At 64.1% G+C, this 65,720-nt stretch overlaps 5 protein-coding genes across 9 annotated transcripts; 2 read left to right on the forward strand and 3 right to left on the reverse strand.

Annotated features, from left to right (window-relative positions):
• The first annotated feature begins 402 nt into the window (after window positions 1-402).
• On the forward strand, window positions 403-5,609 carry PERM1 (PPARGC1 and ESRR induced regulator, muscle 1). Of its 3 annotated transcripts, none has more exons than XM_082654220.1 (4): window positions 403-515; window positions 1,477-3,624; window positions 4,183-4,308; window positions 4,570-5,609. In XM_082654220.1, exons 2-4 carry the CDS (start codon window positions 1,617-1,619, stop codon window positions 4,653-4,655), a joined length of 2,220 nt encoding a protein of 739 aa, XP_082510346.1. In that variant the 5' UTR covers window positions 403-515; window positions 1,477-1,616; the 3' UTR covers window positions 4,656-5,609. The 3 variants fall into 3 exon arrangements, with proteins under 3 accessions (XP_082510346.1, XP_082510344.1, XP_082510345.1); XM_082654219.1 differs by adding an exon at window positions 921-1,122 and having other exon boundaries at window positions 441-515; window positions 4,183-5,609; XM_082654218.1 differs by having other exon boundaries at window positions 4,183-5,609.
• Window positions 5,610-5,760: 151 nt separating this feature from the next.
• Window positions 5,761-13,117, reverse strand: PLEKHN1 (pleckstrin homology domain containing N1). Its single transcript, XM_082654296.1, has 16 exons — window positions 13,020-13,117; window positions 12,821-12,920; window positions 10,175-10,321; window positions 10,008-10,088; window positions 9,813-9,885; window positions 9,387-9,514; window positions 9,186-9,281; window positions 8,986-9,066; window positions 8,142-8,217; window positions 7,875-8,023; window positions 7,613-7,750; window positions 7,276-7,416; window positions 6,981-7,112; window positions 6,588-6,797; window positions 6,278-6,326; window positions 5,761-6,195 (listed from the first exon to the last, which is right to left on the reverse strand). The coding sequence occupies exons 1-16, from the start codon at window positions 13,100-13,102 to the stop codon at window positions 6,080-6,082; spliced, it is 1,800 nt and encodes a 599-aa protein (XP_082510422.1). The 5' UTR covers window positions 13,103-13,117; the 3' UTR covers window positions 5,761-6,079.
• Window positions 13,118-13,949: 832 nt separating this feature from the next.
• KLHL17 (kelch like family member 17) lies at window positions 13,950-19,668 on the reverse strand. The gene is made up of 12 exons (XM_082654282.1): window positions 19,553-19,668; window positions 18,445-18,704; window positions 18,236-18,357; window positions 17,854-18,075; window positions 17,260-17,376; window positions 16,866-17,079; window positions 16,448-16,592; window positions 16,196-16,363; window positions 15,688-15,776; window positions 15,532-15,605; window positions 15,151-15,332; window positions 13,950-14,814 (listed from the first exon to the last, which is right to left on the reverse strand). The coding sequence occupies exons 1-12, from the start codon at window positions 19,663-19,665 to the stop codon at window positions 14,586-14,588; spliced, it is 1,935 nt and encodes a 644-aa protein (XP_082510408.1). The 5' UTR covers window positions 19,666-19,668; the 3' UTR covers window positions 13,950-14,585.
• A 1,578-nt stretch (window positions 19,669-21,246) lies between these two features.
• Window positions 21,247-34,637, forward strand: NOC2L (NOC2 like nucleolar associated transcriptional repressor). Of its 3 annotated transcripts, none has more exons than XM_082654254.1 (19): window positions 21,247-21,294; window positions 21,438-21,590; window positions 22,777-22,951; window positions 23,040-23,156; window positions 23,598-23,715; window positions 23,802-23,892; window positions 25,608-25,686; window positions 25,797-25,907; window positions 26,275-26,388; window positions 27,084-27,272; window positions 28,625-28,764; window positions 29,588-29,699; window positions 30,486-30,599; window positions 30,851-30,952; window positions 32,117-32,260; window positions 32,366-32,479; window positions 33,273-33,432; window positions 33,631-33,687; window positions 33,983-34,637. In XM_082654254.1, exons 1-19 carry the CDS (start codon window positions 21,269-21,271, stop codon window positions 34,093-34,095), a joined length of 2,229 nt encoding a protein of 742 aa, XP_082510380.1. In that variant the 5' UTR covers window positions 21,247-21,268; the 3' UTR covers window positions 34,096-34,637. The 3 variants fall into 3 exon arrangements, with proteins under 3 accessions (XP_082510380.1, XP_082510381.1, XP_082510382.1); XM_082654256.1 differs by having other exon boundaries at window positions 21,254-21,294; window positions 23,595-23,715; XM_082654255.1 differs by lacking the exon at window positions 33,631-33,687 and having other exon boundaries at window positions 23,595-23,715.
• Window positions 34,638-34,657: 20 nt separating this feature from the next.
• Window positions 34,658-54,242, reverse strand: SAMD11 (sterile alpha motif domain containing 11; the record flags this gene model as incomplete). Its single annotated transcript, XM_082654310.1, has 14 exons — window positions 34,658-34,972; window positions 35,088-35,198; window positions 35,505-35,629; window positions 35,854-36,350; window positions 36,439-36,517; window positions 36,743-36,858; window positions 37,810-37,972; window positions 39,695-39,829; window positions 40,008-40,097; window positions 43,069-43,193; window positions 47,213-47,263; window positions 48,841-49,019; window positions 52,537-52,628; window positions 53,726-54,242. 14 exons carry the CDS (start codon window positions 54,240-54,242, stop codon window positions 34,727-34,729), a joined length of 2,526 nt encoding a protein of 841 aa, XP_082510436.1. The 3' UTR covers window positions 34,658-34,726.
• Between the last annotated feature and the right edge of the window lie 11,478 nt (window positions 54,243-65,720).

Consider the following 65,720-nt stretch of genomic DNA (forward strand, 5'->3'; position numbering starts at 1 on the left):
TGACCTGCAGGTGGCAGCACCAGACCCCTGTTCCTGGAGAGAGAGACTGCACTGCCACCCCCCCGCCTTGGGCCCTGCTTGCAGGAGCCTAGGTCGGGAGAGGTGCTGGTCTTGGGGGGCTGCCGGCAGGTGAGGTGACAGGAGGAGTGGGGAGGGCTGAGTTTTCACAGTGGGCGGGGCCACTTGAAGAGGAAAGGGCAGCCTTCGGCCAGGACGGGCAGCAGGGTAGCCTTCAGCTTAGGAAAGGGAGGGCCTGTGGGCCTGACTGCTGGTCAGCGTTCTCTAACTGGCATCTGCCCTGACCAGGAAGGCGTCCCTCACGTAGCTGGCAGCCCCTCAAATGCCATCTATTTGTGGCCTGTACCCTGCCGCCTGGCAGGAGACATGTGACTGCGGAGCTGTGGTATTTTGGGCAATGGGGGTGGGGCCTGCGTGGCGAGCCCTGCACCATGCTGCTCTGGGACAGGCAGCTTGGATGCCCAGCTCCGCTGCCCCGGCTGGCTGTGGGGTCCCAGGTACAGTACTGTCAGCCCCTCATTCCCACCCTAAGGGGTCCCAAGGCAGACAGCCCCCACTGGGACCTCCCCTAGGACCAGAGGGGAGGACGAGGTGCAGCGGGGTCAGGAAGCCGCAGTGCCCTGGTCTCAAGGCACCTCCATCTCAGGACTTGCCTGGCCAGAGTGACCTCCCACCGCCCTGGGTCCAGTGGCAGCTGACCAAGGCCCAAAGGGCAGCCCCCTGCAGGGGGCTGAGAGGTTAGGGGGTGTCAGCCAGGTAGGGTTGCCTTAGTTCACTGAGACGCGGGGAGGGGACCTCTGCCGGCTGGGCAGATCTGGTCAGGCGCACAGACACTGAGGATGGCCCCGGGGGGGCTGGTGGGAATCAGGAGGCTCATTTCTGTTGTGGGACCTCCTGCCCAGGCAGGGGCAGAGCCAGGCTCGCCCTGATGACCCCTGAGAGGGCTCTGGCCAGCACTAGCTTGACCTTGGTAAGCTCAGAGGAAGCCCAGCAGTCTGTCCCAGCCAAGGCCGGTGGAAGGTCATCACCAAAGACTGGTCACCTGCTGGACACTGCGGCTCCTCTGAGGCATGTTGGGATAGTCCGGCGCTGACTGTCGCCCAGGTAAACTGAGCCCTGGTGGGTGGTCCTTGAAATGGGCTTTGGTATATAGAGTTGGCCTCGGTACCAACACCTCTGCAGGAAAGCTGGAGGCTGACCCAGCTGGACAGAAAATGCATAACGTTGTGGAGGAAAGCTCCTCCTGGGGATGAAAACTCAAACATGAGGAACCCTATTCTTTAGTGAACTTCACTAACCTGAATGCAGGACTGCAGCAATACGTCACTGTAACGTTATCATTTGCAGTCAGTTTGGGAGCACGGAAGGTGGGTTTCGGATGTTCTAGCTCCAGGAAGCCATCAGGTTTGAGATCAGCACAGCTTCCCTCTGGATTCTGTTTGTTCTGCTTTCTTTCAGGACGGAGATGGAGTGCTGGCCCCTGAGCCAGGGAGCAGCCAGGGGGCAGGTGGGGTGTGGGCAGTGTGTGCCGGCCAGGGCCCCGGGCCTGGGCCCATGAAGAGCCTGGTCTGTGGTTCACGTGCCTCTGCTGACCCAGAATGGAGAGCTTCCAGTGCAGCGTCCAGCTGAGCGGCCAGGACCGGGCTGAGTTTTCAGCCGCTGCCGCAGAGTGTGGCCTCCCGCGGGCCGGCCTGGCCTCTGGGCATGAGCTCTTGTCCAGTGACACTGACCAAAGGGACAGCAGTGGCAGCAGCCCCCCAGGGCCCCTGCCCCTTCCTGAGGGGCAGCTGGCTCCCAGGGGGAGTGACCGGCCTGGCTCTGAGGGGGAGAAGGTACCCGCCCGGCAGCTGGTCAGCAGGTCTTGGTGTGAGCCCGTGCTGGCCCCGGAGGCCGGTCAGCAGACGCCCAGCGTGTCCGTGCGGCCAGAAGTTCAGCCGTCCCTCAGCCCTGGTGCTGCCCCTCTGGTCCAGGGCTCATCCCTCCCGGGGCCAGTGTCTTCCAGAGGCGAGAGGGAGAGGCTTCTGCAGGGGGCAGCCCCCCGGGGTCTTGCCCCTACTCTCACGGGTGAGCCCGCTCGGAGCCCCGATTCCACCGGCTGCAGCGCTGCCCCCCAGAGGCCCCCTGGCAGCCCTGGAGCCCCGCTGCGCAGCCCCAGCCAAAAGAAGAGGCGGGCTGCAGGCACCAAGGCGGGTGGGCGCTTGGGTGACCCAGGCCCTGCTCCCACCCAGCTGGGCTCCCTACTGCTCACTGAGGCCGGGGCCGAGGACGGCCTTGGCCTGGCTGGGTCCAGGGGGAAGGGCCTCCGGGTGGGGACCACAGGGCAGACAGCAGGAGCTGGGCAGATCGAGCTGGGGCCAGAGTCTCCAGAAGCCCCTGAGCAGGGGGCCAGGCGAGGGCCAGGTGTGGATCTGTCTACATCTGTCCCTACCACTGAGCAGGGTACAGACCTAATCGGAATGACCCTCAGAACTGAGCCACGCACTACATCCACGCTTGACCTGGAGGCTTCTGCAGGTGTCACAATGGCTAAGCCAGACGTGGCTTTGTCCACACCCACCTCCGAGCCTCAGCCCGATGAGCCTCTGTCTACACCTGCCTCCGAGCCTAGACTGGATGTGGACCTGCTTGTGCCAGGTCCAGGGGTCCAGCTGGAGGTGGGTTCATCTATGCCTGTCTCGAAGGCTATTCCCCGTACAGCTCTGCCTCACCTGGTTTCTGAGGCTGGGTCTGATGTGGGTGTGTCTACACCTGCTCCCATCCCCGAGGCTGGGCCTGACGTGGCGGAGCTGGAGGTTGCCCCAGTGGCCAAGCTGGGTTTGAGCCCTATTCGGTCTCCAGAGGGGGGCCGACAGAAGCTCAGAGGGGAGCCCTCAGCAGGTGCCCCTGGACACCGCACTGGGGAGCCCCCGCTAGGCCCTATCCAAGCCCCCAAGAAGAAGAAAGTGCGGTTCTCCATGGCTGTGCCCAGCCCCGAGGAGCCAGGGTCAGGAGAGGCCTCAGGCCCAGCCTTCCCAGCCACAGCCCCCAGGGCAGCAGCTGGGGGCCGCAGGGCATCTGGAGCCTGGGACACTGTGGCAGTTGGGCCCCGGACCCCCCAGCCTCGGATCCCGAAGCACCTGCCTCCCCCTGCCCCCTCTGCCTCAGCGGGGCCTGGGCGCAGCTGCTCCTTTGCGGTGACCCTCCCAGAAGCCTATGAGTTCTTCCTTTGTGACACCATCGAGGAAGAGGATGAAGACACTGAGGAGGAAGCAGAGGCTAGCCAGGCTCTGGCCGAAGTCCAGTGGCCGGACATGTGCGAGTTCTTCTTCCAAGATGGCCAAACCCAGAGGTCGAGGCACCAGGAAGGCCACTCCCAGGCCCCACCCCTCCAGGCTGAGCCTGTGCCGGCCCCTCCACCAGGAGATCCCACACCCATCTCCATCCCCGAGGCCTACGAACACTTCCTCGGGGAGGACGTGTCAGGGGGCATGCTGGGGCCGGCTGTGCTTCTCCAGATGCAGGCCACGGAGCCCCCCAGGTCAGTCCCCTGGGACGTGGGGACCGGCACCCCACCAGGGCCCAGCCCAGCCTCAGCGAAGCAGCTTGCCCCGGCCATCAGGCAAGCAGGTGTGTGTTGCGGGGACCCCATGGCCTGTCCAGGACCTGGGTACACACTGTCCAGGGAGTTGGGCCAAGAGGGCCACTGGGGAGGGGCAAGCCAGGACCCTGGGTTGCGAGCTGGTGGGGGCCCTCAGGGATGATCTGGGCAGGAAGGACCAGCTCCTGGCCACCCCAGGACCCGGTCCAGGTGGGGCAGCCCCAGTCGAGCAGGGCTTTGGCTCCACACTGACTGTCGCCCTGTGTTCAGGCCCAGGTAACAGCAGTGCCTGCCCCCAGCCTGTAGCAGGCAGGCGTTGGGGCAGCTCCAGCTCAGGCCATGCCGCCTGCCAGAGCAGGCTCGCATTCCCCCTGGACGGTATTTTACAAACCAGGAAACTGTGCTCCAGACGTACTCACCCAAGTCAGCCTGACTCAACTATGCCACACGCTATCCTGTATCACGGGGAGGATGTGACTCAAGACAGACATGTCTCAGGACAGACATGGCCAGGAGAGACATGTCCCAGGGCAGGTGCGTCTGAGTGGGACAACGGCAGGAGCTCAGGACATGCTTCTCTTTCCTAGGGGTACTCCGGGGTCCCCTCACCTCGTTTACCTTCAGCCAGAATGACATGTGCCTGGTGTTTGTAGCCTTCGCTACCTGGGCTGTGAGAACATCAGACCTGCATGCCCCAGATGCCTGGAAAACAGGTTTGTGGGCCCGGGGGGCGGGGGTCTGGTGTCTAGAAGCCAAAGGGAGGGGCAGTGGTAGTGTCCCAGCTGCTGGGCCAGCAGGGGTGAGGGGCACGTGGGGAGGCGCAGGTGTCTCTCCTGACGGGTCTCCTGCGTTGCTGACCCACTCTCGCCCCGCTGGCCTCCTCCCATCCTTTGAGAACCCCGCCGTGTGGATGGAGGGTGGGGACCGGGCCGGAATGGAGCCGGCACTCAGGAGGTCTCGTACTTCTCCTGCAGTTCTGCTGGCCAACATCGGCACCATCTCCGCCATCCGGTACTTCCGCTGGCAGGTGGGGCGGGGCCGCCGCAGCCCCAGCTCCTAAGACCCAGGCTCCGCCCAGGAAGACGCAGGATGAGGAAATGTCCACAGGTGCTCAGGATGAGGTGCTGCCCTCAGGCCTCGCCCTTTGACCCTTGCGTTCTGCGGCGTCTAGGAAGGAGCCTGCGTCCTTGGTCCTGGCTCTCTTGGACTCCACCCGAGGGTCCAGCCAGTGGCCGAGGCCGAGGCTGTGTTCCACACTTGGGAGTGGGGAGATTCTGGAAGGCTGGGAGGGTAGGCCAAGCAGGGAGCTGGGCGTTAGTAAGGTGCCAGATTAGCAACAAAAAACACAAGGTGTCCATCGAAACTGGAGTAGTTTGAGACCTACTTATGCTAAGGAATTATTTGTGGTTTATCTGAAGCCAGAGTTAACTGGAGTCCTAATCCTATGTGGTTATCCTGTTGGAGGGAGGGGCATGATGGGGCTTCAGAGCAGCAGCGAGGCCCCAGCTGGAGATCTGGGCAGAGGGCCTTGAGGCTGGGGGCTGGCGTCCCAGGGACCCTCTGCCCTGTTTATAAGTGGGCTGGGCCGCTGGAGGCCTCTGAGGCCTCTCTAACCCCTGAACCCCAGGGGTCTGTGGTCAAGGCCTCCTCGGCTCCCGCCCGAGATGCTGAGCAGGTACCCAGAGGGGCCCTGCAGGCTGGGGGTCTGTAGGGCAGAGCCTGGAGCCCCTCCTCTGGGGAGCCCTGGAGGAGGTGCAGAGGCAGAAGGCAAGGGTATCAGGTGGAGGGACGGGACACCTGGGTTCGCCCAGAGCTGACAGGAGCCGGAGGTGACACAGGAAGGTGGACAGGGTGCGGGCAGTAGTGGAGCAAGGGGGCTGCCAGACTAGGCGCTGGGGGGGCGTCCAGCTACGAGGCAGCACATACAGGGTCCCCAGGACGCAGGAGACTCCTGCTGCTCAGGACAGAACGCGTGGACACACGGCACCAATAAAATCTCTTTCTTTCTTGTTTAGTCTCTTGCCGGTTTCTCCCGACCTTCACGCTCACACGCGCCCAGGCCACCTTCCTGCCTCCTGCTTGTGATGTCTCAGACCCTGTGCCCTCTGGCCTCACATACTCTGACTCTCGCTAACTGACCTTCTCAGCCCTCTGACCTTTACACCTGTGCCATCCCCCCCTCTCCCAGCTGAAGCCCCTACCCCGAGTCCCCTCCCTCATTCCTTCCCTGAGAGGCAGGCCGGGGTTTGGCCCCTCTGGGCGTCCAGTCACCTTGGCCAAGGTGTCCTGAGGATGAGGCCCTCCTGACCCCTCAAGAGCCCAGGGTAACTCAGGGTTCTGGAGGCCCCCTCCACCTGCTGGGGTCAGACCCTGACTCGATACTGGGTGCCTGTGGCCCCACTAAAAAGCCCCAGGTCCTGCTTCAGCCCCTCCTGCAGGGTCGATGCAGGCAGGTGGTCCCGAGAAGCAGCCTCCTGGTGGCCATCAGATCCACTGCACGAGCCCGCCTTCAGCCTCAGCTGCTCCTCGAGGCCACCGCTGGTGGGAAGGTGACAGAGCTTTGTCCCGGGCACTGTTGGAGCTCCTTGGGGGGCGGCCGTCTGGTGGGGAGGGCAGAGGTGCATGTGCTTTCAGGAAGCAACACCCAGAGCTTTCCCAGGAAAAGGCAGGGCCCTCACTCACCTGGGGGAGGTGGCGGGGGCTCGGGCGCAACTTCCCTCGCAGGAGAGACCTGGGGACCCCAACGACAAGTCTGAGGGATGGGCCCTCGGACCGGCTTGGCGGCCAGCTCAGGGACCTGCCGGACCCCACCCCCACCTTTCCTCTTGCCCCCACCCCCTTACTGCCGCTGCTCCCGTCCTTGGTCTCCGCCCATCCTCCCTTCCCCCGTTTCCGTCTCTCCTGCTCCCTCAGGGTCCCAGGAGGCCCCAGGCGGTCTCCTCTCCACCCCCCGCTGCAGAACCCCTTGCCCGGGGTGGGGGCTGCTACTCACAAGCTGAGGGGAGCCTGGGGGCCGGGACCCCCGGCCCTTGATGGACCCGCGATGCCGCTGAGAGGCTCGGGCCTGCGGGACTCCCTTCTCGGAGAGCAAGTGGGGGCCGGAGAATCCAGAGCTGGGGTCAGAGACAGGCACGGACACGGGGCCAAAGGGGAATGGGCTCGAGGGCTCAGGTCCGAGTGAGCTCTGCATCGCACTGAGGAACTGTCAGGAGAGCGTTGGTGACTGAGGCCCTGGGCTGGGACCTCCGTGCAGCTGAGGGGCCCCTGCCCCAGAAACCCCCTTAGCTTCCCGTGGCAGCCTGAGCAGATCTCAGGCTTCAGGCACCCTCTCAACCTCAGGCTGTGGCCACGTCCAGCTCTTTCTGTCACCCAGCAGGGGACTGACCTTGTCCAGGTCCTGGATGTCTGTGACCCTGCGGCGGGAAGTGGCAGGTGGTGTGTAGGGGTCAGCGTAGAGCGGGGAGTGCGGTGTCTCCAGAGAATGGTCTGGGGCCTCAGGGCCATCCTCCAGCCTCAACTACAGGCAAGAAACAGGACAGAACCGCTGGAGCTGGAAGTGTCCAAGCCCTCCCTTCTCTGTGCAAGAAGCCTCTGGGTGGCTCCAGGACCGAGGAGGCCGGGGAGATGGAGGGCGGGAGGGAGAGCCATGCCTGGAGCCGGGGTCAGCGTGCTGGGCCCACCTTGGTCAGGTCCAGGTGCAGTGGGGTGGCTGGGCCGGGCCCCTCGCCCTGGGCCTTGCTCCTGGGTGATCGGTTGCTGCCGGCCCGTCTCAGCTTTGCCTTGTGCCCACCGACGCTGGTGCAGCCAGGGCTGGCTTGCTCCTGTGGGGACCAAGGGCCTTCCAGAATGTTCCCCGGGGCCCTCTCCCACATACCCCTCTGAGACTACACAGAGCCCCTCTGGTCTGAGTCCCCTCCCCTGAAGAACTAGGGCCCTACTTGCAGTGGTGTCCCCAACACAAACTCGCCGCAGTGTCCCCCGCCCCCTTCCTCTGCCCGTTTCCCCCCAGATACTCACTGGTGCGGGCCGGGCAGGGCAGCCTCCAGTGGACTCAGGCGTGGAGTGGCTGGTATGGTTGGAGGCGTGTGCTGGGCACCCCGAGTCCCAGCTGGTCCGTCCGTCAGAGGAGAGTGAGCCTCGGCCACTGCCCACAGCCTGGGCAGCCGGCGGTGGGTAAGGGTGAGCCGGATGGCAGGGCCCCTCCCCCCACCGCCCCGGGCCCAGGCCCACCCTCCTGTTTCACCGCTGCCCAGCGGCACCTCCCCTGCTGACTCCTCACCTGTGGGGGCACCCGCAGCCCCGGGAAGCTCTCGGGGCCGGGCAGTGGGGAGGTCCTGTCCCCGCGGCAGGCCGACTGCAGGCAGAGCAGCCAGTGGCCATAATCCTCGTAGCTGGCGCACACCACACGGATGGTGTTGATGAGACGGCCTGGCACACAGATGCCATGAGGGGGCCTGGCGGGCAGGGTGCCCCCTGCAAAGCCCCGGTGCAGAGCTGGGTGCGCGCTAGGCTCACACCCTCTCTCCCAGGCCTGGCCTCTGCCCACCTTCGATCAGGAAAGAGCGGATCTGTTTCTCCGTCTCGTTCAGGTTGATGTGGATGGCGCTGAGCGGGAGCTCCCCCTGCGGGGCATCCATGGGGGACGAGGCCTTAGTTAGGGGGAGCAACCCTTGTGCCCACTGCCCCGTCTTGTCCTCCCGAGCTGGGTGGGCACTCGGACGCCGGGCAGAGGGCAAGGCAGGTCCAAGGCCGACACCCCGTGGGAGGCCAGGCACTCCCCATCTGTCCTTGGGGGGTGCCTTCACCCCCGGTCTCCAGGTGGGGCCTTCGCCAGCCAGTGGCCGACACAGGACTGGTCGGGGACTGGTCCCCTGGGCCACCCGCTAAGATGGGGGTGGGTGGGAAGGGATTACGAGAAAGCCCTCTGTGTGTTTCTCAGTGACTGAAAGCCATGATCACCCCCAGAGTAGAATGTAGTACCCTGATGCACATGACACTCGCTCTGGCCCCGAAGGCCCTTCACACCCACGCCCGGGCCCACACGTGCACACGCACACGCATAGGCCTCAGGCACCAGGAAGATGCCTGCTCAGAGGTATAGGCCCCTTTTAGGGGCACTAGGGGCCCCCACACCACCCACCCCAGGTGATGGGTCTGCTGGTGCCTGAGGACCCTCTAGGATGACACGGGATGCTGAGGCAGGGCACCCACCTTCCTTGCCCACGTCAGGCTAAGACCAGACTGACCAGGGCAGCGGGCTGGGTGGGTGGGGCCAGTGCTATCTGTCCCAACAGGCCCCGAAATACAGGTTCCTCCTGAGCTGCTGCCCCCTCCCACCCCCACGCAGAGGGTGCGTCCCTGGGGCGGGTCCACAGTGGGGAGGGACCCACCTTAAAGCAAAGCCCATCTGCTTCCTCGGAGAATATGGCCAGGGAGGTCGGGTACAGGACCAGGAGCCGGTCCCACTGCTCCTGTGAGGGGCCACAGAGCAGAGTAGGGGCTCCACCGGCACACACCCAGGGCCCCCACCTGCCGCCTGCACCCCTCCCCCACCTCCTCCACCTCCTCCACCTCTGCGCCCCCCACCCACCTGTGAGGGCAGATGCTGCAGCTTGACCCTCGAGGCGCAGATGGCGGTGCCCACCACCTGGAGCCCTGATGCCGTCCGCAGCGGGGTCAGCCTGCGCTGCAGAGTCCAGGGGAGCTCGTTCTCAGGGGGGCCCTGGGAGAGGGGGTTCAAGGGCAGGAGGAGAGTGGGGATGGAAAGGGGCGTGGGGTTCCCAGCACTGACCTGCGGCGGTGCTGGGTGGCGGCGCGGCACCCCTCCCACGAGGGCTATCTGCTTCTCCAGGTGGTAGAGCCAGCGGTCCAGCTCGGCCTGGCTGGGGCAGAGCACGAGAAGGGGGGCGGGCAGCGGGCCTGCGGGAGAGGGGCAGAGTAGGCTAGGCCAGCGGCCACAAGAAAGGCTCCTCAAGGGTTGGGGGGAGCCACTGATGACCACACGCACAGCTCTGGAGGCCCCCGACCCACTGCCCTCCGCCCCAGCCCGGCAGACGCATGTGTGCCCATCGGAGGAAAGGCCAGGACCCCTCAACGTGCTCCGAGCCCCGCCCGGGTCCTGGGGCCGGTCGACGGCCAGGTTCACTGAGCAGCCTTAGTGCTCTCGCCCTCCTGGGGGCCAGGTCAGCACAGGCAGCACCCCCGTGCCCCTGCGCACCTGTGATCTGGAAGGCATGCTCTCTGGATCCCTCGAGCGGGCAGACACTCAGCTCCATCAGTGGTAACAGCCCCTGCCAGAGCACAGCGGGAGGGAAGGGCTGGGGGACTGGGCCCAGCAGGACTGGGCCGCGTGCCCCCCAAGGGGCTGCTCTCTCCCTCTCCCCCAGCTCCTCCGCTGCCCATGTCCCCTCACCTGGAAAATGAGTCCTTCGGAACCATGGGCCTGGAAGTAGAGGTGGGAGGGGAAGAGCTCCAGGTAGCAATCGCTGATGTCCTGGGGGAGAGTGGGGCCAGGGTCTGAGGGCTGGGGGCAGGCCCCGGGGTGGCCCTCAAGCATGCCCCTCCCGGCCCGGCCCCCACCTGGCTGTGCTGGAAACGCAGCTGGACCTTGGTGTAGTGCACAACCGTGCCCAGGCTCCTCACGGGCGCCCTCCGCTGCCCTGCCTTGAACACACTCAGGAAAGGCTGCTCCAGGTTTTCTTGCTGGCTCTCCAGGCTCGGGATGCTCTGGGGTGGGGGCAGAGCTCAGGCGAGGGGGCCTGATCAGCGGCCAGCAGCCCTGGCCCCCAGTCTCACAATACACAGGTTAAGAAGGCGCACGCAGCATCACACGTGTGTACAGAACCCTGTCCACACTCACAGCCTCTTCACATGCAAACAACGCAGCACACACACACAGACACACACACACACACACACACACACACGCACACGCACACACACACACAGCCTCCATGCTGGTCACAGAACTCTGTGCGCTAGTCTTGGAGTCGTCGAGGTTTCAGTTCAACGCAGATACAACCTTAGCTTCGTTATTTCCTAACCGTGTTCCCTCATTTTGGTTATTCAACCTCCCAAGACTTGTTGGTCAGAAGGGTTTTCAGGTGTCCAGGTGAGACGATACTCGAATCCCTCCCACACCTCAGGGTTGGCTACTAACATTTTAAAACTTGGTTCTACCAAGAAAGACGGGGGCTGATTTGTAGTATTTGCCAATTTCCCTGGTGTAAGTACTCCCGTCACAGCCCATTTCAAGCCACCAGCACACTGCCACCCGCGCCCAATCTCCCTCTCAGCGGAGGCCAAGGTCCTGACAATGACCAAGCGGTCCTCTCCCCTCACATCAGGCACGTGCCTGTCTCAGGAGCTCGGCCTTGCTGCCCCCTCTGCCTGGACCACTCAGCTCGGACCACTCAGCCCAGCCCCTTCTCACCCCATCCAGAGCCTGGCTCAGACCCCCTTCTCTGTGAGCCCCTGTCCGGGTGCCCTTCCAACATTTTAGCCTCACTGACCCCCGCGCATTGGTCCTCCTGTACGTTTCTGCTCAGCGCTGGCCATGTGTGGCTTACTCTGTCTTTTACTTCTTTGTTTTATCACCTGGCTCGGTCATGGGGTGAGAACGGTACGAGAATGGGGCCCGTTGCTGGGCCAGGGCCTAGGACGGGCCTGGAGTGTGCTGGGGGCTCCATGTCTGTCTGCTGAAGACAGGGAGGGTGAGCGCCCACCAACAGCTGACCCTGGCACACAGAGACTCCTCTATAAACAGGGGCTTGACTGTCAGAATGGAGTCAGATTGGGACGGGCGCCGACCTGGGGCTGGAGGGGCTGAGGTCTGGGATCAGGGCGTGCTGGGGAGCTGGCAGGGGCTGCTGCGCCCTGACCAAGCTGAGGCACCCCTTGGGCAAGCCCAGGAATGTGAACAGACAGACTCACAGCGTGCTGGCGTCCCTGCCTTTGGGTGGGGCCTCCTGCACCCACACCCAGTGCGGGGAATGATGCCGGACGGGACCCATGCAAAACAGGCCACAGCGCAGGAAGGGCCACGCAGCTGGCCCTGTGGCCTGGGCTCAGCCCTGGGGCCGTGGCTGGGCAGGCTCTCGTGTGGGTGTAGAACCCACACCCGGGCAGGGCTCGCGGAGCGCTGGCTCCTCCCCCGGCCCCACTCCCAGAGGTTCAGCAAGCCGGGTCCCCTCTCCAGCTGCCATGTCCCGGCCCAGGCGGGGCCTGGACAGAGGGAGCTGTGGTGTGAGATGCGGCCACACAGAGGGATGCCGCCTGGGACTTGTCGGAAGTGCTCTGTCCACTTCTCTGAGGCAGCCTGGTCTCTGAAGCCAGCACTTGGCCACAGGGAGCCCAGGACACCCCAGGGAGGAGGAGAGGGGACAGCCCGACGGGGACACTTGGGAAGCTGGCTTGGGAGCCCACACCAGCTGTTGTGAGGACCGAGGGGCGCAGGGCAGCTGTGTCTGGGGCAAGGACCTGGGGGGTCACTTCCCTCACACCCCAGGCCCTCTGCACACAGCAGAGCCTTGCCCCGCCCCTTGCCATGCTGGGTTAAAGGGCGGGTGTCTCTCCCCCTCGGCCAGCTGGGCAGGGGCTTGGGGGTGGCGTTCAGCTCGGGGTGGCCTGCCGTGCGCTTGGGAGCCATGTCCCTGTGGCAGGGCCTGGGGGCGGGGCGCAGGGGCTGCTGTGGGATGAGGCAGCGGTGGACACTGAAGGGACACCCCTTGGAGAAACCGGGGCCGAGGGTAGGGGGGAGGCCGGCTCACTGTGCACCCGAAGCCCCTAACTCTCGGAGTGACAGGGGGGCGTGGCGGTTCATGGCCCTGTCACCAGCCTGACACCCGTGCCCACACGGCAGCAGCCAAGACACGCGTGCTCGTCCAGCTCCAACGTGCCCAGACACGCCGTCCTGGGCCCGGGCCCGGGGCGGGGGGCGGACACCAGGGCCCCCAGGCAGGGCTGGCACGTGGCGAGGCGTGGAGTCCCCGCCCCACCGCCCCACTGACTCAGGGCCGGGCCTCAGTTTCACTCTGCTCAGACTTTCGGCCGATGAGCTTCCCAGGGCAGGGCTGCACCTACTTCCTCCCTGTGCCGTGGACTTGACTCCCCTGGTCCGACGGGGAAGACCCCGGGCCCAGCACAGGCAGGACACACACGCGCGGTCACACGCAGACCACCACTGCCACGCCCCCTCGAGCCAGGGCTCACTGGCCGGCTGCTCACCGTTCCAGGGATGAAGCGGAAGATCTTGTCGGCAGTGGTGTCCCCATCCGGACTGGCCTCGGTGCCAAACAGGCCGACCAGCTTCCGGGCGCCGTCCTCTCTGGGAACAAGGGAAGGGGTGCTCACAGCCTGGCCCCCGAGGCAGATTGAGGGAGATCCTGTGACCGAGTGGCCGCGGCTGTACCCGGCCCCGCCTCACCTATTTCCCTTCAGCGAGGGCTTTCTGGAAAAGGAGGCTCGGAGCCTCCTAGGGGCCTGAGGGACACAGTGGCTGTTCCCCATGGGCAGCGGTGGCAGCCGGCCCGAGTAGAGCAGGTCGACAGGTCTGGGTCCCTCTGTCCCGAGCCTCCTGCCCCACCTCCTGGGGCGGGGCTCTGGGGCAGCCTGCCCTGTACCCAAGGGCCGGGGAGGCGGAGCCTTTCTGGGAGGGACCTGGCCCCCACCTGAGGCTGAGCTGAGCCTTTCAGTTCCCTGCCCGGGGTCCTCCACACACGCCAGCCAGCGGGGGGCAGGGAAGGCTCCCCTCCTCTCACCGCCCAGTGAAGAGTCCCCAGTCTGTACAGGAGGGGGCCCACAGGCCAGACTGTGATTGCATCAGACTGGGGGTGCCTAGAGCTGGAGCTCCGTGAGCCCAGGCATCCCCTTCCAGACCTCCCCACCGTGTGAGCACACATCCTGTTTCCACCGAAATGCCTGTTGCTGAGTCACCAGTGACTGCAGGGGGCTGTGTGCTGACTCTCAGCTGTTGAAGCAGGAATTTGCAACTGGGTCAGGGGAAGCCAGGACCCTCCCGCAGCCTCCTCTCTTGCCTCAGTCCAATCCTCACCCCAGATCAAGGTCAGGGTCCCCAAGGCTTAACCAGAATCCAGGAGGGAGGTCATGACCCTCCCAGGTGCGCCTGGGACAGCCATGGTGAGGGGGAATGCCACGCATAGCCAGGAGTTAACACACCGGCCACCACAGCCCTGCCCCTGGATGTGATGGTGCGGCCTCCAAGCCCCCAGGTGCCAACACAGCATCTCGGCCCAGCCGCATAGCCACCCCAGGCCCTCCTGGTCACCCCAGGCGGGACCCTGGAAGACAGAGATGGACACTCAGCCACAGGCCCGCAGAGCCCAGGAAATGTGTTTATTGTTCAAGGGGCTCATATTGCTGTATGCGGCCTGCGGTGCACGTGTGCCCAGCTCAGTGCAGGATCCAGAAATGACACCACAGCCACGGGAAGGAAGCCCGATTCGTGCCCGCCCCCGCCGGGAGTGTGCCTGGCTGGGCGAAGCAAGGAGGTGTGCACAGCTCAGGCTGGGGGTCTGCACCTGCTCAGAAAGTCCCCCCCCATAAGTGCTCTGCATCACCCCTCGGTCCCTCCAGGTCTAGAGAGTCCAAGTTGGCCCCTTACCCACGGGCAACGCCAGTGTCCACCCTGTCGCTCCCCAGTGCCCCTAGCACGGTGGGAGGACACCCAGGAGGGCAGCCTGGTCCCAGAGACAGGACACTTTAAAAGTAAACGGAGAGACTGGCAGCTGCAGCCTGCTCACCACCAGTCAATAAATAAACGAGTGAATAGATAAACGGCACACACAAACAAACACCGAGGAAGGAACACAGAAAGCCGCGGCCTAGACGCGCGGAGACTGGACAGACGGCCCCGGACGTTCCTGGTGGGGGCCGAGCCCCGCCCCACGCGCAGGGGAGGCAGGCGCTGGGCCCAGGGGGCTTAAGGCACGTGGGAGGCCGCGGGCGGGTCTCTGCGCAGCCGCACCACGGGTCAGAGGCTGGTGGACGACACGGACAGCGTGGGCGAAGAGGGCGGCGGGAAGTTGAGCAGCTCGAGCACTGCCACGCCCACGCTGCTGCGCCGCGTGAACATGCAGGACGCGGCCACCCACTTGTTGGTCCTCGGGTTGTACTTCTCAATGGAGTTGAGGCTGGAACTGCCATCGTTGCCCCCTACGGCGTACAGCCAGCCATCCATGGACACCAGGTCGTGTGTGCTCCTGCCGGCAGGGCGGACAGGGAGAGGTAAGGGGCGAGGCTGGGGGTGAGGAGGGCGCAGGGCCGGGTCTGGGGCGGTAGACAGGAGGAGCCTCAGGGGGCGGGGCCTTGGGAGGTATCATGGGGGCGGGACGGATGGGAGGGGGAAATGAGCCGGTGAGGCGGGGCCTTGGCATGATGGGGGCGGAGCCTTGGAGCAGTGGGGGCGGGGCCCTGGAGGGAGAGACCTGGGAAGGAGGTGGGGGCACACGCCGCGCAGGGGTGAGAGCCTGGGACACATCTGTCGGGGTCGGGGGTGCAGACCGCTGTGGTGGTGACAGGTGTGGGGGCCAGCACACCTTCGGATGTTCATGGGCGCCACACTCTCCCAGGCACCCGCCTTGGGGCTGTATCTCTCCACAGAGTTGAGGCAGCTGGTGCCGTCATTGCCACCAGCCACGTAGAGGGCCCCCTCCAGCACCGCCACACCCGCGGAGCTGCGCCGGCTCAGCATGGAGGCCACGGGCGTCCAGGAGCTCACCTGCGGTGGAGGGACGGGCTGGGGGCAGACCCACTACCAGCCTCCCTCCGTCTCCACGTGCAGGACTCTAGTCCAGGGTGGGATGTCTGTGGGACAGGGTGGACGTAAAGGGATGACCCTCCGGGGGATGGGGGTGGCCAGAGAGTGATGGCCCGAAGTAGCTCTGGGGAGGGGAATGTGTGATTGGGGTGTTTCGCACCTGGGGCTCATACTTCTCCACGGTGGCCAGGTGTGACGAGCTGTCATAACCGCCCACGGCATACAGGTTCCCATCTGCAGAGAGTCAACACACCCATGGTGCACCTGCTGTGTGCGGGGGTCCCTGGGGTGGGAGCTATGCAAAGCAGTCACCCACCGAGCATGGCCACGCGCACATATCGCCTCCGGGTGCTCATGGCGGCGATCGACGTCCATGTTCCCGTCAGGGGGTCGTAGCGCTCGGCACTGTAGACACCAGGACGGCTGCTGACCTTGAGCAGTGGCAGAAAGGCAGTCCCGGCCCCACGACCTGCCCTCCCCCGAGGAATGACTAAAATTCTGTGCTAGGCAGTCACGGAGGCTGACCCCAGAGTCCCACTGGAGCAGGAAGCAGGGCCTGCTGGGTGGACACAGGCCACAGGCTACCTGGATAATGCTGGGCGAGTGTCCACCTGGGCCCAGCCCCTGGCCTGGTGGGAAGGATGCCAGAGAGGAAAGAAGGGGCCACTGGGCTAGCCCAGATGAAGAGGCACAGGGGACCCTGGTGACCTGACTCAGGCAGGGTCCCCCTTGGTTCCCCTCAGGCAGGACCTCTGCGGTCCTGGTGCAGCCACACCTGCTAAGCCAACCCTGAAAGGCCACCCGGCCCTGACCCCAGCCACTACCTGTTGAGGCAAGAGGCCCCATCGTAGCCACCGGCTGCATACAGGAGCCCGTGCAGGGCAGCCACACCCAGGCAGCTGCGCCTTGTGCCCATGGACACCTCAGGCTGCCAGGTGTTGGTCACAGGGTCGTAGGACTCTACGGTGGCCAGGTCTGAAGTCCCATCGTAACTAGGGGAGGGGTTCGCTGCCGGTCAGCGTTGGCCCAGTGGGCACATGCCAAGCCCCTGACCCGAGCCCAGCCCCCACTCTTACCCGCCCACAGCATACAGCCGGTTCCCGACTGCCGCCACGCCCACCCGGGCCCGGCGCGCGGACATCGAGGCCACCACATGCCAGCGGTCAGCGCGTGTGTCGTACGCTTCACAGTCGCCGTGGATGGCGAACAGGCTGCCACCACCTAGGCAGGGGGAGGTGATGGGGCAGGACAAGGGGCCAGGGACACAGTGGGCTAGGAGGCTCTAGCACAGCCCGAGGCTGAGGGCCTGGAGGCTCCAAGGGCAAGTGGGGCCAGTGACTGGTGAGCAGGTCACACCGCGGTGGATGGAAGAGCAGGTGTGGGGTGAGCGCAGGGTGGCCTCGGCACGGGGTGGGGGGGCTTGTGCTGGGCTTGTGGGTAGGGACACAGGGCGTAGGGCAGGGATGGGGGACCGGACGGGACGGGTGGGCGTACCCACAGCGAAGAGCACAGGGCCAGCGCCCTCACAGCGCCGGGGCCGGGTGCGGCTGCTGCCCAGGACGCCCCTCTGCTCGGGCAGCAGGTGGAACTTGAGGGCCTCAATGAGTAGGTCCTTGCAGTCTGGGTGGTGCCGCACCAGGCTCTCGGCGTCCACGTGGCCCAGCAGGAAGTCCCGGCTCAGCAGGGGCAGGCGTACACACTTCATCAGCTGGGGTGTGGTAGCACGCCTGCTATGGTCGGGCCTGCTCATGTGTCCTGGACCCTCCTCAAGACACATGCCTGCATCACCCCTGTGGGATCTCTGGACACAGAAGGGCCCAGGCACGCCTGATCCTCAGTCACTGCATCCCCTCCCACGCACCGCAGGCCCCCCAGCGCCTGGCCTCACCCGAGGAACGTGCTGCCTCCGGGTATCCACGTCGTGCTTGACCCAACTCAGGACGGCACGGTAGACGTCCTCCTCTGAAGGCACGTTCAGGCTGTCGCTAGAAACCAGTTCCAGCACCTGGGGGTGGGGACCCTCAGACCTGAGATCTGGGGAGGGGCTTGGGGACCCATGGAGCCCTGAAGGTGCCTGGGAGGGAGAGTCCAAGGGGGCCCAGTGTTCCTATGAGGAAGACCCAAGCAGGGTCAGGAGTCACAGACCCAGTTCCCAGGGGCCTAGCTCCAGAGCAGTCCTGGGAGTACGGAACCAGGCAGGGGAGACTGTGGGCAGGTGTGTAATCAGCAGAGGAGAGTGTCAGGTATCAATGGTGATAGCTTGTGTGGGGTTAGAAAATGGGGGTGGGGGGTTCCCAGGGGATGGCTGGCGGGGTTGGAACGTCAGTCAGAGACTGGAGATAAAGACTAAGGGGCAAAAGACCAGGTCTTATGGGCCCAGATGATGGGGGCCGGGGGGCCAAGGCTGGTACTGGGGTCTGGCAATTGGGTCAGGGTTGGGGTCCGAGTCAAGGTCCAGGCTGTGCTCCAGCTGCCACGTTACCTGCTTCAGCGGCAACAGCATGAACTCCTCAGTCTTGGCCACGTCCACGAAGTGCTGCAGCACGTACCTGTGTGCCGCCTTGAGCAGGTCACTGCACGAGTGTGTGTCGGCGAAGCCCCGGATGCCCAGACAGTTGGAGGGGTCGAGCTGACTCAGCAGGAACTTGCAGCAGGCATCACGGACCCCATTCAGCTGCAGAAGGCTGGCGGCCGGGAGCAGAGTCTATGGGGCAAGGTGGGAGAGAGGGCCAGGGGAGCAGGGACAGAGAAATGGACGTGAGGACTGAAGGGGTGGCAGCAGTACAGGGGATGCTGGGGGCGTGGGGAGAGCAGAGGCACAAGCACGGTAGCGGTACAGGACATGAGAGGTGAGGCAACCTCACCTGCACGTTGCCTTCCCCCACCACGATCTCGGCCGTGTACGCAAACTGCACCAGCTGGTCCAAGGCCTGAGGGTCGATATCGTGCAGCGTCACATGCGTCTGACGGCTCTCACTCATCTCATCTGTGGGGACAGCAGGTCAGGCTGGTCCCCACCTTGGAAGAGCTGCAGAGTTCCCCAAGTGCCCGGACCCGATGGGGCAGTACTTGCTTGTGAACATGGCGTGGAAGTAGGGGCTGCAGGAGGCCAGCACCACCTTGTGTGCCCGGATCTCCTTAGCAGCCACGTGCAAGACGATGTCACACAGGAGCCCGCGCTGCCGCATGCGGCTCATGGCCACGAAGGCATCGTGGTAGTGCCGCTTGGAGTTGTGGGATACGGTGTGGCCCTCGCGGCTCAGCAGCTGCACTGCACCCTCCATGGGGCCCGTGGGCCGGGCCTGCCGGGGCCGGGCACGCTCTGCCTCGGGGCTGTAGGTGGGCAGTGCCTGGTCACGGTGTGCTCTGCAGGGAGCTGCTCACCCACCCCTGAGACCCTGGGCAGGGCCTGGGCACCCAGGAGGCCACCCGCCCCCAGCAGCCCGAACCAGGTTTCCATCAAGGACCCACTCCCCTCGGGACCTCCCCTGCTCTCCAGGCGCTACCGCACTCTGCTCCCTCGCATCCAGGGAGCCCAACTAGACTCTGCTCCAACTTGCTACCAGAGTGAGGTCGGATCCCACGGCAGACCCCGGTCCGTCATTGAACCTGTACATCTTCCTCTGCCGCGACCCCTGCTCAAATCAAGCACCACACTTCCCTCCGCCCGGGGGCCTCCGTGAAGAACCCGGCTCTCTAGACCCTCCTCGCGACTAGGCTCTCTGTCCATCGCTGGCAACCCTTCCCGTGCCCCCATCAGAGTCCGGTGTTCTCGGCACGGGCAGGGCATGAGGGAAGTGCACGAGGTGAAACCGGTCCGTACTGACCGGTGGCTCTGAAGCAGACCCCTACACCGACCAGCAAGTGTGACCTCTCTTGACCGCCAACCCCCCATCATTCAGACAGGCCGCCCGAGTCTTTGAACGGCGCAGCCGGAATTCAAGGGCGGTGGGAGGGGACAGAGCCTCCGGGAGCAGACTCCTCGGGACGCCCTGCCCCGCGCCGAATGTGTGCGCGGGTAACGCAGGGGACCTGGACCCTCCGCGGTAGGGCCGAGCCTGCGGGGCACGAGGTCGCCCCCTCCCGGCAGCCTGCCAGGGTCGGCGCGCCCCTCCCTCCCTCCTTCCCCCCTCCTCCTCGGCCCTGGCCAGTCACGGTCCCCAGGCCCCCGGCCCACTCACGCTGCCGGCTGCGGCGGCGGCGGCGGCGGCGGCGGCGCCTCGGGCGCGGGCCCCGGGCTGCCGTGCTCTGGACTTTGCGTCCTGCCGGCCGGGCGCTCGCTGCGCGGCTGCATGGGTTCGGCCGCCGGCCCGCCGCCGATCCGCGGAGGACGCTCGGACAAGCGGACGCCGAACGGCTGGAGGGCTGCTCGGCGGTGGCGGCAGGCTCTGCGTTCCTCGCTCCCGCCGCTTGCCCGCAGCCGCTGTTTCTCGGCGCCGCCCGCTCCGCCTTCCGCGCTCCCCCGAGGTTTCGGGGGCGCCGCGTAGCGCGCGAATCCTCCCAATGTTTCGGCGCTCCGCCCGCCTCCTCCTCCAGGAAGCCCCCCGGGCCCCGCCCGCCGCCTATCCCCAAGAAACCTCCTGGACCTTCCGCCCGCCTCAACTCGTTCAAGAAGCACCCCTCTCCCCTTTCGGGGCCCCGCATCTCCTGGGGGGCCGAATGGCCCCACGTGATGTCCCTGGGACCTGAGCCAGCCGGGGGCCGCGTCTGCCCTCCTCTCTCCAACCCCACGCAGGCCACTTTGCCGTCTGGCCTTGATCTGGACGCTGGCTGCAGAGCGGGAGGGGGGTGGGGTGCACGCCCTGGGCGCTGTGGGGTCCCCTGTCTTGGGATCTGGCTGTCCAGGCCGGCGGACCTCCACCATTAGGACGAGTGGGGGGAGGGGAGGGCATAGGTTGGCTTCCCCACCTCCTTCCTTCCCCAAGGCAACCTTCCAGCCTCCGGGCCTTTGCACCTGCAGGCTGTTCCACAGATAGGGCAGAGCAAAAGTGGCTGTCCCCGCCGGGGCCGGCCTGGGTACTTAGGCAGATGTGTTCGTAGCTGAATTCCCAGTAGAGGACTCGCTGGACTGAAATATCAGCCATCCTCTTTCAGGGAGATTTGGCCAACCTGGTTTCAGTAACAGTGCTCGGGTCTGTCCGCTGTCTCACCCCTCTGGCTCCCCCAGCGCAGGTGCTATGGGGCTGTCCAGTGAAGTGGAAACGGCTCTCATCGTTCTGATCCTCATCAGAGTGTCATTTATCAATTCCCAAACAGCTCATCTATAGCATCACCATTTCTATTTTCGTCTGTTTTTTCTACTAAAGATTGTTGGCTTTTTATTATTGATTTCTAAGAGCTCTTTGTATAGAAGTTCTCTCTGACACGTTTCCCCCCATGCATTTTTTCCGTGGTCAATGCATTGACATCCTCACAGGCACGTGTTCACGGAACCCATGGAGGGGGCGGGGGTGTGTGTGCTGTGGGCTGGGCTGGGCGACGGTGACCCGGCCCGGCCCGGCCCTCCCCCAGGTCGGTGTCGTTACTAGTGCCTGTTTTGGTAAACGTCACAGATTTGTGAGCGGAATGGCGGGATTCCGCCCTACGCAGTCCTGCCGGGTGCTGGAGCTCCGCAGTCTGTCCCTCAGCGGAAACGAGCGGGAGCCGTGACTGAACCAGGCCTGCGCAGGGAGCTTTCATCCCGCGTGCCACCCTGGGAGGCCGAGCGCCTCCCGCCCAAAAAGAGATCCGAACGCGCCCTCCCGCCTGGATGCCGCCGCAGCCAAGGTAGGAGAACCTTAAAGCCACCTGGCGGGGCGCGGCGGGGCGGGGCCAGGGGCGGGGTTGCCTGCAGGAAGTGCGCCTGGCGCAAGGCCTGCTGGGGCCGGAAGTGGGGCGCACGCTACGGGCCTGCAGTTATGGCGGCGGCGTGGACCCGCAAGCGGTGAGTTGAGGCTCCGATCAGGCCTCCCGGCGGGCGCTTGCATCCAGAGAGGCTTCCCTTGCACCTCTCTGTGTTCCTGGGGCGGCCGGGCTGGGGCACATCGGGCTGGCGGGGAGTCATGACTCCAACGGCATGGCCCGCAGGCGCCTGGCGGAGCTGACGGTGGACGAGTTCCTGGCCTCGGGCTTTGATTCCGAGTCCGACTCGGAGCCCGAAGGAGCCCCAGAGGCGGAGACGCGGGCGGCGCGCGGAGCGACCCGGAGCCCGGATGGGCCAGGTGGGAGTCCCTTGGCCAGGTGAGTGGAGCGTCTTCTACGGGCCGTGTGTAAGCAGAACCCACTTAACCGTCCTGGCCCGCCCCACCGGAAGGGTGCTGACCACTCCTGGGGCCTCAAGACTGAGGCCTAGGGACCTCTGATCTCTCCCCCAGACCTTTCGACTTGTTTATTCTTCCGTCCGGTATTTACGGAGTGACTGCTCTGTGCCAAGTCATCCCGGTGTTGGGAAACGCTGGAGAATAGTATTCATTTTTGGTCCAGGAGAGCTTACTCGGCCTTGGATAAACTACAGCGTGTAGGGCGGTGGAAGAAATAAGTGCTGCAGACAGGAAGGAAAAGCAGAAGGAGCTGGAGGAATAGGGAGCATAGGTGGGAGCTTCTGCGGCAGCGTTAGGTGGAGTGGATAAGGCCGTTTTATGAAACCTGAGGGAGTAAATTGCAGCAGTAGGGGAAGAATGTCTGGGTGTTTTAGGCATTAGGAACAGCAAAGGTCCTGAGTTGGGAGTGAGCCTTACGCAGAGTTCAGCATGGCTGTGGCAGGAATGCGAGGAGAGTAGTAGGAGGTGAAGCTGGAGAGACGGTGATGGGGCTGGATCTCGTAGACCGTTTATATGGCGTCTCAGTACAGTTAGAAATTATCCTAGGGTTTTGAGTAGTGAAGTAACGTCGCGTGACATGTAACAGGATGGGTCCATCCGGTTGCTGTGCTGAGAGCAGGTTGTAAGGGGCTGGAGTGGACAAGTGAATTGAGAGATGATGCTGGTTTGAGAGGAGTCGTGAGACTTTTGGAAGTATTGATGATGAGATCTCGTGGCAGAGTGCGCGCTGGGTGTGAGAGACAGAGAGGGTTTACCTTTCACGTGAGTACCTGGAAAGGGGGAGTTAGCGACAGCTGAGGTAGAGCAGCGTGTGGGCAGAGTAAGTTCGGGGGAAGCTGCAAGTTCAGCGTTGTTTTGAAACACGCCTTGGGTTTGAAACACGTGTGCAGAGGCTGCCGGACGTGTGAGTCCGGAGTTTGGGGGAGAGAGAGATCTGCTGAAAACTTGCTCTCTGGAAAGCTCCCTGCCTTGGTTGTTAGCAGCTGCTGTGGAGGGAGCAGAGGAAGCCTCATAGGTTCTCTGAGGAGGACAGGAAGGCTGATCCCCCCTCCCCCCTTGGCCTTGGCTGTGCCAGCCGGTCAGACTTGATGACCCCACCTTCTCAGCCGGCGTAAGGGCCGTGCGTCTGAGCACAAGGACCAGCTCTCTCGACTGAAGGACAAAGACCCTGAGTTCTACGAGTTCCTGCAGGAGAATGACCAGAGCCTGCTGAACTTTAGTGATTCGGACAGCTCTGAGGGCGAGGAGGAGCAGCTCCACTCCCTGCCCGACGCGCTGGAGGTGAGAGCCTGTGCACAGCTGGGTGGGGGCGGGGGCGTGTTTGTGGCCTCTGCATCTGGTCCAGTGGGGCCCTCTGTGTCTGGTGCAGGAGGCGAGCGAGGAGGAAGATGAGGAGGACGGGGCCCCCAGAGGGCCTATGGGGAGGAGGAGGGGCTCTGCCTCTGTGACGCTCGCCACGGTTGAGAGATGGACGCAGGCGGCGAAGGTGAGAAGTGGCCTGGGCTGGGCCGCTGACCCCGCCCCAGCTCCCGTCCCCCTGCTTTCTTTCACTTACCTGGGGCAGTGCAGGTGGGAGGAGCCCCCTCTGATCCCGTTCAGCACGAGAGAGAATCTCGCAGTTTTCCCTGCATGCTAGGGCCTTGCAGTGGTTTCTGCGGGGAAAAGAAAGGCCGGAAAGGGAGGACTCCAGATACCACTTGGAGCTAGCCATTGTTTAGATTCAGGCTCCTCCGCCCCTCCCTCGTGGCCCTTCCAGGAGGATGCTGGACTCTCTGTTCCTTGCACATGGCTCCGTAACGCTGCTCCCACCTCTGCTCTTGGTCTGAGGATGTGGCCGAGGATGCCTTCCTCTCATAGAGCAGATTCCTGGAGCCCCAGCTAGCTGACTGCTCCTCCAACATTCTGGGTCCTTCTGCCCTTTTAGCAGCACCTCACTCCAAAGCTATTCCACGAAGTTGTGCAGGCGTTTCGAGCAGCCGTGGCCACCGCCCAAGGAGAACAGGAAGGCACTGAGACCAGCAAGTTCCAGGTCACGGACAGTGCTGGTGAGCTGGGGTGAGGGGACCAGGGATACAGTCTCTGTGTTCCAATTTGTGTCCTGAGAGTGGCATCTCTGGTTCCCTCGTTGCAGTGTTCAACGCTCTGGTCACTTTCTGCATCAGAGATCTCTTTGGCTGTCTCCAGGAGCTGCTCTTTAGAAAAGCCCCGAAGGACAGTAGCAGGTAAGAGGGAGGAGGATGGCATGGGGCGGCATGGTCGGGCCCTGCACTGGGGAAGGCAGGGGCTCTGGGACCTAGGGGCCCATTCTAGGCCTAGCTGGCACAGAGGGATGTGGAGGACAGAGCCAGGCTCTTTGTGGGGCTCTTGGGAGAGGCTGGACACTCAGGGCCCTATGGGGGTAGCCCTGTCCTTCCTCCTTCCTGCCCAGAATTCCTCAAGGGCCACAGAGTGTGTGCTGGGCTTTGCTCCCCTGGCTTTCCTGGTCAGGATTCTCTCTTTTCTCTTTGGACAAGTCAAGTCTTGTCCGCTCTCCTTGCTCTTTGGCTGGTGCGAGTGTGTGTGTCTAGGCAGGGGCCCCATCCATGCTGGCTCGAGGACCTTGACTTCCGTGTGAGAGGTCAGTTGAGCGAAGGCCCTGGAAGGTTTCCAGAGGGGGCGGAGCAGCAGCCCGCATTTGGCAGCTTGCGGGCTCCACTGGGGCTCCCAGGAGCTTGCGGCCACGTGACCCGGAGGCAGGAAAGGCTTGGAGGGTCACACTCACCCCGACACTGCTCAGAGGGAGAAGGAAGCTCCAGGGAGAGGTCCGCCGGGACCACCTGGCGGGGGAGGAGGAAGAGGCCGGGACTCGGGGCTGGGAGTACCTGGGCCTGGGGGCATGGTCGGGGCTGGACTGATGCGGCCGCGTAGGGGTGGCTGCCTGAGGGGGCAGGGCAGCTGGCTGCTGGCGAGAGTGGAGGGCCACAGGCAGTGAGTGAGTGGGCAGCAAAGAGGCAGCGCTCAGTGGTGCTGGCGTTGGCTGGGTGCGGGCTTCCGTGGGGGCCGCTGCAGTGGGGAGAGCGGTCACCATGGAGGACAGCGGGCTTGGGAGGAAGCGGCAGCGCCGCCTGGGTCGTGGCTCCAGGTGCCCAGCAGCTGGCCTCAGCCCATGGGGAGGCTAACAGGGGCCCCTGTCCTTGGTTCTTTTGCACACGTTAGCAAAGTTAACAGACACTTAACGTGCTGAGTTCTGCAAGTGTTGAGAGGCGATGCCTTTGAGAAACCTCCTAGGCACCAGTCACTGCTGCTGAAATTAAGGTGTAAATGACTTGATCTCTGTAAAGCGTATGTGGCCTGGGGAGTTCCCCGGTGGTCCAGTGGTTAGGATTCGGTGCTTTCACTGCCGTGGCCCGGATTCAATCCCTGGTCGGGGAACTGAGATCCCGTAAGCCGCAAGGCTAACAACAACGACAAAAACTGTACGTGGCCCAAAGGAAGACAGCTTGTTGTGCTGGTTGGCGATGCCTGGGTCAGACCTGGGACTGCGGAGTGTGGTTGCCTGAGAGGTGTGGGGAGCTGGAGGCCAGGGGTCTGTCTGGGGGCTCTGGGGGAAGTGGCTGGCCCTGGGCTCAGACAGGAAGGATGGTCAGCCCTCTGGCCGGGTGGGGTGGCCTGTGGGGGGCTTGGGGCTTGGTGGTACCCCTCCTTAGGTGTAGCTGTGGGCCATCCTTGAGAGAGTCCTGGTGTGTCTCTCGCGTCTATGCAGCTGGAAAGGTCCCTGAACTCATGGGAAAGATGGGGGGCGGGGTGTCTCACCACAGGGCCCATGTGCCCTTGAGTCCTGGACACTGTGTGTGTCCTGGATGGGACGTGGCTTGCGGCACACCCCTGCCTCCTGGTGGCCTCCTGGTGCCCTCCTTGTGGCCTCGTGTCTGAGCTGGAGGGCGCGGTCTCCCTGCAGGGTGCGGCAGCCATCCAGCAGCCCGCTGTGGGGGAAGCTCCGGCTAGACATCAAGGCTTACCTGAGCTCCGTCACACAGGTGCAGTCCTGGGGGGCGGGGCCTGCCGGGTCACATGGGGGCCTGGCCGCATCCACCGGTCCAATCCTTCCTCGTATCCCGGGCCTCGCTGACCTCTCCTGCTTCCCCAGCTGGTGGCCTGTGTGGCAGAGACGACAGTAGCGGCGGCCGTCCTCCAGCACGTCAGCAGCTCCGTGCCCTACTACCTGACCTTCCCCAAGCAGTGCCGCATGCTGCTCAAGGTGTGTTGGCCTCAGGGCAGCCCAGCTGCCGGCTGGAGTGCAGGGGGCATCTGTGCCACCCCATGGGGTTCTGTTTTTGGGGCACACTCGAGGCAGCACAGCCCAGTCACGCGAGGACGGGCTCCCCTGGGGGGCGGGGGGCAGCTTTCTGGCACCCACGTGCATACATGCGCTGGACAGCAGAGGTCAGTTTTCACCATACGGCCTTCAGGAGGGGTGACGTGCTTTGGTTTCGCTCCTCCCCGATTGAGCCCTAACTCGGGGAGTTCCCCGGGGGGGGCGGGTGCTGTGGGAAGGACTGTCTCTGTCCGGGCTCGGGGTGGGGGGTGGGGGGCCCGGGGCAGGCGGTGACAACTCGCCTCCACAGAGGATGGTGGTCCTGTGGGGCACGGGTGAGGAGACGCTGCGTGTGCTGGCCTTCCTGGTGCTCATCAAGGTCTGCCGGCACAAGAAGGACGTCTTCCTGAGCCCCGTCCTCAAGGTAGCGGTGCCCCCGGCTCTTCCGTTAGGGTCCGGGTTGAAAGTCTTGATCTGAGGGCTGGGCAGGCTGCCTTTGTGGTCGGTGTTTCTCGCGGGTGCTGTGACCCTGGGCAGACCCAGGTCCTCGTCATGGCTTTCTCCAAGAGAAGTGGGGGACGGGATGGCATGGGGACAGGAGCCGTTGGTCCCCCTGGGGCTCCACATGGAGTGGCCTGCACAGCTCTCCCCTCAGTGGACGAGGACATCAGACGTGGAGAAGGACGGGGACCCTGCTGCCTGGCTCTAAGCCTGGGGTGGCCTGCCCTGCACAGAACCCTCTAGAAGCGCCCTGCATCAGCCTGGCGGGCAGCTGGGGCTTCTCTGCCTCCTTTCCTTCTGGTCCGTCCACGGCCCTTGCCCTTTCGCATGATTATTCATGCTGCAGCTCCCTCCTTCCTGGGTGTCTAGGCCTCCCGTAAGACCCTTCCCCTCGGCACTGCAGACTCTGCCCGGGGCCGGTGGGCTGAGCAGCAGCGGGGCCTCGAGAAGCAGGGCCGTGCGGCGGGGGGGTCTGCGGCACACGTGGCTGGGCCGTGGTTCCTGCTGAGGCGAGCTCTGAGGGAAAGGCCCGGGTGTCTGCAGGGGCTTGGAGCTGGGTGGTGGGGGCATGCGGCCCTGGGAGCTCAGAGGCGGCTCTGACTAAGGTGTTCCCGGCAGCAAATGTACATCACGTATGTGAGGAACTGCAGGTTCACCTCCCCCAGCACCCTGCCCCTCGTCCGCTTCATGCAGCGGACCCTGACGGAGCTGCTGGCCCTGGATGCGGGCGTCGCCTATCAGCACGCGTTCCTCTACACCCGCCAGCTCGCCCTCCACCTGCGCAATGCCATGACCACGCGCAAGAAGGTGGGTGGGGGCGGGGCCCGTCCACCTGCGCAATGCCATGACCACGCGCAAGAAGGTGGGTGGGGGCGGGGCCCGTCCACCTGCGCAATGCCATGACCACGCGCAAGAAGGTGGGTGGGGGCGGGGCCCGACCACCGCAATGCCATGACCACGCGCAAGAAGGTGGGTGGGGGCGGGGCCCGACCACCGCAATGCCATGGCCACGCGCAAGAAGGTGGGTGGGGGCGGGGCCCGACCACCGCAATGCCATGACCACGCGCAAGAAGGTGGGTGGGGGCGGGGCCCGACCACCGCAATGCCATGGCCACGCGCAAGAAGGTGGGTGGGGGCGGGGCCCGAGCACCGCAATGCCATGACCACGCGCAAGAAGGTGGGTGGGGGCGGGGCCCGAGCACCGCAATGCCATGGCCACGCGCAAGAAGGTGGGTGGGGGCGGGGCCCGTCCACCTGCGCAATGCCATGACCACGCGCAAGAAGGTGGGTGGGGGCGGGGCCCGTCCACCTGCGCAATGCCATGACCACGCGCAAGAAGGTGGGTGGGGGCGGGGCCCGACCACCGCAATGCCATGACCACGCGCAAGAAGGTGGGTGGGGGCGGGGCCCGACCACCGCAATGCCATGGCCACGCGCAAGAAGGTGGGTGGGGGCGGGGCCCGACCACCGCAATGCCATGACCACGCGCAAGAAGGTGGGTGGGGGCGGGGCCCGACCACCGCAATGCCATGACCACGCGCAAGAAGGTGGGTGGGGGCGGGGCCCGACCACCGCAATGCCATGGCCACGCGCAAGAAGGTGGGTGGGGGCGGGGCCCGACCACCGCGATGCCATGACCACGCGCAAGAAGGTGGGTGGGGGCGGGGCCCGACCACCGCGATGCCATGACCACGCGCAAGAAGGTGGGTGGGGGCGGGGCCCGACCACCGCGATGCCATGACCACGCGCAAGAAGGTGGGTGGGGGCGGGGCCCGACCACCGCGATGCCATGACCACGCGCAAGAAGGTGGGTGGGGGCGGGGCCCGACCACCGCGATGCCATGACCACGCGCAAGAAGGTGGGTGGGGGCGGGGCCCGACCACCGCGATGCCATGACCACGCGCAAGAAGGTGGGTGGGGGCGGGGCCCGACCACCGCGATGCCATGACCACGCGCAAGAAGGTGGGTGGGGGCGGGGCCCGACCACCGCAATGCCATGACCACGCGCAAGAAGGTGGGTGGGGGCGGGGCCTCCTGCGAGAGGCAGCTCAGCCACTTGGCGGCAGGCGCCAGGGCCCTTGCTGGCGGGGGCTGTGGCATAGGTGCAGGGGACCCCTTCACCTGGGCGGGGCTGACGGGGGGACTGCGCTCTGCCCAGGAGACGCGCCAGTCCGTGTACAGCTGGCAGTTCGTCCACTGCCTCCACCTGTGGGGCCGCGCCCTCAGCACCATCTGCCCCAGTGAAGCTCTGCAGCCGTTGATCTACCCCCTGTCCCAGGTTGTCATCGGTTGCATCAAGTGAGTCGCGGCTGGGGGGTTGCCCCGAGGGCCGAAGGAGGTGGGGCCAGGGCTACACAGGGAGAAGGTTACAGGAGGCTGTCCTGGAGGTCAGGGTAGGGCCAGGGTTGTTCACAGAGGGTCTGGCCAGTGCCCCTGGCAGCTGGGGCCTCCAGGTGTGGTGTCTGTGACTTGGCAGCACCTGAGGAAGGTCTGGGCTGAGGCTGTCCGTGGCCTTGTCCCCGGTATCCCAGAATTGTTGTCAGCTGGGCCTCTTGGTTGCCTGTGACCTGGTACCTTAGTCCAGGATGCCGCACACACGTGCATTCTGGGGACGCGGGGTAGAGGGGACTGTGTGCAGTTTGAAGGCATTTGGGGTTATCTGCCTGGACGTCTTGGACAGAGCAGGTTTGGAGTGACGAGGCACGGCTGGGGTTGGTTTGCCTATGAATATCATGCTGGTCTGTGGGGGCAGAGACGGGCGGAGCCACATGTGGCCAGCAGAGGGCATCCTTGTTCTCCTGAAGGGAGAAGAAGGAACAGTTTTGCTGTCTCACGTGTTAAAATGAAATTGAGTTGCTAGCCAGGTGGGGTGGGGTGCCCGCCCCCGTAACTGAGCAAGGAGGCAGGTCCTTAGAACTGCGACTTCGGTGGGGGCCTTCTGTCCTGCTTTTATCTGTCTGAGGCTGGTGTGGCTGCTGACCCTGCCGGGGAGGAGCCCCTCCTGAGGTTGGAGCCCAGTGGGTGGGGAGAGTTCAGAGGCAGCGGGGCCAGGCAGGTGAGGCTGGTTTGGGGGTGTCTGAGTCTGGGGTCTCTGCTCACTCCCGCCTTCCCACATCCCCAGGCTGGTCCCCACGGCCCGCTTCTACCCGCTGCGCATGCACTGCGTGCGCACCCTGACACTGCTCTCGGAGAGCACAGGCACCTTCATCCCGGTGCTGCCCTTCATCCTTGAGGTGAGCAGGTGCTCGAGGTGGGGCGGAGGGTGCGGGAGGGAAGACGCCTCCTGCCGCATGTGGCCCGACTACTCCTCAACTCGGTGCAGCTCTCCTGAGTGCTGGCTCTTTGCCCATAGCACACGGGTTGTGAGGGTGTTAACTGTGTGCGGTGCCTGCCCGATAGGCAAGAGTGGCACCGCAGGTGAGTACGGCTGCTCTGCTGGGCTGGCCCGAGGGCGCTGATTTTAAGGCACAGACTTGGGTCGATCTGGGTGTTTCCCCAAGATTAGAGTGAGCGGTGGAGCTGGGCTGAAAGCCCCGTCTGATTCCAAAGCTGTGTTCCCTTTGCTGCCTCTGTGCGTGTGTATCCGTGTGTATACGTGTGCACGTAGCTTAGGTAGGGAGAGGCTTCAGTCCAAAGGCTAGAGGTCCACTAGGGCCGGGACCAGGCTGTGGGGATGCGATCGTGGGTGAGGAAATTGCAGTGATGGTGACCCTGTGCAGGAGGGACCCTTCTTTGTCTCCAGACACTGGTTCTCATGTTTTTCTGGCCCGGGTTCAGGAGGGGGACAGCAGCAGTGTGTAAGGGTGTGGCCAGGTCCTGCCCCATTGACCAGGGCCCTGCTCTAGGGCAGAGGGACTCCCTTGGGGACCAGAGATCTGGAGCTGTGCGGGGAGGGGCTGGTGTCTGTGAGGCCGTGGGGCTGGCACTGTGTCTGGCCACTTGTCCTTGGTCTCAAGATGGGTGTCCAGAGACCCAGGGTACTGGGGTGGGCAGGCTAGGCTGACGGGTCCTTGGGGCAGATTTTCCAGCAGGTCGACTTCAACAGGAGGCCGGGGCGCATGAGCTCCAGGCCCATCAACTTTGCTGTGATCCTGAAGCTGTCCAAGGTCAACCTGCAGGAGAAGGCGTACCGGGTGAGCCCAGCCTCCAAAGGGGTCCGGGAACGCCCTGGGCGGGGTCACGGCAGGATGTCACGGGGCACCGAGGTCAGCGTGCGGGGCGACTGGAGGTAGACGAGTGTGGATGGGAGAAGGCCCGCTACCCTGCAGGCTTGAACCTTGTGGGCCTCCCGGGGCTGGGTAGCCTGATGAGCCTGAGCCCGAGTGTGGCTCCGAGGTCTGAGCTCCCCTCTGCCCTGACGCTGTCCGCTCCCTCGCTGCCTCAGGATGGCCTGGTGGAGCAGCTGTACGACCTCAGCCTGGAGTACCTGCACGGTCAGGCCCACAGCATTGCATTCCCCGAGCTGGCGCTGCCCGCTGTCTTGCAGGTGTGTGCCCGCTGCCCCCCGCCCGAGTCCCTCCGTGGGCCCAACCCCTCAGCAGACCAGACCGCCTCCTGACGGGCTGGCGCCCCTCGCGTGGGGCCAGAGCAGGGCAGCCCTGTCACAGCCGCACAGGGCCAGTGGCAGGGCCTGGTCAGCTTGGGGTCTCTGTGCTGGCATCACCTGGCAGCTGGGTCCCCGGGGCCGTGGTGTTGGGGTACATGCCTGGGAGCCTGAGGAGGGCGCTGGCCCGGGTGCGTCAGGAGGACCCCAGGACCTGTCAGCCCCGCTCTAACGTGCTACAGCCCAGGGCCTGGACCAGCCGTGAGGGCTCCTGGGGGTGTTGGGGCTCAGCAGGCTGCACCGGCCCCCGGCTCTGGGTCGGGCTGGTCTCACTGCATGCTTTCCCAGGTGCTCCTGGGCCAGGTGAGGAGGTAGGAGACGTTAGGGGGTCACAGGAAGCCCTGGCCGCCCACCTCAGCTTTTCTTCAGGTGACATTCGGGGTGGGATGGGGGGGGTCTTTCCTCTCAGAAGCCCCTTGGAGATCCGTTTACTTTCAGCCTAGGTTTCTCATTTCAGGGAGGCCTGTGCCCGTCTGGCCCTGGTAGTGAGTGGGGCAGGGTTGCTCAGACATAGGTGTGTGTGCGTCGTCCTCTCTCTGAGTCTTGGGGATCATGGTCTAGAAGAGGGTCAACAAACGTTTTTGGTGAAAAGTCAGATGGTAGATATTTTAGGTTTTGCAATCACGGCGTTTCTCAATCCGCTCAACTTGCCCGCAGAAGTGCAAAAAAATTCACAGAAGTGCAGGAACGAATGAGTGTGCCGTGTGCCAGCACGACTTTATTTAGACAGGCAGCAGGCGGGATGTGGCCTGGAGGGTGGATCCATCCTGCCCCTGCCCACCCCTCTGCCTGGCCCACGGGGTTGGTGGTCATCCTCCCGTCAGCCCTTCGACCCCCACAGGTCCCTAAGGGCTGGGCCATAGAGTCACCCAACCCCCCCCGCCCCCCCACACACTTGCACTGGGGCTCCCCCCAACCTCAGGTGTGTCCCTCAGGGCTCTGAGACACACGAACCCATGACCCGCCCCCGCCTGCCTGTGGTCACCGCTTGCAGGGTGCAGAGTAGCCTTGTGCCTGGGGCTAGGCTGAGCCCCCCTTCTTCTGCAGCTGAAATCCTTCCTCCGGGAGTGCAAGGTGGCCAACTACTGCCGTCAGGTGCGCCAGCTGCTCGAGAAGGTGCAGGAGAACGCAGAACACATCCGCAGGCTCCGCCAGAGGGTCTCCTTCGGCGTGTCCGACCAGCGTGCAGTGGTCAGCTGGGGGCTGGTGCCGGGGCCCGGGGGCCACTGGTCAGTGTGTGGCTGAGGTCTGGGGCTTTGCCCGGGGTGGGACATGACCCTGGATCTCCCTGCACAGGATGCCTGGGAGAAGCGAACCCGGGAGGAGGGGACCCCGCTCACGAAGTACTACAGCCAGTGGCGGAAGCTGAGGGACCGTGAGATCCAGCTGGAGATCAGTGGCAAAGAGCGGGTATGGTGGTGGTGGGTTGTTGGGGATGTGGGCACGGCTGGGAGGATGTCAGCAGGGGTCGGTGGGTGCTGCCCCCAGCCACCCTAGCTGCACCGTGTGCTGGCGCTGCCGATGCTCTGATGAGGCGGATGGCGGGCAGAACCGGGGAGAGTCTGGGGGCTTCTCCCATGACCCTCAGGTGGAGAGGCCCCAGGGCTGTGCTGGGGCAGAGGCTGCTACCCCTCAGGCCTGACGGGCTGGGGCTTTTGGAGGAGTGAGTACTGGGCTGACCTTGTCACTTAGGCCAGCCTGTGGACACCAGAAGGGCCAGCAGGGAGGTACAGGAAGAGCTCTAGCTCTGTCTTTGGGTCTGGGCCTGATCGGTGGGTACGTGACGTTGTGACCTGAGGGGACAGCTTCGTGCCAAGCCGCATGACTGTCTGCATCCCTGTCCTGGTGTCAGTATGGGCAGGCCATCTGTTCTGGGAGTGATGGCTGAAAATTAGGGAAGGAGCATGGTTGGAGCCTGCAGCTTTGATGTCACTTAGCGGCCTCCTCACTGGCCTGGTAGGGCGGCTGTCCAGGGAGCCTACCCAGTGATGCCGACCAAGTGTCCCAAAAGTGGCCAAGTGGGGTCCTTGCATGGGGGTGGGGGCTGGAGGCTAGAGGAGGGCCTCACGGGGTAGGAGGGTGCAGGACTGGGTCTGGAATGTGAGTCGGGCTTGGGCTTGGGCTGTGGTTTGGGCTGTGGCCAGTGGGCAGGCAGCCCTGAGAGCCCACCCTCACCTGCAGCTCTGGGTCCCTGTCCTTCCAGCTGGAAGATTTGAACTTCCCAGAGGTAAAGCGCCGCAAGGTGGCGGACAGGAAGAGTGAGGACAGAGCAGAATTCAAGGACCTCTTTGATCTGGACGTCGCTGAGGACGTCGACGCCGAGGACGCTGACGCCGACGCCGCCCCCGACTTCCCAGAGAGAGGTGGGGCCCCCAGGCCTTGTGTCACCCCCTCCCACCACCACCTTTCAGGGCAGTTCTGGGTCCTCTCCCACTTGAACAGAGGAGACCTAAGGGAAAGTGGGGTCCAGGGCTGTGCCCCGGCCCCCGTCCTGCCTTAGCTGCCCCTCTGTGCGTTTGCTGGTGGGTCCACCCCCATGGGCTCTTGTGCTTGGTCCCCAGGGACGCCTGGGTCCCCAAGAGCTTGGCAGAGGGTGGAGGAAGTCAGCGGCTCAGAGGGTAAGTGGTTCCTGAGAGCGTGGGGTGCCGTGGTTTTTGAGCCCGTCTGTCTGGGGACCGAGACTGTCATGGGGGATCCGGTGGGTGGGCAGGGCCATCGGCTCTAAGCTGGGCCCACGCCCTCCCCCCTCCCCCACACACTGGTCCAGCTGCTCCATCCCCGCTGGCTCTGGCCCCCAGCAACAGCAGCAGCGATAAATTAATTAGTGCTGTGATTAATTAGTGATGAGTAACCTCCCAGGCTGGCTTCTTCCTGATAAAGCAGAATTTATGTAGCTGTGCGCTCTCCCTGCAGATGGAAACCCAGACACAGAGGCGGGGCCGGACCCCCAGGAGCCGTGGCGGCTGGCCCAGGGGCCGGAGGATGAGCTGCAGGATCTAGAGCTCTCCGAGGACGAGGACGACTGAGGGCTGCCCGCCTGGAGCCTTGTGGGGGGCTGCTGCATGGCGTTCCCAACCTCACTAGGCAGTCAGGTGTGCTGCTTCCCGGCTGCGGCTGAGCCGAGGCCCTGGGGTCTGTGCCCACGCAGGGCGTAGATGGTGGATAGGGCTTTATTTTTACAACATAAGAGACCAGAAAGGACCAAGTGCTGTTCCAAGTCTTGGAGTGGCGGCCATAAACCACCGTGGGGCTGGCCTCCTGCCGCAGCTTATGGTGGCGGGTGAGACGCACCTACCCCATGAAGGTGCCGACCTGGAGTGGGGCTCTGCCCGGCGTTGGCACGCGGTCACGCCGTGCGCACGGCCAACGCTGCAGGGCCTGGGGTGCGCCTGCGCCCTCTCCATGTCTGCTTTGTCCGCAGCCGCCCAGCGTGCAGCACCCCCGGCCCGTGCCTGGGTTCAGTCCCCACGCGGTCTGCGCCAGGCCCTGCAGGCACCCGCGGAGTCTTTGGAAACGCATTCTTTTCCTCTTAAATCATGTGTTTTCGTTTTAAAAATTGTGTTTTTGCATCCCAAACCGAAAGGAGGATAAGCTGTGGGGTTGGGGGCCTTTGCCGGGGAGCAGCCGGCAGTGAAGGATGGGGGGTCTCACACCAGCTCAGCACAGAGGCTGGGAGGGGTCCGTGGGCCCTGGGAGCAGAGCCATGGTTCCGTTCTCCTGCTTGGGTGAGGCTCGGCTGGCAGGGGGCTGCGCGCCCCCATAGGGCGAGGGGGCCGGTGCTGGGGACAGGGGCTGCTCCCCCGAGTTGAGCTCCCTCTCGGGAGCCCGCAGTGTTGGTGGCTGCAGCGGCAGAGCCACGGGGAAGCTGGCCATGTAGAAGACTCGGCCCAGGCGCTTGGCCACCTGTGGAGAGACGGGCCTGGATGGGGCCTGCGGGGCTGCCACCGTACAGCCACACGCAGAGCCTCAGTGCTGCCCCTCCGTTGTCTGGAGACCACTGCCCCCAGCAGGCGCTCACCTGGGCCCGGATCTTGAGAGCAGGCCCCAGCTTCAGCCCCATGGTGGTCAGGAGATGTTCCTCTGTCAGCAGGGGCAGGGTCTCCCCGTCAATTCCCTGTTCTCTGAAGACCTGGGGGTGGGGGGCACAGTGTCAGGGCATGAGTGCCAGGGCCGTGCGTCCTGGGGTGGCCTCAAAGCTCTCCAGAGGAAGCGGAGCCAAGAGGAGTGGCTGGCGCAGTTGCAGGAAGAAGCGTCAGATGAAAGTCTCCTGTGTGTTAGGCACGTGTCCCACCTTGGAGGCGGAAGCACTGACAGCACGCACTGACTGGGGGCACTGGTGCATACCCCACCCCCGCAGTCTTTGAGGAGAAACTTGGGGTGGGAAGCAGCACTGGGTAGCGGGGGTGCTCAGACCATCCTGGGCGGGTCCCCTCACCGGTGCATATTCTCCGCAGCCGGACAGGCCGCCCACAAAGCTGCAGACGTCGTCCACTGTCCACTTGCTGACATCCTCGGGCGCTGTGGCACCCTCCCCATCCATGAAGAGGCCCCCCGTGGCGCCTGGGTTGGGGGTAGAGTGTTACTAGGACTCTGGCCAGCTCTTTCCTATGCTCCCACCCCTGTCTGCTGACCTTTGCTCGCCCTAATTGTTCAGAAATGTTGGACTGATGACGGAAAGGGATCTTTCTCCCGGTGGACGCCCTCCCTGAGACCCTGGGTGGGGGATGGGGGACGGTCTCCTTCCACCCCATGGAGGGATCTAAAGGCATGGCGGGGGTGCCCACCTGTGTGGAAGTAGGGGCTGACCGTGTAAGGCAAGCCCAGGGGCAGTGGAGGGGGCAGCATGGACCCTGAGGCAAGCCCCTTCCCCTCAGAGCTGGCCCCTCCAGTTGGGCCCTGGCCCCCAGCAGCCACCATCTCGGGGTCCTCTCCGTCTGAGTCCTTGGGGGGCTCATCTTCAGAACCGTCTTGTGCCCAGAGCCCAGCCCCTGTGGTCTCCTTGGGCTCACTGGGCCGGGCTGAGGCAGGGCTGGGGCCCCCCTTCCGAGGAGCTCGGCGGGCAGGCTCCTGGGGCGGGGTGGGGGGACCGGGGCCCGGGGGTCCCTGGGGAGGCAGGGCCAGCAGGGGCGCAGAGCTGTGTCTCAGCACCAGCATAGCCCCGCGCCGCTGCAGCTCCTCGGCACCGTCGGGTGGGCGCAGGGCGGCCTCGGGTGCCAGCAGCTGCGGCCGGTGCGCGCTCTCCAGCTCCTTCTGGCGCAGCAGCTCTGCTGACATCTCCAGCCTGGCCGTGGAGACAGACCGCAGAGTATCAGCCAGCTCGGCAGTGACACTTCCCGCCCCGCCGCCCCACCCCCCGGTGAAGCACCTACCGGGCCAGGTTCTGCTTCCGCAGGAGCTCCTGCTGCCGGGCGAGCATCTCCGCCTGGGCAGGGGGCAGGAAGCCGTAGCCTGGTGGGAAGGGGACAGACCACGAGGCCGGGTGGCCGAGTGGTCCAGGGCCACCCAAGCCCGCCCTGGTCTGTCCTTGGCTTCCATAGGGGGAGGGGCGGGTTCGCCGGGAGCACTGATGGACACGCGGTCTGTGACAGACGAACCCGGCTGGCCCCGCACCAACAGCCCCACCCCACCCCCCAACCTCCGGGGCACAGAATCGCGCACCAGCCTACTCCTCACCTGGGGTCTGGCACAGTGCCGAGGGCACCCCCAAAAAGGGGGGCCTGAGGTGGGGGCCCAGGGCGATGTGGGGGGCATTCTGGGGCGACAGCAAGGGGGGCGGCTGCGACAACTCCCTGTGGACAGCAGGGTGGTGAGCCGCGCGAGCCGCAGCCTCGGGCCCCCTCCCCGCGCGCCCCCTTCTTCCCGGAACTGCCGCCCCCCGCCCCCGCGGCCCCCCGCTCCGGCCGCCTCTGCTAATTGCCGGCCCTGCGGGCGGTCGATGTGCGCCCGCCGCGGCTCGGGTCGCCTCCGCCCCCGCTGGCGGCGCCAATTAATCTCGGCGGCGGCGCGGAGGCGCTGGCCCGGCGGGCGGCGGCGACTGTGGCGGTAATTACCGCGCTGGGGCCCCCGCCCCCGCGGCCCCTGCCCCTAGCCGACCCTGCGCGGACGCGGCGCAGTTAGCCGCGGTCCGGGAGGCGGCGGCTGCAGCCAGAAACTCGCGGGCGCGGGCGCGAGGGCGGCCTCCCGGCGGGAGGGGCGGGGAGCCTCCGAAGTCCTTCCGCCCCAGCCCCCTCCTGGGGTATTCCGGCCCCTACAAGCCCCGGAGGCCTCGCCTGTGCTGCTAGCGGCTCCGGTGTCTGAATCGGTACTGCTGGGGGGCTCTCCCCGCCCCCAGCTCTCCTCCGACTTTGGGGTTCCCAGACCTTGCACTGCCCCCCCTCCTCTGCCTCAAGCCCCCTCACCTACCTGTTGGGGGAGCAAAGCCCTCAGCTGTCTCAGGGGCACCTGGATTCAGCGGGCCCCACAGCTGCTCCGTGGAAACACACCCCACCCAGAGAGATGGTCACCCCCACACATTCTACCCCAGAAGTGTTCTGGGCCTCTGCCCGGCTGCCACCAACCGAGGCCCGAGCACAGTGCCCGGTTCACTCAGGACCCTGCGGCTGTACAGCGGCGAAGGGGAAGTGCGGGCTGTGGACCTCACATGCAGAAACCAGGTGATAGGTCTGCCAACCGCAGCTCTGTAGCGCCGAAACAAGCACAGGGAATGTAGGGGTCTCTCTGAAATGCAGGCACCCCGATACCTCTCTGAGAAGGACGGGGCGCCAGCTGGGGCGGTGACGTCTCGGTGCTGAGCCAGGCCCTGCTTCCGACGCTGACCTGCTGTGGATGAGGGCAGGTGGACCTCCAGGCCGCTGGGGCTCCTCGCGGCTGCCGCTGCCACCTCCTGCCGGACCCTCAGGAGATCTGAGGAGGGGGCAGCAGCAGCAGTGACCCAGAGGCCAGCCCCCACCAGGCCCTCATGTCCCCCACACCCTGTAGTACACTGGCCAAGGACACGCAGACCCGGAGCACATTCTCCCACCGACCCTGCTGGTTCGTCACCGGGACAGAAAGACGAGCAGAAGGCCATGGGGCAGGGCCGACACCAGACATCCCAGCGCAAGGCCCGCTGGTGGCACCCACCGGTCTTGGGAGGGGGGCCAAGTGGGCATTTGTAAGGGATATGGGGATGTCAGAAACAAGAAAGTGGTTGGGATGGAGAGAGGGAAAGGTCTCACGCAGGGGAGTCTGGTGGTGCAGGAACCAGAGTAGAGACTGCCGAGAGCAAGGCTGCAGAGCCCGTGAGGGGAGGGGTCGTGCAAAGGCCCCAGAGTGAGGGCAGTGGGACCTGTCCAGGAGTTGGGGTGGGTCTCCAACCCCCTCCTAGGTAACACCCGGGCCCACTGTGCGGTCTACGCACTCTGCTCCCCACCCCTGGCTCTCTGTCCTGTTCAGGGCCGGACCTCACAGTCCCCCCCCGTAGCCCCCCCACTGTGCAGGCTCCGCCGCCACCGCCTGTTTATAAATTAATTACCCGAAAAGCGGAGGTGGGTCCTGCCCGGGGCCGGGTGCCAGGCCGCCGAGCCCAGCCGGCGCGGCCGCCCGCATCGATCCCGATCCCGGCAGGGCCCCGCGCCCCCGCCCGCCCGCGGCCTGGGTTATTTACCGTCGGCTCTGGGCGGGGGCGGCGGGCGGGGGCCTGATTGACAGCCCGACTCCGCGCCGCTCCCCGCGGCCATCGCCCCTCCCCGCGCAGGCCGGCGGAGCCGGCCCCAGGCAGGGCAGGGAAAGCAATTAAAAAGGAAGATTTTTAAATTATTAACATTTGGTGAATTATTCAGGCTCTCGGTGCCTGACTGCCCTGGGGGACAGTGCCTGTGTAAGGAGAGGAAATCCGGCCCCGTTTTCCCAGCACCCTCTCACCCAGTTCCAGCCAGAAAAGGCAAGCCCCCGGCCCCAGCCCCCGGACTGGGGTCTGCAAAGCCCGGGTGCAGCTGGACAGGGTGCTGGACTGTGCCCTCGCGGTGGCAGGGGGGCTTCCAAGCGTCCCATCTGGGAGCCGGGTGGGATGGGCATGGCGCCTGTGTCCGGAGCGCCTTCTGAGCACTGGTGAAGGCCGGGCGGCCAAACCTGAACCGTCGCCCATCCTGCTTCTGGACGGACGTCCACAGTGGACTTTCAGGGGCTGACTGCTGCCCCGCTCTTGGCCTCCCCGAGGAGGGACCTGGCACTCGCCAGACGGAGCCGTCCAGACCAGGGGCCACGGGGCCCTGCGTGCGCTGGGCCTGGGGAAACCCCCACCTCCCACTCTCGCGTGGGCTCCCGAGACTTAGCTTCCTCATCTGTGAAGTGACAGTGGCCATTCGAGGCCCAGCTGGGAGAGTCTGTGGGAGACCTGTTGTGGGGGGACTCCCCCAGATCCACCCAAACAAGCGCTGCTTGGGCAGGGGGAGGAGGAGGTGGGCCTCATTGCCCACCTACAAGGGTTTTCGAGGTTTGAGGGGCCGAAAGACCTGCATGCAATCCCAGCCTTGGTGTCAGCAGCCAGAGACCCCAGGGCCTCTTTGCAGGGTGAGCAGAGACCTCTCGGGACAGGGAGAGTCCGGTGCACGTGGTGGGCTCTCATGCTGGGGAGGGGCTACATACCGTGGCCGGGGAGGCCCAGGTGGTAGAGACGCTGAGGGTCCTCAAAGGTGCCGGCCTCACTCAGGGCGGACACCAGCCGGCGGTAATGGTCCTCGGGGGCCATGCCGGGCCCTAGTTCCGGAAGCAATGGACCCTCTGTGTTGGGCAAGCACAGGAGAGGGGGTCTTCCCCTTCAGATACAGCCGAGGGGGAGAGGCAAGGGGCTCCCCTCTTAGAAACTGCTGCTGTGCTGACCCTGCCCTGCAGAGGGTCCGGGCTGTCCCCCTTCCTCTCCAGTGCCTGTGCCTCCACCCCCCGGGGGTCGGGCTCACACCTTGAGGGGACTTGCTTCGGGCTTTCTTCTCCGAAGGGCAGTCACCGCTGATGTGGGGGGAGCGACCCAGCCTCTTGCCCAACAGGTCACCTGGGAGAGGGCAGAGTGAACCCCGCCCTGCCTCTCAGGGCTCGTAGGGGCCAGGGCGGGAACAGCCCAGGCCCACCCCAATACCGGCCTCAGTCCCGGCCCAGCTCCAGCTCAGCCTGGAACCACACCCCTCATTCCTCAGGGGTGCCTGTGGGTCCTGGCCAGGTTAAAGCCGTGCCCAGCCTGGGGTCCCTCATGTGGGGCTGGGACAGGGCGAGGGCCTGGGACGGTCCAGACCCTGGGCTCTGGACTGTGTGTGCATAGATACGATGGGAGATCCACAGCTACGGCCTCAGGTAGCAACTCGGGACCCCACAGGTGCCATGCTGCCCGCACCAGCCAGACTAGTCTCCTCTGCAGGGTAAGGAGCCTTCCTCAGCACCCTGATTTGACTGGAAACCAACCTCTCCTCCTAGGGTACGGGTGAGGACCGGCAGTGCAGAGTCCCGTGCCAGGGTACCCAAAGCTCTTCCTAGAGGCCACAGACCCCGGCACACCTGCCACACCCATTCTTCCTGGGCCCCTGCCCCCAGGCCACATCCCTCACTGCCCCCAGAAAGCCCGAGCCACCACCCTGGCCTGGCCTGTCACACACATGCCCACCTGCCCGGCTGGGCTAAGCCCCCAAGGGCACCCCAAGCAGCCTCACCCACTGCGTACAGCCGCTCACGTGGCCCAAGCCCCGCCCCAGCCCCACCCCCATCCTGAAGTCCTCTCTCAGGTCCCACATCCAAGCCATACTCATCCATCCCAGCCCCTGCACCCAGACGCCAGGCTCTCTCCCGAGCCCAAGGCCTGGGAGGTTTCTGTGGAACAGCTCAGCAATTGGCTCGGTCTCCTGGACCCACCACAGTTACCTACCCTAACCCACCACGGTGCTGGCCTCCCGTCCAGACCCCGTGCTCCTGGCCCCCTCTCCATCCTCACGGGGCTCTGGGTGGGTGAGGGGCCCGCCTTCTCCTTATTCCTTTAATCTGTCATTTTTATCAGGTGGGGAAGTGCGTGCAGATCAATCTGCACTTTACAGCTGACAGAATGGTGCTAATAACTTATTGATCTCGGCTACCTCCTGCCACTGGCCGGGGCCCAGGGGCCTAGCCCCAGGCCTTGCACCGGGAGGGACGAGGGACCGCCCAGACGAAGGGTCCTACCTCAGTGACCTAGCAGGATGGGTGGGGGGGGGTGCTCAACCTGCACAAGGCCCCTCGGGAAGCCAAAGGGTCTCTGGCCAGCAGGGCTGCAGCGTCCAGCTGTGCCAGACGGGAAGGTGGGTCTGGGCTGGGTCCACACCTGCTGCCCGAACCCCACCCTGTACGCACGCCTCCTGGACCCAGAGAACGACCCAGGGCTCTCACCTCCCTGCGATCTGTTTCCCATTTTCCATGCTGGGGGTGGGGCTCCTCTCTGCCTGGGAGAGGTGCTGGGGAGCACCTGACTGTGGGGGGGACCCACAGTGAGAACCAGGCCCATGGCCGCAGGGGGCTCCTGCCGTGGGGGTCTGGGGCTCACCAGGCCCTCATGAGGCCACATCTACTCACAGGCACACCCGGGGCAGCCAGAAGCAGACACACACACGGTCGCCAGAGGTCTGCAGGGCCGCCCCAAGCCCTCTCCTCCCGACCCTTCCCGCCCGGGTAAGAACAGGACTGACACGTGCTGCTGGGGCTGAGAAGGTGAGGGCGGGCGAAGGCCTCCACCCAGGGGCCGGCCGCAGGACGTGGGAGCCGCTGAGAAGTGGAGTCCCGAGAGGAGGGCAGGGCTCGGGCGAAACCTGGACACACGTGGTGCCTCATGCAGACCACGTGGGACCCCCGAAGTGCTCATATGCGGGCCTTGCACCTGAGCACAAAGAGTGAGGGCACCCTGACACACGCGTGTCACACGGGCGTGAGTGGATACCCAGGCCTCTGGCCGGGTCCGGGGCGCACACGTGCACTCAGGCCACGCACCATGGGGAGGACTCCACGTGTGCAGGCAGCAGGGGGCCTGGCGGCTCAGAATATCTCAACCACTGTGGGGCTCCGGAGGCTCCCCCGATTGATGGGGCAATTCGATTTTATCAGCCGCCTGCTCCGCCCCCAACACGGCTCCAGAAGCAGCACTCCCCCAGAGGCCTACCTAGGCACAGGCACACCTGGAGGCCCTGATGGGGGTACTCAGGTGTCCCAGGACGGTGGACCATCCCCTGCCCAGCCTTCCTGAGAGCTGCAGCCACTGCTGGGAACTTCGCGGGTTTGCCCTGGTCCATAGGGCAGCAAGGGACCCCTGCCACCTCCTCTCAGCACCCCCCCACACCTTCAGCCACAGCTCAGCCATGCCGCACAGTCTCTGCAGTGGTGCCTCGTGGGTCCCCAAGTTGTCCCTCCCTGAGCTCCTGCTGTCACCAAGAGCCGCCCCTCCTCAGGGACAGAGCTCCTGGGCCAGCACACTCCTGCCCCACCCCTGCAGAGGTCCAGGCCCCAGTCCCCCTTCTCTCAGGGCTTGGCCCCCTTCCCTCTCGGGGCCCCTCGCTCTGTGGGGTCGGTGGGTACTCCGCGCGTGCAGAGCGTGTCCCTGCCCATCCGGGAGCCACTCCCAGGTGTGCACCTCGGAGCCTCCGTGAGGCCTACACTCCCTGACTGTCCTGCCTTCCGCTGCCCCTGGGGCCTCCGCCGCTCCAAGCCCCCTGCAGCAGCAGCCACGGTGGAGCCACCGCCTCCGCCTTCTGTCTGCACGGCTGGCCGGGATTAACACAATTACCATCACACAGAGCCCCGGGGGACAGCCGGCCTCGCCCCCTCCCGCCGCCTCCGCTGGCCTCCCTGGCTGCCCGCCAAGGCTGCTGGGGGCGGTGGCGGCACCCAGAGCCGACGGGCAGAGACGCAGGGAGGGCCGTGGGGCGGCCAGGCTCTCGCTGAGCTGCCCTGGCTCCGGCAGCCCCGTCCTCATCCCCCGCCACCCCCCCACCCCCGGCACTGCCCTGGCCCCTCACCTGCGGCTCCCAGGCCGACCTCCACGCTGCCTCTCTGGAATTCACAGCGGCTCTGATGCTCGGGCATAACGAGGTGGCGGCTGCGACGCAGGCTGGATATGAGGGTGGGGAGGTCGCTGTCCTGGCTGCAGCGAAGCAGATGGGGAAGGTGAGACCCGGTGGGGCTCCTGACTGAGCTCGCGTGTGAGCGCTGTGAGCATCTCCATTCCCTGGTGGGTGTGGGCTCTCACCCTGACCCACGCAGGCGCCACCTGGGCCCACCAGCTCCTGCCGAGTGTCGGCTGGACGTGGAGGCCTTGCCCTCAGACCCCACTGCTGCTCCCAGGGAGGGTCTGTCTGGAGTGCAGGGCTGGCCCTGTCCTGCAGTGCTCTCTCCAGAGAGACCGGCCACGGTGTCCCTGCCTCCTGCCTCGGGGGGCCTGCTCCTGGGGTGTAGGCTGCCAGAGGGGCCCAGCACTCATTCCTGTGCACGTGCTAAACTTGCAGTCACCCATGGACTCTCGATTTCTTCAAATAAGGAAACCGAGGTTGAGAGCAAAGTCTGCAGCCAATGAGGTGTGCGCGTGTCCAGGGACACACAGGGGCGCACGCACACTCACCAAGGCCTGCAGACACACACAGACAGACGCGCACCGCGGTCCCCGGTGTGCCCGTGCTCAGGACACTCTGTTCTCTCCAGGGTTCCCCGCCAAGAACCCTGGGATGAACACAAATTTAACTTTGTTCCCTCATTTCTCTTACTGTCAAATCAGCTCAATGCCTGTATCACAGAACCCCAGAGAAAAGAGGGAGGGAATGGTCCCCCAACCCGTTTGCTCTTGGGGCTCTGAGAGCATCTCCTTTAGCACAGGGAAGGGCCACTCGCCACCTTGCAGATGCAGCCAGGAGTGGCAGGAAGTTGGGATACGACAGAAGAGGAGCAGGGACGGACCCCAGCCCGCCCTGTGACACCCCAGCGCTCCCTCCCCAGCACCCTCGCTCCCCAGCCCACCCTGTGACTCGCCAGCGCTCCCTCCCCAGCACCCTCGCTCCCCAGCCCACCTGTAACGGAGCAGCCTCCTGTCTGGGCCACTGCAAGGGGGGCCTCCACTGAGTGACCTGGGAACCAACCCTAAACCTCATTAAATAGCCCCCAGCACCCCTCCCCCCAGCCTGGGTGGCTGGAGCGCGCTAATCCAGAGCTGGCCCCTAAGCAGATCAGTTTCAGCTCCGAAGCCTCCAGGGCTGGGCTCTAGAGCCTCTGGGAGACCCTGATGCAGGCTCTCTCCCACCCCCAACCCCCTTTCCCTGGAGGCGAGAAGGCCCCCGCCGCCGTGCAAACAAGAGGGCAGGTGGGGTGGGAATAAGTACTTTATGGGATTAATTGGCAGCAATCCTCACCCCCTCTATCATCCTCATCAATGCGGGGGCGGGGCGGGGTGGGGGGGGTGGAAGAGAGAAGTGCTGTCCTCAGCACCAGGGAGGGGCGGTGGGTGCCTAGTGGCGAGGCTGCTGCTGCCACGGAGCTCTCCCTTGAGGGGACCCCCTTCTGGTGTCCCTAGGACTCCTGCAGGAGGGGGACCAACTCCCCAGAGACTGAGGAGTAGGGTCAGGCCCCATCAGTTTGCTCCCCATGAATCCTCAGTCGAGAGCCCCACGCAGGGACTGGGTCTGCCCCCCTCACCACCACCGTGGCCAACAGTGCTTTCACTCGTTGGTCATTCAGGCACGGGAGGTGCTGCAGCCCCAGGGAGGTGAAGCCTAGTGGGAAACAGGCCACAGTCCACCCACCAAACCCCTGCTCCCTGCCTTGGGGGTCTGCCCCATGGGCCCCAGGAAACCTGTGTGGTCACTCCGTCGTTCACTTTACATAAAGCCTGGTGTCATTCACGCCAGGCTTTATATAAAGAACCGTGAACAAATTTTGTACACGCCAGCCTGAACACGTGTGAACCCTCAGATCCCGTCTCCCCGTGAGGGGCCCTCGGGTTCCTCCAGTGCCTGCTGTGCTGTCCAGCCCTTGTCCACCTCCGGGCCAGCTCAGGGGCCTCGGGAGGGCAGGGGCCACATCTCCTGCCTGCTGTCCAGGATGCAGGGGGCCTAATGGGGAGCTCCAACCAGGCAGGTGGTTCACTGCAGTCACGCAGACAGAGGGACGGGGACGAATGGACCGACGGATGGAACCGATGGACAGACAGACAGATGAAGATCGATGGATGAAGTCAGATGACCAGACAGACGGAGGTGGACAGACAGACATGGACAGGCGCTACTGGACCGACAGAAAGGATGGCAACAGCAGACAAACAGATGGACAGAGCCTGAAGTACAGACAGCAGACTAGAGACAGAAAGACACATGGACAGGGCCAAAAGGAGCCAGGAGGAGACAAAGACAGAGCCGGGGTGGGGGCAGTGTGAGGCTGCTGGGCCGTGTGCTTGCCAGCCCTCCCTGGCCAGACGCCGGGGTGTGCAGTGGGGGACTGGCGGGGGGGCCGATGGGCTGTAAGTCCTCTTAGCTGAGCCCCTCAGTCTCCCCTCTGGCAAAGTCCAGAAAATCAGCCCTGCTGCTCTGAGCGCCTGTGCCAGGCCGAAGGAGCACCCTCACACTGGGGCCTGGCCTCTTGCTAGGGGCTCCCTGCGTCTGGACACCTGGGCCCTCTCCCACATCCCATGGCCAGGTGGGGTGAGCAGGGGGCTACAGGCAGCGGAGGAGCAGCCTGGGATTTCCCTACAGGCTTCGCTGACAAACTTATCATGTAGCTTCCCAAGTAAAAGGCTCATAAAACGTCGTCAATGTTCATGACGGTTCATAAAAATGATCAGTTGAGTGGGCAACTTCAAAATGAGGTGGAGATAAGTTTAAAGATGTTTTCATTGTAATTTGGCTCCAGGACCCAGACATTCTCAGAAATGTAAATAATAACACATCCGGGACTTCCCTGGTGGCACAGTGGTTAAGAATCCGCCTGCCAACGCAGGAGACACGGGTTCGAGCCCTGGTCCGGGAAGATTCCACATGCCGCGGAGCAACTGAGCCCGTGCACCACAATTACTGAGCCTGCGCTCTAGAGCCCGCGAGCCACAACTACTGAAGCCCGCGTGCCTAGAGCCCGTGCTCTGCAACAAGAAGCCACCGCAATGAGAAACCCATGCACCGCAACAAAGAGTAGTCCCCGCTCGCCACAACTAGAGAAAGCCTGCGCGCAGCAACGAAGACCCAACGCAAAAATAAATAAATAAATAAATAAATAATAACACATCTGGCACAAAGCCAGGCAGCAAGTGGGGCCACTCAGTGCTGGACGCCCACTGCCTGCTCGGTTGGGCCCTTCCTGGGCCTTCCCTGGAAGCGCTGGGCCAAGACTTGACCCCACTGAGCAGACATCACAGGCACCACAGCCTGGGCTCTGCCCACAGACTATCCACCCCTGCCCTTCTGAAACGGGGGACTTGGGTCTCCCCAACACGCCCCAGCCTCCTCATCAGGTTCCCTCATTTTTATCTCCTTACTACATCTTGGATTGGCAGCCCCCTCAGCCTCTCTGCTTCCACCATGCCTGGATCACCATGGACTGGAGCAAACCCCCAACCTGCTGGGCGGGGCCTCCAGCAGGACCTTGTCAAAACATACACTGGTTACTCCCCTGCTCAAGAACTTTCAGTGGCTCCCCACTGCCTGAAGGACAATGCCAACAGTCCCAGCATCTAAGGCCCTTTAGCATCCAGTTGAGCCAGGCCTACCAGCTTCCCCTCCTCCCTTCTCACATCCCCTTCCCTCCCTCCTCCATGTCTTTGCAGACATCCCCTTTCCCTAGTGAACTCCTATGCATCCTTCAAGACCCCACTCACACATCACCATTCTCACATCCCAGTGGTTCTCTGGGAGGGTGGGAGGGGCTGGTCATGGCCTTAGCTCTGGGCAGATGGGTTTCAATGTGCGAGGGGGAGCGCACTTTGGCTTCAGGGTTGGGCAGTCCAGCACCCACGGCCGTGCTGCTGTCACAGCCTAGGCACAAGTCAACGGACAGACGACAGACTAAGGAGAGGAGGAGGGGAGGGAAGCTGGAGAGACTTAGAAGCAGACCCAGGGGACGTGGAGCAAGAAGGCTCTGTCCTGCGCATGCACAGCATGTGGGGGCAGCCTGGCCCCAGCCTGGCCCTACCTGCAGGACGTCTCTCGGAAGGAGATGTTCACATCCCAGTGGGTGTGGACTCTGCAAAGAGAGAAGCAGAGGGTCAGTGTGGCCTCCAGGACTCGGCACGGGGACAGCAGGACGTGTGTGTGTGTGTGTGTGTGTGTGTGTGGGGCACACCCTGTGTCTGCCCTGGAGCGCCAGCCTCAAGGGAACTGGGCTGGCTCAGAGCACCCTCAACAGGCCGGCGGCTGCTGCCAGGACAGGCTCACGGGGCAGAAGCCAGCTCCTGGCCTCACCAGACAGAGGAATCGGGAAGGGCAGAATTGAGAGCCCGAGTCTCTGCTTCTTGTTGCAGTGGAACCAGAGCAGCCCCCACGCTGTGCTGGGGGTGGGGCTGTGGCTTCCTCTGCACGTGTCACTTGTGTGACTGAACCCAACTTCCTAGTTGCTAGAGCTGCTCCGGGCAGGGAATGAGCCCCATGGCCACTGTCGGCTCCAGTGGTGGCCCCTGGGTCCCGGCTGCTGCCAACCTGCCTCCTGAAAGCGACCATCACACAGCGGAGGCAGGCGAGGGCAAGAAAGGAAGCAGCTCTGCCCTGTGCCCACGCTCTCATCCCAGCAGCACCCCTGAAAAGGCCCTCGGGCTGATGGAGGGCAGTGGGAGGCCCACGTGGTGCTTCACCTTAGCACGGGTAGGAGTGGGGGCGGCAGGGGGTGTGTGTCTCGGGTGGCCCGGACGGTTAGGGTTAGGGTAGGAGAAACTGGAACATGTTAAAAGACCAAGCAAGGGGCTTCCCTGGTGGCGCGGTGGTTGAGAGTCCGCCTGCCGATGCAGGGAACACGGGTTCGTGCCCCCGTCTGGGAGGATCCCACATGCCGCGGAGCGGCTGGGCCCGTGAGCCATGGCTGCTGAGCCTGCGCGTCCAGAGCCTGTGCTCCGCAGCGGGAGAGGCCACAACAGTGAGAGGCCCGTGTACCTCAAAAAAAAAAAAAAACAGACCAAGCAGGAAGAGAAAGGGCCTAAAATTCTGGGGATGCACAAGACACGCCGGACAGACAGATGATGGACCTACAGATGGATGGAAGGATGGAAAAAGGGGTGAGTGGACAGAGGGAGGGGCCTCTGTCAGGAGGGGAGAAGGTGGGAGGTCAGGAAGGGTAGCCTCAAGCCTGGGAGGGACAGTAGGAGCCGGGGGGAGTGGCACCTCTGGTGAGAGCGAGCGTGGGGCCCGCCCAGCTCCCCTTTCCCCGCCTGGCTGCGGTGCCGCCAGACCCTCCTCCTAGAGATGCCTTCCTTCCTCACACCCAGTGGCTCCGGGCCTCCCGGCCAACTACCCTCCGTGGCCTGCTCTGGCCGTGACCGCTGGTGATGCCTGCTCCCCGGCGATGCCACCGAGTCCTGGCCCGACACTCGGCCCCCAGGCGGGGGCAAGGTGGGCTCGCAGCCATCCTGTGGCATGTCCCCGGGGGTCCAGGTTCTGTTTCAGCCGTGGCAGCTATCAGCGTCCACGGAGACACAGCAAGCTAAACTGGGGCCCTATCCCCAGGGCAAAGGCCCCCCACCCGAAGCCTGATGTGGCCTTCCGCTGCCTGGAGACCCCAGTTCTGCCACCTGCCAGAGCCCGCGTGCCCTCCCACCCTGGCCCTTGAAGCACCTTCTTTTCATGATACGGACATGCGGGTCGTCCTCCTGCTTCAAGCCCAGCCGCTGCCCACAGGCCGGGCCACTCCTGTCACTGTCACTACTGGCTGAGAAGCTGGGGGTCAGCTCCTTCTTCAGGACACGGGCAGGGGGCAAGGCAACTGTCCTCTTGTCTGCCAGCCGCCCCCGGTTCTGGACAGGGAGTGGGGAGAGGAAGGTTAGGACAAACCGGGTCGCTCAGCTTCCTGGGTGCCTACAGCAGAGGGGCCTCCAGCCTCCAGGACCGTCACAACCGGCCAGAGGCCAAGACAAGAGCAGGGGGGCAAGGCCTCCACCAGGAACCCCTGAAGAGACTGCCTTCCACTCCACCCTGGGGGGCTGGGGTGTGGCAGTGCCTTGTCGGGGCTCCACACTCGGCCCAGGCCCCTCCACAGGCACTCGCCTGCTGGAGACCAGCGCGGCTTTCCCAGCTCCAGGGAGCGCAGAGGGGCCGCGAGTACCCGCGGGACGCTGTGGGTCCTGTCACCGTTCAACGTGCAGTTACCTCTGCCTGCATGTCTGCCTGGCAACCCCCCTCACACTCTGCGTGAACCCCCCACCCATGCCAAGCCCACCTTCTGATTAGTGCCAAATGGAGCCCAGCTCAGGGGGAGCTGAAGCTGACCCCTGGCAAATTGCAGGTCTTTGGTTCACAGGTCACCTGGCAGCTGAGACCCTTTGTCCCACGGGCCCTGGGGGGGGCTCTGCCCCCTGGGTTAGGAACTAAAAGATTCGGAGTTTTTCAACGAGGCGCACCTGTCCCGGCCCTGCGACCGCCACGTGAGTGGGGAGCAGGGGCACACGCGCAGGGCCCCCACAGAGGCGCTCAGAGCCCACGCACAGCCGGTGGCTCGTGCTCGGGCCCGCACGGTATGGTACCTGCCAGTGCCTGCAGGCGCTGCCACCCTAGGGAAAAAAAGTTCCTATTGTCTGGTGGGCAGGGGGCTCTTTCTTATTTAATAACAGGTGACTGGTTCAGGGAGGTGGCAGGGGCCTGGGGCTTACCTAATTCTCTTTCATCTTTTCAGTGACCGAGGCCTCCTAGGACCCCACCCTCCTGTTGCTAGGACAACGTGTCCCCGCCACACGCAGGACACACGCAGGAGCTTGGGGAAGAAGGTGTCCAGGGGGCTCTCGCCCCTCCCCGCACAGCGTCGCCCTGGATCTGAAGGGCCGCGGTGTGCAGCCACCACAGTGCTACCCTCCAGAGGAAAGGTTCTCTTCAGACCCAGACCACCCTCACCTCCACACGACCCGTCCCAGCCCCAGATTTGGGCAGTGCCCCTGACAGGCTCTGGGAGCCAGTCTCTGCCACACCTGCCCTCACACATCCACCCAGGAGGCCCCCCCATGGTCGGCTCTGCAGCACACACTCAGCAAGATGGACTGGGCAGTGCTGGGGACGGGTGGCGTGGGGGGGAAGGAGCCGAGGTAGGCCTGCAAGACGAGGGGGCCTGGCCTTGGCTCGGTGCTACACCAGCGACAGCAGAGCTCGGGCGAGGCGGGGTGGCGGGGGGGAGGGGGTGACTGCCCATCTGGGCCCCGAGCCTCTTCAGGCCAGGCTCTGGGGGGAGGGTTCCCAACAGCCCTGACCTGTCAGGAGTGTGCTCAGCTGCAAAGGCCCCTCGGCTCTGCCCTTCTCTAGCCTGCTGTAGCCCAAGCAAAAGGACCTCCTCTCCTGCCTTTCCGCTTTAATTAAGCTGTTCTCTTAAGAAAAAAGTAAATGCATTTCTCTCTGCTTCTCATCTGTGGGACAAGGGAGAGGGAAACAGAGCAGTAAGGCTGCCACGTGGGGTGCGGCCAGACCAGCTAGGGTGGCCTGGGATGGCCCCAGGGTGGGGGGCCAGGATGGGCAGCCCTGCTGACCCTGGCCAAGGACAGGGAACTCACATGCCTCCCCCACACACACCAGAGACCTCAGTGCTCACCCCTGCTCAGCACAGAGATTTAAGAACTGGGTGCTAAGCCCCTGCCCCAGCCACGCACTGGCTCCTCAGACAGCGAGGGTGGGTGTGTGGAGGCCGGCTGCGTGAGCCCTGCGCCGTGTGCACACCCATATTCTGTGACCGTGCAGTGTGCACATACCTGTGGACCTGGCCACGGGGAGTAGGGGAAAACAGTCTCTCTGTGGAAAAGGTGGGGCCTGGAAAGACAAGGGGGTCCATGAGACTCCTTCCTTCCTAAGGGAGGGGTGCAGGGATGGGCCTGGGAGGGACCGGGCTCAGAAGAGGCAGGCCCAGGTCTGAGCCATCCCTCATGCAGGGCAGGGACCTGGGAGCCCCTGACAGGCAGGCAGCCCTGCAAGCAATGTCCTAGAGGGGGCTGATGCTGTGCTCAGGCCACCTGCCCACCCCCCTCCTACGGGAGACCTTCAAAAGGGGATGATGGGAGAGGCAGGGCTCCTCTCACCCGGGCAGAAAACCCAGACCAGCCTGGAGGGTGTCCTCTTGGGCACCAGCTGCTTGAGAAGGGGAGCGAGAGCTCAGCCTCCTGCCCCAGGCAGGTATGGTGGCAGCGGGCAAAGGTGGGCTGCCTGTGTACATGCTCTGTCTGGGGGGCTCTGTGGGCGGGCATGCCTGTGAGTATGGCGAGCTCATGCCAGACAGTGTGTGGGGTGGGCACGTGGGGAGGTTCAGCTGCGTCCTCTTCCCCTGCCCAACTTGTGTGTCTTTACAGGACTGCGTGTGGCTTCCTAGCTTGCCCACCCCCAGGGCCCACGAGGAATCCAGGACATCCCCTCCCCCACCCTACCGCCAGTCCAAAGTATACAAGCTGAGGGCGGCCTGCAGGGTCCTCTCAGGCCTTCCTGGCAGCGGGGCTACCGAGTGGTGCCAGGAGCCATGGCCCTAATGGGCTCTCCCCCAGGGGCTCGAACTGTCCCCCTCAAGGAGAAATTTCCTTTTCAGGTTCGCCCTCCAACCACTGCTGCCTGGAGGGCATGCGATGGGGAAGGCAGTGCTTCAGGGGCAGGCACAGGCCCCGTCTCTCTTGCTCCCCTAGGCTAATGAGGGGTCAAGAGACGTCTACACTGGGTTGGAGGCCCCACACCAGCTCCCAGCTGCAGTTCTCTTGACACCCAAGGCCCACACTGCACCTCCTGTGCCCCAAGCTGGGTTGTATCCCCGGACACTCCTGGACATCTAGGACCTTGCCCTGTAGGGCTCCAGCCCTGGGCACCCAGAGATGCACGTCACTCACATCCAAGCCTGTGGCCACCCCAGAATGTACATCCAGGCCAGCCGACACTGTCACACTGTCACATCCCAGAACAAGCATTCCCTTAGGACTGGCCCCTCTCCCAGGCTGGGCCAGCTGACATGGTGACCCCCTCCCGACCTGTGACAAGGCAAAGTCCCCAAGCCCCAGTCAGGTGACACTGTCCAGGGAGGAATCCTTCACACCGTGGGCTGTCCCCAGGACCTCAGGAGAAGCAGCTCCCAGACTCCCAAGGAGAGGTTCCAGGATAGGCAGGACCCTGCCCTGCATCAAGGGGGTGAGGGCTCTGGTGCCCCGGGATTCCCACCCAAAGTCATCTCCTCTCTTAGTCCCTGGGGGCTCCCTCCTGCCCATCGGCAGGGTTGAAGTTAGGACTGATCCTAGAAAATACAGGCACAAGCTCCGCGGCGGAGAAACAAGACCCCGAAGCCCCAACTTTTCTCCCGCATCTCACCACCGGGGAGGATATTCGACAGCCTGGACAGTCGCAGATCGGAGGATGCACCTGCAGGATCCCCTTGGACATAAGCGTCTTCAGACTTTTCCCTGCGAGGAGAGCCGAGGCAGGACCAGTGAGGCAGCGGGGCGGGCACAGGTGGGGCCGGGCACGCGGGCACGCTTCCGGGGCGCTGTCAGGGTCAAGGCCAGGTTCCCTCCTACCACGACTATGAACACCCGCCTCCGTCCAACTTCCGAACCCTCCGCCAGGCCTCGCGGCTCACCCTACCCTCGCGGACGCCGCGGGGATCTGCAGAGCTCAGAAACTCAAGATCCGGTGAGCGCCCCCCCTTGACGGAGGGCGGCCTTCTCCCCTCCCCCTGCGCCACTCCTCCCGCGCTCCACGCTCTCCAAGCCGGTCCTCCGGAACCCGGAGCCGGGCGGAGGAGGGTCGGGCCCGGCGCAGGTGAGCGGCGCGGTCGGGACCCGGGACTGCGCTTGACCTCGTGGAGCCGTGAGCCCCAAAGTCGACGAGCGTGACCGGGCCCCTAACTTTCTAACCACCCCCTACCCCCGGCCTGGCGCTCACCCCGCCTCCCCCACCGCATGCCCGCTCTGGCGCCCGCACGTCGCGCCCTCGGAGCCAGACTCCTGCGGGAGCCCAAGCGGCTGCTCCCAGCCCCGCCGCCGCTCGGCTCCGCGCGCGCTCCCGCCCCGACGCGCGCCCCCGCGCCCCCCACCTGCCTGCGCCACCCCTGCACCTTGCCTTTCGCTTTACCAGCGCGCGTCCGCACCCGGCCGCCTCACGTGTGCCCCTCCACTCCCGCCAGAACCGGTGGCTCCTCGACCCCGCAGGGGAGTACCCCGCCCAGTCGGCCTCCCGCCCGCTCTCCCGAGTTCCCGTAAACTTCCCCGTGAGCCTCAGGCCCAGGAATCCCGCAAAGACCTTCCGGACGGAAGGAGCCGCCGGCTCGTGCGGCCAGCGCTGCGGGGACCGCGGAGGCCGAGGGCGCTCTGCCTGGGTCCACCAAGGCGACCGTGCTTGGGGGAAGGGGGCGTCTCTGCGGTGGCCCCGGAGTCGCAGCGCCCTCTCTAGGCAGAGATGGAGTCTCCCAGGTGTCAGGACGAGGGGGGTCCGGACCCACGGGTCCTCGGGGAGCAGAGGGGAGGGACCGGAGAGGCCCGCGCCCCCACGGCGGCCGCACCTTTGTGGCGGATGCTGCGCTTCCAGTCCTTGGCCGTCTCGCGGCCGCTGACGAACTGGAACTCGTTGGGTGTGAGCCACTCGCCGCGGTGGCGGATGGACGGACCCTTGCTGCCCTGGCAGAGTTTGCGCACGTAGAGCAGCGCGCGGTTGGCGCCGCACTCCACCTCGATGCACGGCTCGCCGTTGTCCAGCAGCGGCTGGAAATCCGGTGCCGCGGCCGCAGTGGCCGAGAAGCGCTCGAGGGCCAGAGGGTCTCTGGGCAGGTGAAGGTGCGGGGCGGCCTCGTGCAGGCTCAGGTAGGCGCGCGGGGCGCGGAGAGGCGGGGGCAAGAGCGCCTCGTAGCCCGCGGTCGCGGCTGGTAGCGAGGCAGCCGGGGGCAGGGCGGCCGCGGCGGGCAGTGGCGCCAGGTAGCCGGGCAGCGGCGGCAGTGGCAGCGCGGCCAGGGTCGGGTGGAAGGTGGCCAGAGCCAGGGCGAGGTCTTCGCGGCCGGGTAGCTCCTTCTTGACCGCCGGCATGGTGGGCGGGTGGTCCTGCAGCCTGGCTCTCCGCAGCCGGCCCAACTAGTTCCGGCCCGGGCTGGAGTTGGGTCTCGAGGGCGGGGGCCTGGGGGGCTCCTGGCCGCGCACCCGTCCTCGCCGCTACTGCGCCCCAGCCGGGCCACCTCGGACCGCTGCCCGGCTGGCTGGCGGGGCCTCTGCTGCCTGAGACATGGTGCTGCCGGAGCTGTATCGATCCCCGATCGACCTGCCCAGCGCCGCAGCTCCAGGACCCTGGGGCTCCACAGGGCGCTGGGCCACCTGCGCCCGCGCCCCCCGGGGCGGCCCCGCGCCCGGTTTGCTGCTGCGCCCGCCGGGCCGAGCCGGGCAGTGAGGAGGTGTGGAGCCTCCGGCCGCGTGCCCCGCCCCGCCGGAGGGTCCCAGGCCCCCGCCCCGCCGTCCCAGCCGCGCACCCGCGTACTCCAGCGCGCGCCCGCCTGGCGGGGACTTGGGAGACTCGCGCCGCCGCCGCCGCCGCCGCCGCCGCCGCCGCCACAACTTGGCCCATTTAAACGGCCCCGGCGCGGCGGGCGGGCGGCACGGGCTCCGGCAGGGGGTGCGTGACGGCCGACTGGGCTCACGGGGGGGACCCGACGGGCCCCGGCTGCACCCTCTGCCCTATTCCCGAGTGGGAGAGAACAGGAGGAAAGGAGACTGGTGTGTGTGGGGGGGGATGGGGGTGGTGCGGGGGACGGATGCCAGCGAGAGGCGGCGCGCATGGACCGCGCCAGGTGCTGAGGGAGTCACTGTTTGGGCGCCCCAGCCGGAGTCCTGGACTCTGGCTCCTTGCGAAGGAGCGGATCCGGGATCGGAATCGCCGCTTGCCTGGCGGGGGTGTGTGTGAGCCGGCAGCTCTGGGTAGGTGGTGGGCATCAGTGGGGAGGGCATGGGTGGTCTCCTCTGCTCTACAGGGTGTGCGCTGTGTGGCCTCGGCAAAGGTGTTGGGGAGGGTTCGTGGTGTGTGAATAACAACGATAACAGTTCCATCAACCATTGCCCCCTCACCATACACTTCACACACCTTAGTTCACCTGATGATCCCAACACGAGTTTTCCTTTATTATCCCCATTTTACAGATGAGGAAGGTGAGATACAAAGAGGCCAAGTAACTGTACTGACGTTTCAAATCCAGGCTGTCTGCCTCCACGGCAGACAGTATCTGAGCCATAGGGTGGGGCGAGAAAGTGGGCTAGATCCAATCCGGGTTAGGGGTGGGGGACATGGGGGGGGAGGGGCAGCTGAATAGGGGGCCGTGCAGCGGAGCACGTTGCTGCTCCTTGCCACGTGCAAGTCTGGGGACGAGGGACCTACGCATCCACGTCCACCTCCGTGCCTTCGGGGGAGAGGTCAGCCTTGCTCTAGGCCTGGTATGAGGGCAGCTGTCCCCTGGGATCAACCCACACCTCCCTGCAGGTCAGCATGGTGGCCTCGCAGTGGGATAACTAGGAAGAGACACTGAGAACCTCGGTGGTTTTGATAGTAGCTGGCGAGACCTTGTATTTCTCTGGTGTGCCATTTTGGACAAGCTAGAGAGTAGCCTCTGATCCCAAGCCAGCTCCCAGACCCCTGCCCGTGCCCCTCTGAGATGCACCTGGTAGGGCACCCATGTGGGCATCTTCCTGACCAGGCTTGGGTGGGGGGGGGGCTGCTGAGCTGGGTCATAGGAGTGCTCGCACCTTCTGCAAGGGAGGGGCTGGGAGTGAGGGAACAATCCCCTTCAGCCCCTCCTACCAGACGCCAGCACCACCTGGGCATGTGGCCGACTGCCGGAGACCACGCTGCTTTCGTGTGCTAATGCGTGCTGCCCACCTCATCCTCAGCTAAGGTACCAGCCAGCCCCAAGACCAACCTGGGGAGTGAGGTCTGGGCTCAGACCAGGCATGTGTCTGGGACCCTCTGCTCCTTTACTCCTTGTATCTCTGTCTGTGGGAGTTTAAGGGGCAGGTGGGAAGATGGGTGTGACTGTGAGTGACCCCCTCCTTACTTCACCACCCTTGGCCCCATTGCCCTCTCTGTAACCTGGACACCTGCACATACCTGACCCCAGGAGTGAGAGCTAGGGAGCTCCCCCCACACCCAGCCTCTGTAGCCTGTGTCTTGCTCTCAGGTGCGATGCCTCCATGTCAAATGGATGCAGGAGGCTGTCCTCGCCTGAGAGCCAAGGCCCGTGGAGGAGCCTTCTTGTTAATCTGTGGTCATAGCTCAGTGTGGAGAGGCCATCAGGGCTCAGCTGGAGGCCAAGTGGGCCTGTGTGCCCACTGCTTGGCCACAGCCCTGACCCTGCTGCCAAAAGACAGCCTCCACCCATCTCTTCTAATGTTTGCCTGCACCTGTCTGTTGAGCCTTAGGCCTCCTAACCCCTGACCTTCACACTGCGGTTTGGGGAGGGGAGGTTGGCAAAGCACATCTCTAGATGTGAGAAGATACCAGGCAGCTGTCAGGCCAGGCCTCTCCTCTGTCCTGAGCCTGAGGAGGGGGGCCTCCCGTCCCTTCTGCTGGACCACCCCTCACTCACCCCTGGCCTCTTTCATCACACACTGGCCCACAATGGTTAAGGAGTGCCATGGGGGGCCCCAACTCTGGCTTTCAGGGGAGGGGTCCAGCTGGCAAGGTGTGGGGGCTGACCTAGCTCACCCAGCCTAACCTCCACGCCACCATCTGGCTCCAGCCCTCTTTGGAGGACCAGGATTCCCTCCTGAAAAGACCGTGACTGGGCCCAGAGCTCTCTGCAGGACGCTCTCTCCTTCTGGGGCCACTCCCTGACTCCAAGGACACCTCCCTCCAGGGGCTGTCGGGGTCTTGGCTGACCAGGGCAGTTCACCCCCCACACACATGTTGCCCCCTGTTCTTGGGAAATAGAGCCCTTTGCCCACGGGGCTCAGAGTGACATTCCCACGCTGACGGGACTAGGCATCCTCACCCCTGGACATTATACTCTTCGCAGGAGCATCTGCTCACTTCCTCCCGCCTGTCCAGGTCTGGCACCTGAGCCCGCACGTTCCTCTGTACTCCGCAGACTGGAACCAGAGGGAAGAGGGACAGAATTTTGGCGCTGGGATCACCGTTGCTCGGCCCTCAGGCTCGGAGGCCCCGTGGAGAACACAGGTCGGGTCGGTGGCTGCAGCCCCTCCTCCGGCCGGCGGAGCTCCGCCCCTGGCCGCCCGCCGGCCTCCGCGGCGCCATCGCTGCTCGCGGTCCCCCCCGCGCGGGGCCCTCCGCCGCCCCGGCTGCCGCCGCCGCCGCCGCCGCCGCCGCCGCCGCCGCCGCCGCCAGGGAGGGAGAGGGGGTCATAAATAACCCGCGGGGCGGCGCGGCCGGCGGTGCAGACGGTGACCCGAGACGTCCCCGGGGAGCACGGGGGCGGCCCACAGACCCTGCTGCCCCCAGCCCAGGCTCGGCCAGCCTTGACCGCCCCTCTGGCGCTGCCCGGCCTGCCCAGAGCTGGTGGTTCCTCCCATCCTGGAGTGCCCGCCTACCTCCTCGCCAGACCGCACCCTTGGAGCCCCCTTCTCATCCATTCGTTCACCAATCATTTATTGAGCACCAGATGTGGTAAAACCCCAGGAAGAGAAACCCAGAGGTGGGGTTGGAAGAAGAGAGAGATGCAGAGGAAAGCAGTGTGTCCCTGAGGCCACAGTCGCAGGGCCGGGCCTGCCCCCCTCAGCCTCCATTTTCCTGTGCTCAGCCCGGGTGCCTGAAAGGCTGGGAGCGTGCAGGCCGAGACCTGCCCAGACACAGGAAGGCATGCAGGGACGGATCACAGGGGCCCCACAGGTGTGGGCACAGTGCACACACACATGCCCACACAGCACCCACGGCAACCAACACATGCATGCCTTCTCAAAGCACACAGACAGCAGCCCACACGTGTGCTCACACCCACACACATGCACAGCAGCTCCCAAAGCTGCTCGCACAGGACAGGTGCAGAGGCACAGATGCTGACATCCTAGCCACAAACATGCACAGACAGTGTGTGTGCTAACTGAACATGGCAGCCAAGATCGAAGACACCACCAAGACCTGTGCACAAAACACACATAGACACACGGGCCTGCAGCGTGAATGCCAGATCGATAGAGTTGTCATGTCCAAGACAGCTTGTCTGGTGCAAGGGTCTTGTGTGTAGCACTGTTCCACCAGGAAGGGTTAGCCTGGGAGGTCAGAGGTTTGTGGCACTTTAGCTGGGGCTCCATCAGACACCCCTGCGAGAGTGGTCAGAGCCTCCAGGAATGTGTCTGTTCTTGGATCCAGGTCAGACACAGGAGGGGCTGCCCTGCTGGGACATGCCTTGCTTTTGGCCAACTGTGAGCTGGCTGCAGGCCATGCCACCTCTCCCTCAGGAAATGAGGTGTTTCTGAGGCTGGTCTGTTCCCTGACCTTAACTTATGCCATTTAAAGAAGCAAAGAGTTAGGGCCTAGTGTCCAGACTTGGGGCACCCACAGGGCACACATTGTCGGTTACATATGCCATGATAGTCACAGGCTATGTTACACATGCTGACATATACACACCTTCTCAGACAGATGCAGTGACCCCAGACACGAGCAGTGACACACATGTGCTCGACACACCACAGGGTGCACTGGGTACACTGACGTCAGCACAGAGGAAGCTGTTGTCTGCTCACATGGGTGGGACTCTTGGCTGCCACTGGCTCTGCATGCCTGGTCCCTCCCTAGGAGTGAAAATACCCCCTTACTGGCATCACTGGGGGCAGAGAGCAGGCTCTGCCTCAGGGCAGCCTGCTCGGTGCTGTGGCCCTGCCTGGGCGTGAGCTGTGCTGGGGAGGCTGAAGTAGGCGGTGGAGAGAGCAGACCCTGCAGTGGCCTGAGACTTGGGTCCTCCTGGCCGGCCACTGTGTGACATAGCCCCCTCTGCCCTTATCGTGACCTTGGTTTCCCCATCTGAAAGTGAGAGAGGGCCTCAAAACCTGTGGGGTCCCCTTTGGCTTGGAGCAGAGCAGTCAGGGTGAAATGGGCCGTACAGTGAGGGTGCCTGGCATACCCTACATGCTTCCTCTATAAATGGTCTCAGGATGCAGAAGCTGGAGGGCTCCCCACAAAAGTGCGGCCAAGCAAAGGGAAGGAATAGAGTCCTCCAGGGCCCCCAGAGACACCACTGTGCCGCCCTCAGCCACAGGGCACCAGTCAGGGACCCTGGGGGCAGCAGGAGGGGGCTGTGGAAGAGTGAGCTCAGGCGGGCTCTCTGCCAGGCCACTGGTGCAAGTTGGAGAAGAGAGGACATCCAGGCAGGGACCCTCGAGGCCGAGGGAAGCTGGAGCTGAGGTGCTGGTTGGGGGCGGAAGTCACTGCCCCCAGGCCCAGCTCTGAAAGGCTCCCAGGCTGTGCAGGGAGTCCAGGCTGGCCCAGCAGTGACCATTTATATGTTGGACTTCCTGCCGAATGTGAGCTCCCTGTGAGCAGGGCTTTGGTGTGTCCTCCGACACACTCACGTGTCAGTGTTTGAGGACTGCCCGCAGGGACTGCACCAGCGCAGCCCCTCCCGGCCCAGCCTGGCCTCATCTCTTCCCCCAGCACCTGCCCGCTGAGCTTCTGCCCAGGCAGGACTCTGAATACCCTGCTGTCCGAGAAGCTTCTTAAGAAGTTGGCCACAGGCATCCTCTTCACCAGAGCAAGAGAGAAGACTCAGGAGCCTGGGAGACCCTCCCGGCAGGGGTCAGGGTGGGCACCCTTGATTGTTGGCAGGTGTTGCCCACACTGAGGGGGGAGATCAGAGTCCAGGGACAGGTGTGGTGGCCTGTTCCGAGGTCCCTGCCGGTGACCTGGGGGTGGCACAGAGGCCCCATGATGGATCCCACCCAGCAGCAGTGGGCAAGGGCTTGCACCTGCTCCTGTGTGAAGAAGCAGATGCAGACCTTGGCGGGGTCTCCGAGATACTGCACCCCTGGTACAGGCTGTGGCTACCTGAGGCCTCCTGACCTCATGTTCCTCCCACAAAGTGCCTTCTCTGTGCTACATGGAGGGGTCACGAGCATGTGACAAGGTCTCTGGGGCCTTAGAGGGCAGAACTCAGGCACAGGGGAAGCAGAGTGGAACCTCAAAATAAAGAAAAACAGCCAGTTACCTGGAAATGGCCTCCACTCTGTCCTGGGTAATGAGCTCCTTGTTAAGAAGCAGCCCTGGAGAGCCTGACACAGATGGTGGGGATGCAGCGGCGCAGGTGCAGGTCCCAGCACACACGTAGAGCTCCTCACATGGGCACTTGCCCTTGTGCCAGTGTGGCCTGGGTACACGTAGCACGTGACACAGAATAGCAAAGTGCACATGGGCACACAACACAGTGGGACCATGCACGTGGGTGTACAACGCAGAACATCACCCCCGCCCCCCGCCCCCCTGCACACAGGTGCCCACCTCACGTCCATTAAGTGCGGCCAGGGCTGCTGAAGAACGTCACGCAAACCGCAGCTGCACCCCAACAATTTACAGGGCTTCACCGTACAGTTGGCTGTATATTTTAGGAACTCATCCACCTGTGCTCTGCACCTGCCTGCAGCAGGAGGAGGGGTGGGTGGTCTGAGTCTCTTGAACACAGTCCCGCCCACAGGGTCACCTGGAGGGCCAACGGTCACTTTGTCAGCACTGATTTGTCCGTCAGGGATTTTCAGAAGAGGAGAGCTGAGGTGGACAGTGAGTTTTACTGTTTATCCTCACAACTCTGGCCCAGCCTGGCCTTCTGAGGTCACGGACTTAGACGGACCCCATCCAAGGCCAAGTCTTGGACTCCCATTGCCAACGATCCTATCCCTCCAGGGCAGGTTGAGTCAGTGACATCCTTGTGGGGCGCCTTGATGTCTTTGTGGGCGCGGTTTGGGTGTGACCTGCTGAGCTCTCCACGAGGCCATCCAGTCCTCTGTGCTGATGTCTGGGGTGTCACAATGGGCAGCCCTGGGATGCGCACGCCCCTGGAGTTATGCACGGCGCCCAGAAGTGGGTTGGCTGGAGGGTACAGCTTCGTACTAGCTGAGACCCTGAGTGGAGCCCGTGTGCAGAGGCCAGACCAGACCTACCACAGACATGGGAGGGCAGCAGCTCCATGCCTGTGTCCAAGGCCACAACCTGACACTTTTCCCAGGGCACTTAACAAAGTCCCAGGTTGGCACTGGGGGCTTCCCGCCTGCAGACTGGGGAACTGGGAAGACTGCTCAGAGGCCACTGAGAAGTGGGAGGAGAAGAGGCAGTTGGCAGGGCTGGGGCTGGTTTGAGGTATTTGCACCTCTCTATAGAGGAGTGCAGGCATCTCCAAGTGTGGGGTTCTCCTGTGCTGCCAGGTCAGAGGAGCCCAACTTTTGATGCTCTGTGTACATGCAGATGCCAACAGACTCTCCTGCCAGAACAGACAGGTCATTCGCCTGGACTCGGTGGCACTGTCAAAATCTGAGAGTTTGCCCCGTGTCAGCAGTTGAGTAATTTTGTGTCTGAGATCCAGTGGGAATGTGTGGGTTCCTGAGCCCCTGAGTCCTCAGAGATGTGACAGGTGATTGAAAACTGGTAAAGGGGGACTTCCCTGGTGGTCCCGTGGGGAAGACTCTGTGCTCCCAATGCAGGGGGCCCGGGTTCGGTCTCTGGTCGGGGAACTAGATCCCTCAAGCATGCTGCGACTAAGAGTTTGCATGCTGCAACTAAGAAGCCTGCATGCCACAACTAAACATGCCGCAGCGAAGATCCCGTGAGCCGCACCTAGGACCTGGTGCAGCCAAAATAAATAAATACATATTTTTTTAAAAAGAACAAAAAACCCAAAAAACTGGTAAAGGGCAAACCTAGGACTTGGGCTGGGTCATCCCACCTTCAGCCAGGAACACGGCCCTCAGCAAACTTGTCAGCTTCTGCTCCGGGCTGACGTTCTGCTTCCCGTTTCTGCCGCAGGCTGGCCTTGACACATTGGGGTTTTTCTTATTGCTTTTAGCTGGTGAATGTATATTAGATGAGCTCCGCTCGTGGGCGCATGCCCCGAGACCCTCCTCTCAGATCAGCCTCCCATTCTCTCACTCATTCCTTCCTTCCCGATCCTTCTGCTTCACCCACTCCTTAAACATGGGCTGGCTGGCTGGCTGGATGGGTGGATGATGGATGGATGGATGCGTATATGAGTGGATGGGTGGATGGCTGATGGAGGGATGGATGGATGCGTACATGAGTGGATGGGTGGATGGCTAATGGAGGGATGGGTGGATGGGTGGATGGATGATGGATGGGTGGATGGCTGATGGAGGGATAGGTGGATGGGCGGGTGATTGAGTGGATGATGGTTGGGTGGGTTCCGCCCTAGGCGCTCTTCTCTTTCTTGTGTACTTCTGTGGTTTCCTTTATAGATTATGACCCCAGATCTAGCTTCAGTCCAGATACTAAAGAGTCTACAGCTCACCATATGTGCCCACTTCACAGTCCCTGGAGCCCCTCTCCCACCACTGTGTTGTCATCACCGTCTGGCTTTCAGTCACCCAGAGACCACCCTAGACTCCTCCCCGTTAGCCGAGTGGCAAGCCTCATCTGTGCTCCCGCCTAGATCCCTCTCCCTCCTGGTGACCTACCTGGCCCCTCTCACCCATCATTATTTCCATGACACCCCAGACTCCGCCCCAGCTTGTCCGGCGCCTGATGGGCACGTCCTGCCACACTGCTCTCTGGGCTGCTCGGGGAACAGCCCAGGCTGCCTGCACTCCAGGCCCTGCCTCTGCTCCAGGGCCCAGCTGTTGGTCTCCCTGCCCTCCCTCAATGTCAGAGCACAGCTGAGTGGTTTCCTCTGCCCAGGAGCCCCGCTTCCCAATACTACCACTCTGTAGCCACCCAGGGTCCCATTCCGACTTGCATGCCACCTTTTGCCTTTGTGGGCCACCTCCTCCATTAAAGACTAATATAATCCATGCTAGATTCATTATTCACTATTATTATATTCTTTTTTCCTTCTGACTTTAAAGGAAATTAAAATAAAAATGTTTTTGTGATCCTTAAAAGTACCAGGGGTCCAGGTGCTATACCCTCTGTGCCTGGTGGTGACATCGGCCCTGCTACTCCCTACTCACCTTCAAGACCCACGGCAGCATCCCCTCCTCCAAAAGCCTCCCAGGATCACCCTCCTCCCCTGTTAGGGCCCCGCTGTGTCCAGAACAGCAGCACATACCCTAGTCCCACAGGTTTCCTGCTGTGCTGCCAAAGCCGTGGGCAGGCCCGGGTGCTCAGAGGTGCTCCAACCAAACTGAACCCAGAGTGGGTGAGGAACAGGGTGCTGGTGGCTTACAAGGGTCAGGTGGTGCCCCCTTGGGGGTGCTGATTTGGGTGGCTTCAATGAGAGGTGGTGCTGGCAGCCTGGTCCAGAAGCTGGTCCAGAAGTGCTAGGAGCAGGGGAAGGGAGTGTTGGCAGAGACTGAGGTGTTTTTTTTTTTAATATGTATTTATTTATTTGGCTGCATTGGGTCTTACTTGCAGCAGGCAGGCTCTTCGTTGTGGCATGTAGGATCTTTTGCTGTGGTATGCAGGCTTCTCTCTAGTTGTGGCGTGCGGGCGCTAGAGTGCACGGGCTTAGTTGCCCCATGGCATATGGGATCTTAGTTCCCCAACCAGGTATTGAACCTGCGTCCCTTGCATTGGAAGGTGGATTCTTAACCACTGGACAACCAGGGAAGTCCCGAGACTGAGTTCTTGAAGAAGAACCTGGCCTTCAGGGAGGGGCAGGCAAGGTCAGCAGACATCACCCCCAATTCTGGGTGGGCAGTAGGAGCCCAGGTACACGGTGGCCCATAGATGCCAAGACGTCCCCATGTCCATCTCTGGGGATCCCGGCGGGATGCACCTGCACCTGCAGACAGAGCTGTGCCAGGCCACCATATCTCTGGAGCTGGGGCCTGAACGCCCTCCCTCTGGGCCCCTCCTCCAGCCCTTTGGCCCTCAGGATGCCCAGGCAGGTCCAGCTGCCTCCCCCACCCCTGAACCCCACTCTGGCTCTGTCCAGGCTCACAAAGCCCCACCACGGGGAGAGGCAGACACCGACCCAGGCCTAGGCGCACATGGGGTCTCCCTCTTGACCTTCCGGTGCCTAGCCTGGGGGTCCAGCAGTGGCTGCTCATTCTGCTGCCGTGGGGATAGGGGTCTAGGAGATGCCCGTGTCCCTGGGATCTGCCCATGACAACAGGAGGAACCATCAGGCCCCTCTGAACAGCGCGGGAGGATTCCAGAGACCTCCGTCCCCCACCCCACCTCCCCTGCCTGCAGCACTGAGGCCAAGACTAATAAAACCCCCAGCCTCACAGGAGACAGCTTTATCTTGTTGATCGGAAGTCTGCCAGCCCAGTTTATGATGGAACAGAAGCTCTCCACATCTGAGTTTATGTGCTGCAGTATAACGAGGGGTCAATGAGATTAAAAGTGGGCTCGCGAGAGGACCGTGGACAGCTCACTCCTCAGCGCTGCCGCAGAAAGCCTCCAGCAGCCCCTGCACCCGGGGAGCGGCAGGGCAGGAACGGGAAGGGCAGGAGAGAGAGCAGCCCAGGAGGCAGGCGACGCCACCGCCGGGTGGGGGGGGTGGCGCGGGGGGCGGCAGGAGAAGCTGACGCAGTGCGGCGCAGGGCTGGGGCCAGAGGCGGCGAGGCTGGCCTGGAGCAGGGACCTGGGGAGTAGGAGGACAGGGGGCGCAGAGGGGCTCCCTTAGGGCCAGGGGAAGGCCCTGGCCCTGAGAACAGGTAGCAGAGGGCCCTACGGTGGGTTGAAGGACAGAGTTCTGACCCTGGCCCGGGACCCATTGTCTGAGGAGGTTTCGGTGGGCGTGCTGCAGCTCAGGCCCCCCTCCCTGCCCCCTCCGCAACCCGCTCTGTCAATACCCCCTTGGAGTCCTGGGTGAGGGTGAGGGTGAGGGAGGGGTGTCCTCTGGCCAGGTGGGGGCCTGGGCACTGGCCCGCGTGAGGCTGGCTTTGGAGCTCAGGCTAGACCCTGACTTCAGAATTTATACAAATAAACAAAATGAAAAGTGCTGGCAGCACTGATCTGATTACAGAGTCATTCATTCTCTGGTCGTTAATAATTTGTGCAATAAAGGATCGCGGCCGCTCGGGGAGCAGAAGGCTGTGGCCCAGCCTTCCCTCGGCGCCTGGGCCGCGGGAGCTGGAAACATAAATTATTAGTTTCTTATCGCTCAGCCCGCCATCGCTCATGCTGCCAGGGGCCTGGCAGGAGCCGGCGGCAGTCCCCCCGCCTGCCTGGGCCTGGCTCTCAGCTGCTGCTTGCTGTGGAGACTCTGGGGGGCCCCTCATCCTCCCTCCCTTAATGGCGGGACCCCTGGAGCCTCGGCCTTGGCTTAGAGTCTGCGGCTGGTGCCAAGGCCGACTCTGGAGCAGGCGGGGCTGTGGGGTTTTGCTCTTGTGCTCTGGACCTCAACACAGCGCCCCCCCCCCCGCCCCCGCCGGCGAAGCCCCATCACTGGAGGTTGCTGAAGCGGC

Source organism: Grampus griseus (genome assembly GCF_964374135.1).
Source record: "Grampus griseus genome assembly, chromosome: 1".
Classification (NCBI taxonomy): domain Eukaryota; kingdom Metazoa; phylum Chordata; class Mammalia; order Artiodactyla; family Delphinidae; genus Grampus; species Grampus griseus.

Bases quoted from the DNA above. Each gene is read 5' to 3' on its own strand.
- PERM1 (XM_082654218.1), top strand. From the start codon at position 1,617: ATGGAGAGCTTCCAGTGCAGCGTCCAGCTGAGCGGCCAGGACCGGGCT. The intron at 3,625-4,182 runs GTGTGTGTTGCG...TCTCTTTCCTAG, and splicing joins CCCGGCCATCAGGCAAGCAG to GGGTACTCCGGGGTCCCCTC.
- PLEKHN1 (XM_082654296.1), bottom strand. From the start codon at position 13,102: ATGGGGAACAGCCACTGTGTCCCTCAGGCCCCTAGGAGGCTCCGAGCC. The intron at 10,089-10,174 runs GTGGGGGCCGGG...ACTCTCCCCCAG, and splicing joins TGCGTTTCCAGCACAGCCAG to GACATCAGCGATTGCTACCT. The intron at 7,751-7,874 runs GTGAGGAGTCAG...CCGGCTGCCCAG, and splicing joins GGCTGCGGGTGCCCCCACAG to GCTGTGGGCAGTGGCCGAGG.
- KLHL17 (XM_082654282.1), bottom strand. From the start codon at position 19,665: ATGCAGCCGCGCAGCGAGCGCCCGGCCGGCAGGACGCAAAGTCCAGAG. The intron at 18,358-18,444 runs GCAAGTACTGCC...CTGTCCCCACAG, and splicing joins CTTCCACGCCATGTTCACAA to ATGAGATGAGTGAGAGCCGT. The intron at 16,593-16,865 runs GTACGCCCACCC...CCCCCTGCCTAG, and splicing joins CCCTGTGCTCTTCGCTGTGG to GTGGTGGCAGCCTGTTCGCC.
- NOC2L (XM_082654256.1), top strand. From the start codon at position 21,269: ATGGCGGCGGCGTGGACCCGCAAGCG. The intron at 23,157-23,594 runs GTGAGAAGTGGC...CTGCCCTTTTAG, and splicing joins GATGGACGCAGGCGGCGAAG to CAGCACCTCACTCCAAAGCT. The intron at 30,953-32,116 runs GTGTGTGCCCGC...CTTCTTCTGCAG, and splicing joins CGCTGCCCGCTGTCTTGCAG to CTGAAATCCTTCCTCCGGGA.